General features: G+C 38.9%; 1 protein-coding gene across 1 annotated transcript; it reads left to right on the top strand.

The window, feature by feature from the left end:
• The first annotated feature begins 31411 nt into the window (after nt 1-31411).
• LOC139320599 (spermatogenesis-associated protein 7-like) lies at nt 31412-68454 on the top strand. Its single transcript, XM_070948987.1, has 10 exons — nt 31412-31475; nt 42753-42845; nt 50451-50498; nt 55267-55388; nt 56704-57122; nt 57261-57321; nt 59454-59500; nt 61575-61652; nt 63862-63916; nt 68353-68454. Exons 1-10 carry the CDS (start codon nt 31412-31414, stop codon nt 68452-68454), a joined length of 1089 nt encoding a protein of 362 aa, XP_070805088.1.
• The last annotated feature ends 3635 nt before the right edge of the window (nt 68455-72089 follow it).

Here is a 72089-nt window from a genome sequence, read left to right as displayed (position 1 = left end):
TAGCAACTCTCAGCACAGGATCTACTAAAGAATCTATGACAGATGACCATTCAGTTTCTGTCAAAAGACCATTGACAGAAGAGGACTCAGTATATCATGTGGCAGTGTGCTCCAGTAGCTGACAGCTTGAATAGTTTATTCTGATTTCTAACCTGAACCTATTTCTTTATGATTTTAACCATTTGTTCTGTCTTATCATCAAGTTAAATAGAGAAGAATTCCACTTTCTCTTCTATGTGACAACCCTTCAATTACCTAAAGGCAGTTATCATATATCTCCCTAGTCTTCCTTTCTGTTGGCTAAATATCCTCAGATCCTTTAACTGTTTCTCAACAGACTTCCTTCACCATCCTACTATCCCTCTTTTAAGCTTACTCCAATTTGTCATAGTCCTTTTTGAAGGATTGTGTCTGATAGTGGACACAAGGGTATTCCAAATGGAGTCTGACCAGGGCAGACTTGAATAGACAATTGTTTGCAGTGATCGGTGTTTCTATTAATGCACCAAATATAGTATTTGCATTTCTTCCAGCTGCATCACACTGCTGGCTCAAATTTAACTGAGACAGCCAGTACCTTGTGGTTATTACATGTATTACTGCTAAGCCAAAACTTCCTCATCCGGGAAATTGACATTTCTGCCTGTATATTCCATCCCATTTGTTTAGCACACTATTCCAGGCTGTTTAGAACTTTTCAAACTTCTCTCTTTCATTTCAAATACTGGCTACTTTGCTTCATTTTGTGTCATCTGCAAACTTTATGAATAACTTCATATTAGTAATTGATAAAAATGTGGAACAGGAGACAACATAGAGTTTTGTGATACTGCACTCAATACTTCCCACCAAGATGAAGGGGCACTATTAAATAGCACACTTAGCACGTAGTCATTCAACCAAAGATGAGTCTATCTAACAGTGGCATCATTTAACATATTTACCATTTTATGAAGGAGAATACCATTTAATTGGCTTTTCTGAGGTCCAGGTACACTGTGCCTATGATATTACCCTGTTCTGAGAAACAAGTAATTTTATCAAAGGAAATTAGTTATTTTAGCATGAGTTGTTCATGACAAATTCATGCTTCATTCTGTTAATTGAAGTACGTTCACAAACATGTTGCCTATTATCTATTCAAAGTCCTTGTCCATATCAAGCTAATGGCCATGTAATTCCCTGGGTCCTCCTCTTTCTTCTTTTTGAAGATGGGGTTGACATTTGCTCTCCTTCAATCTTCTGAGATTTGACCAGTCTGGAACAATTAGCAGAGACTACCAAATGTAATCATTTCTACTTCAAACTTTGGGATATAACCCATTTTGCTCTGGGGCGCTTTAATTCATTTAACAACATAATTTTTTTCTTAGTATCTCCATGTCTATCCTAACTGACATTTCTCTCTTTTTCCCAGTGGTATAACTCTGATCGACTAATTTCCCTTTGGAAAAAGGGCAGACACAAAACAGGCATTAATAAATTCTACCTTCTCTCCATTCCCTAATACTGCTTCACCACTGCCCCTTCCCTATGGATCTACACAATAAGTCCAAATCTTTACGTTTGTTCAGGGACTTTCTGGGCACTACATTGTACTACAAAATTACTTCTAGCAATTATTGGGTAGGGACAAGCTGGCAAACATGTGGAAGGGGTCCAAGATAAAGTAACACTGCTGAGCTAACTAAGAGAATCAAAATAACTCATTCTAGTTGTGTAATTATTGAATTACTCCCCCTCACCTAAGGCACTGAATATGTTGCTTTTCTTAAAAATTATATTTCAGCCAAATTATTCCCACACTTTACCCTTTATGCAAAGGACATTTCCATTGGGTAAATGCAAATTCTAACTAATTGCAATTTCTAGATTTTAGCCCATGAGGTAATCTTAGTGGAACAAAATCACATTCAAGGTAAATGTAATCTATTTTCAATGCGAATAATCACTTTTAGCATTACTTTTGGCAAGCGCCATCCTTTAAAACATTTCTACTAATGCAGCTTGGGACAGACATCATATGAAAGAAGCTATCTGTGTGAAGAGAATGCACTGTCAATTCATTCTTTAATAGGCATTAAAAGAACCATCAATTGTTAAGAAATACTTTTTACAGAATACAAAATTAAGGCTTTTAAAAAAAAAAAAAACACCCTGATTTTAGACTAGCCCGTGCCCACATAATAATATTATGTGTGCCAATTGTCTTACTAATTTTTAGGTATACTAATGAATTTTGTTTTATAAGAAGCCATCTCATTTCAAGCAATTGTCCTTATTTTTTGTCTTTTAATTATGTCTTGCCAAAACATTTTCAATATTAATGAGAATTATGAAATTTTGATGATCTTTTTAGGACTTGGGAAAATGATATCCTGCAGATATTTTGGACTACAAACTCATAATCCTTCCTCACTGACCTTAATGGCTGATGACTATAAACCAGAGTTTATTAAACTTTCCACCTTTGCAGACTGGTGGCGGCAGGGAGAGATGGTTTCTGTTGGATGGTTATCCTATGGTTGGGTAGGTAATATATAGAAAACTATGTTCTGTAACTTTAACTGCTACAAGATGACTAATTGGCTGTGCTAAGCAGACATAAAAGAAGGCAGGAAGTTCATTCACTTCTGCTCCTGCTATTAGAAGGTTGAACTGCTGAAAGGAACTGTGTCTGTGTTACTGAAGAGAACTGGAATTGTAAGCAAACTATGTGTTTGTGTTGAACCGTGATTATTTGAAGAAGTGTTATCTTTGTTTTGAGAAGCCAAGTTTGTTTTGTTTTTACTACAAGTAAAGACTGTTTATTTTTCTATCAACGTTCAGAGTCTGTGAGTATCTGTGTGTTTTGCTAAGTAACGTATCTATTCGCTGTCTGGTCCGTTGCACCACTTTGCAGAGGGCAGTTTTACCCTCAACAGTTCCACATAAGTTGCAGTAAGCATGTGCCATAACTCCATTTGAGCGAGCAGCGGGCACATGCACATGCACTCAACTACTGCTCGTGCAAGAGGGGATGCAAGTGCATGCTCCCCTGCTACTTTGACAGCCAGGTTCCAATTGGCTCAAGGCCAGGGGTGAAATGCTCCTGGTTCAGACCGGATTGCCCGATCCCATAGCGATGGTGGCGGGTGGTTCGGAGAACTGGTAGCAAAAATCCCTCCATGGGGAGCTGGTAGCAAAAATCCCTCATGCCCAGCTGAGCCGTGCAATCATCAGAGGCTTTTTATTTTATTTTTAAAAGCATTTTTTCTACAACCTCTTCAGCTGAAAAAATGCTTTTAAAAGTAGAAACAAAGCCTCTGCTGATCAGGCAAGTCAGCTGGGATCGTCAGAGGCTTTTAAAAGCATTTTTTACAACCTCTTCAGCCGAAAATGGTTAAAATTTTAAAATGGTTTTAAAAGTAAAAAAAAAAGTTGGCCACGCCCACTCAGTCATATTACCCCTACCACCACCACCAAGCCATGCCCACAGAACCGGTAGTAACAAATTTTACATTTCACCTCTGCTCAAGGCCCACTTGAGTGGGCCATGGCCCAGGAGTTGGGGACTTCTGCTATAAACAATGTCACCCAAACATTTCGAGTGAACAAGGTTGTCTATTCCTATACTTGGAAATTAAAACTTAGAATGAACATTGTTGGTAGCCTTTAAACCTTTAATTTTTCTCAATTTTGATGGATGAGCTCTGAAAAGCATGCCTTAGATTAACATGGATGCTACCTGTATGCACAGCATTTTCCACCCCAGTCAAATCCAAAGCAATATAGACTGCCTACCTGCAGGAACCTTTTCTTACAAACTATTGAAACATGCATGAGAAAGAACTTATGTAACAGAACAATATCTAGATGGTGAAAAACTTCCCTCCATTCAGAGGGCACCTGGCATTTGCCACAGTTTCAGAACTGATTCCTTCATCTTCTTCTTCTTTTTTTATTTATGTAACACAGTATATAGAGAAAATGGACTATTATAAGGACTATGAGTAAGAGAAGAACCTCAAATCTAGAAGCGAAATAGGGGAATTTCCCCTCTGGGCCAGGTTGCTTGTGGGGCTGCTTATTCCTAACTGAATCTGCCTACCACCAGAGATTACATAAGATTAGCACATTCTAGATCCTTAGAGTGTCTTCACAAGAGGCATGTTTTCTCTGTCATAAGATCTAACTGGAAGATAAGTCCTAATCCGTCTTTTGGACCAAAACTTAATATTTATTTATTTTATTTATTTATTTTATTCAATTTGTATACCGCCCTTCTCCTAGTGGACTCAGGGCAGACCACAGCCAAAACTAAAACACATAACAATACAAAATTTAAAATTATTAAAAGAATTATATACTTTAGCCCAATTATAAAACAATTTGAATTAAAACCCATTGACAGATTAAAAGCTAAACAACTAAAAAACTAAAAAAAGGGGGGGGGGGTTCACACCAGCCCTGCTTGATGGAAAAGAAAAGTTTTCAGGGCACGTCGAAAGACCCGGAGATCCGATATCCTTCTTATCTCAGGGGGCAAATCGTTCCAGAGGGCGGGAGCTGCCACAGAGAAGGCCCTCCCCTTGGGGGTCGCCAGCCGACATTGCCTGGCTGACGGCACCCTGAGGAGTCCCTCTCTGTGGGTCGGTGGGAGGCTATTGGCATCAGAAGGCGGTCCCGCAAATACCCAGGTCCTATGCCATAGAGCGCTTTAAAGGTGGTAACCAACACCTTGAAGCACACCCGGAAGACCACTGGAAGCCAATGCAGCTCACGCAGGAGAGGTGTCACATGGGAGCGACCCCTCGCTCCCATAATCCCCTGCGCGGCCGCATTCTGCACCAGTTGGAGCCTCCAGGTACTCCTCAAGGGGAGCCCCATGTAGAGAGCATATAATATAATATAAGCTTATATTATAATATAATATAATATAATATAATATAATATAATATAATATAATATAATATAATATAATATAATATAATATAATATAATATAATATAATATAATATAATACCTGGTCTTATTTTTGGGGAAGCACAGATAATTTACCCCTACTTTCACCCTACCGAAGTTACAAACATTGGCTCTGGGGCCATTTCCCAAAATGTACCCTTTTAGTTAGATGGACCAAAAGTCTGAACAAAAAGAAATTACTGATAGTGTGTGTATGTGTATGTGCGCGCACATGTTTATGTGTGTATTTCATTAGAGGATGGATGGACAAAATCAAAGATGTCAGAGTTTTCACAATAAAAACTATGTGTAAACAAATAGAGCTTTGATTTGGGCAATCTTTTCCTAGTTCCATATGTATTTATGGATTTGCTAGCTGTGGGATTTTATTTACATGTCATCACTATTCTCTCTGCTGGATTTTCTTTGTGGCTTGAAGAACAAATAAACTAATAAAGACTGATGTTGAACTTAGATCCACCTTTTGATAAGCCATTCTTAAAGTGGCTTCTCAAGATGAATTTGCTGAGAGTCCAATTTGACAGAGGCTGGGTACAAAATGACTCTTTCATTTCCATTATCATGTTGCAGCTTTGAAGATGTGAAACATTCAAAAACTGCATCTAAACCAAGACTAAGAATCAAGCTTCATTTATTATTGCCCCATACTTTTTTTCCCCAAATCTCTTAATTTCTATATAATTACATACTTTGCTCATACAGTGCTGACAATTTTACCTCCTATAGGTGTGGATATACAGTATCTCTAAAAATATAAAGCACCAGGTTAAAAACAGGGCTTTTGTGTTGTTGCCAATGGTGATAGTAGGGGTGGAAAAAATAAATATTTACAGAAGGCCCAGTCATCGCAATTTGCTGTTTCAGTTGCAATCTGCTACCTCTTCCTATCTAAACATTTTTTGCAGTCAGCTTCCCTATCCACTAATGCAGAGGTGTCAAACTGGCGACTGGTGGGCCAGATGTGTAACACGCTCCGCAAAGAGAAAAAAACCATCGGGATACGTCATGTGATGGCAACGCACTGAGTTTACACCCAGGTTCTAATGGAAGCATTCTCTGTCATTCCTTCAATGTGTGCCTCAGCTATTAGTCATCACAGTGCTCCTGAGGGAGGGAGGGAGGGAGGGAGGAAGGAAGGAAGGAAGGAAGGAAGGAAGGAAGGAAGGGAGGGAGGGAGGAAGGAGAGAAACTGTCAGGACATGACTTTGATATTGTTAGAGCAAAATCAGATGAGGCATTAACTGTGTGAGTGAAATTGGCTGCATTTTTTTCATGATAAAAATATCAAGAGGTATGTCATTAGAATTAGGGCTATGTAAACATTCAGTTTAGAGAGTCATTTTGTTGGTGATTTGATTGAACCTCCTAATTAAATTTCAGAATTAAATTGGGATTTCAATTCAATTTGTTGAACCACATGTGATGACTCACTTTCATGTGCATGAATATGTTTTTTTCCAAGTTGATTCAGAAATCTGAACTCAATCTGATTCAATAATTCAGTTCAAGTAACTGCGCTTAATTGGATACTTTTCTGAATGGGTTTCAAACTGGATTTTGAACACATGACTACAGATCAAGCTAGGGAGGATATATTATTTTATCTTCTTGCTTTAGTCCTGATAAGAAATCTTTTGTTGCATTCATGGTTAGATACTAGTAGTGCCTGGAAGTAAAATTATACAAAGGGAGTTGTACAAAGGTTTACTACCCAACATCCTGAGGCTGCTCAGAATCCCCTTTATCTACTATTTACAACATACAAATATAGTTTATGTATTAGCTAGTTATGATCCCCTGTCTATTTAGTTCAGTGGATATTTGAATTTAAGTTCATGTTATAGAAATATAGACAGTATTGGAAAATTGATTCCAGGCACAGAGGGGCTTGCTTACTCTCTCTCTCTCTCTCTCTCTCTCTCTGTCAGTGGTGGGTTTCAAATTCGTGGCATGGCTTGGTGGGCGTGGCTTGGTGGGCATGGCAGGGGAAGGATACTCTAAAATCTCCATTCCCACCCCACTCCAGGGGAAGGTTACTGCAAAGTCCCCATTTCCTCCTGATCAGCTGGGACTTGGGAGGCAGAGAATAGATGGGGCGGGGCCAGTCAGAATTTTTACTACTGGTTCTCCGAATTATTCAAAATTTCCACTAACGGTTCTCCAGAACTGGTCAGAACCTGCTGAAACCCATCTCTGGTGTGTGTGTGTGTGTGTGTGTGTGTGTGTGTGTGTGTGTGTGTTAAAGTGGAGCAGAAACCATATTGATATTCAGCACCATACTGGAACATTGGCTGGACCAAATTTCACCTAAGCTTGTTCGTGTCCAATAGCAACTGCTTGCAACCAAGAAATATAACAGTCAGAATAACAGAATGACAGAGTTGGAAGGGATCTTGGAGATTTTCTAGTCCAACCCCCTGCTCAAGCAGGAAAATCTATAAAATTTCAGACAAATGGTTATCCGACCTGTTCTTTAAAATTTCCAGTGTTGGAGATTTTCTGGAAGCAAGTCATTCCACTAATTGTTCTAACTGTCCTTGCATTCAGATATTCTAATAGCAGCAAAGCACTACATCTACATGTTCCACTTCATAAAGTCTTCCTTGGCCTACAAAATAATTGGATGGCCAAGTCTCTTGTTCATTTTTAAGAATCTTATACTGCACTGACAGCAACTGCGTGTGAACAATGAATAATTCCACGTACAAGTGGAGGCATGACCTTAACGGTGTGGCCTGTTCACATTACTCCAGATATTAATTTGAAAAATATCGTTATTTGCTTTATTGGTTGGTATTAAAAAGTCAGATGGCTGACATTCTACCTTTTCAATATCCCTGGCATTTAATCCGCAGCTATGCACTTGATTAAGGAGCTATGGCATTAAATAAGAAAGGGTAATTAGCCCATTTACTATTGCAAATTGCCATTGGTATAGTTAGATTATCAGGACTATTTTGCTCCATGTCTTCCCTTCCATTTGAGGACATTGTTGAATGTGAAGGCCAACTTCTTCAGGAGAGATATCTCGGTGCCTAGATTGGACCGTTTTCATTTAGACTATAGGTAGGAATTCTTAATGATTTTGTTTAAAGTTCCATTAAGAGATAAACTTTTCTGAAGCTTGGAACTGAACTTGGTTTCAGGCATACAATTATCATTGGAATACAATTATAATTCCACTTCTGAACTTCTCTGAGTTTCGCAGTGTATTTTTTTTTGCTCCTTCACATTCTTTCTGTTATGAGTGAAAAATGTCTAAAAAGCACATGTGGATCTATCTGATACAAACACAGTTCACACCTATATCGTTTTAGAATGCATCAATTTTAGTTAGAGTGCAGCTGTCATGTAAAAATTCAGACTCTAGATTACAAAGGAGATACAGGCAGTCCTTGACTTACAAGCTTTCATTTAACACTGGTTTTTCATTTTACAATGGATTCACTTAATGAATGCTGTAGCAGGAACAGTCACATGATGACTCGCTTTAAGACTGCACTGACTTACTATAGTAATTCGAGTCCCAAAGTCCCAAATATAGTCGTAAAGTTAAGGATTACACGTATTGCTAGTTGTTGCAATTATTCTGTCTTTGAATTCTAGTTAAATGTTGAAAGGATAATATCTTTTCTGTAAAAGGATAGTGAAGAATGTGGTCCAATTCTTGCAAAAGCTCAAAGGGAAAAAAAGACGCATTAATTGTACAACACTTATTTTTCTTTTGGTTAATAATGTACCTCACTAATTCCCATTTTCTAAAATATTTATATCTCTACATTCTATTATATGAACTGCACTTGAGGTACAAAACAGAATTATAATTCACTAATATGTACAATGTAACCCACCGTATAGAAATAATTACTACTGCTAAATTCAGTACTAACTGTATTTTGAATGTATGCAGGCAGTAAATTGGTTAGTTCTTGATTTCTTCAATTTGATGTCCTCCAGAGATTTTGGATTATAATTTCCATAATTCTCAGACAGTATGGTCAATGCTGATTCCTTTAAAAAATATTGCCTAGGAGAAGATGGAAGGAATCAGAAATGCATTTAGTTCAAACCTTACAGCCTTGCGTAGATATTGGATTTAGAAGAAGAAGAAAAAAGCCATGTAATCCAAATAATTGGTAAAGTAGAGCAGGTGGACCCAACCCTTGGTCCATGGTCCACTGCCAGGCCGCAATCTGTTTGGAACCAGGCTGCAGAAGTGGTGAGTGAGTGTAGTGAAAGCGGCATGTTCACACGTGAAACCATCCCCTCTCCACCCCACGCCCCCTCCTGCCCTCTTCTCCACTGGTCCACCAGAGCTGGAAAGGTTGGGGAACTCTCAAGTAGAGTACTGAAGATTTCTACTGTTTGCATGGTTATTAACCTTCTTTAATATAATATTACAAAAGATTTTATTGGCATACTGTGCAGTTAATTAACTAGGATAATTAAACACCTCCATGTACAGTTTTCCCTGTTTGGAATTCCACAAGCCAGATAAGGAGGTCATTGACACTTAATGCAGTGATCCTGACCTGATTGGAATAAAAGTGATCTAAGAAGATAATCACCCATATTGCTATATAAGCTCTAGATCAGTGATTCTTAACGTTCCCTTCACCATGGACCCTTTTAAATACCTTTTGTGGCCACTGACTATGGCCACGGACCCCCAAGACTTATCTCAATAACATTTCTTCAAGCCTTTGTGGACCTGCCGTGAGGACATTGCACTTGCCACCCAGTGGTGAAATGTAAAATTTGTTACTACCAGTTCTGTGGGCATGGTTTGGTGGGGGGGGGGGGTAAAGTGACTGGGTGGGTGTGGCCAACTTTTTTTTTTTACTTTTAAAAGCATTTTTTCTACAACCTCTTCGGCCAAAGAGGTTGTAGAAAAAAATGCTTTTAAAAGGCTCTGACGATCCCAGCTGAGCCGCGCAATCATCAGAGCCTTTTTTTTTTACCTTTAAAAGCATTTGTAGAAAAAATGCTTTTAAAAGTTTTTAAAAAGCCTCTGATGATCACGCAGCTCAACTGGGCATGGGTGGGGGCAGGGATTTCTGCTACCGGTTCTCCGAACCACCCACCGCCATCGCTACCGGATCACGTGATCTGGTCCAAACCGGGACCATTTCACCCATGCCCCCACCCCAGCTGTGAGCTCCATGGCTCACAGGTTGAGAACCACTGGCATAGATCATTCATTCTCAGTCTTGGATTTCCAGATGCCATTTGACTAAAATCCTAATATCTTGGTAGAGATGATGCAGTTGTACTCCTGTTTTGGATATTCAGTATTAGAAAAAGTTTTTTCTACAGGAAATAATCATATAATAAGTAATAATAAGTAATTCTCTGATCCTAGAGTAAATCTATTTTGATTTACAGTCACCCATGGCAACACTAGGGGCTAGAAAAATACAATTCTATAAGTATTAGTTTGTAAAACTTTGGTATTTTGATTAAAAATATTCATATCTGCAGGCTATTGCCCTTTGTCCCAGTAGATTAACCCTTTTATATGAGAGGGGTGGGGATGATGAGGAAAGTGATTCAAGATTGAGAAAAGATTGACAGAATGAGGGAGGACCCTGGAATATCCTTTACAGAAGAAGATGTAGACATATGGAATTTGCAGTTTAACACATATTCAAATACCCTCACAGGAAAGACTAGCACGAACCACAACATTAGAGTTGATAAGCTTGATATATACACAACTGAGCTTATAAACCACAATACTGCTTGTCTGTGTGCCTCTAATTCTTTTGATCATTTGTCTCTTTATTTGCCTGGCTAGGTTTTCTGAGAAGGAAATTATTTCCGATAATTATTTTCTCTGGAATCTCAGGATATAATAATTGAATCAAATTATATCATCTTATTTAAGCATTTGTCATTTGCTCTCTGGGACTATCAAATTCAATATCCTTGGTCTATTAATAACTTAAAATAATAAGTTTAAATCAGACTGGTGGTTTGAGGGAGGGAGAGAAGGAGAAAGGAAGGAATCCATAAGTACCCATTATTTGTTTGTTTGTCAATCATTTATATATTTACTTATTTAAACATTTTAATACTATTTTCCATTAAAATATATCTCGAAATGTAGAGAGAGGGGGTGGGGTGGGGAGAGATCTTAAACATACAGTAACCAACAGAAAACTGAATGCAATTCTATTTGAGGCATTAAAAGGGGGGATTTAGTTTTTCTGTGTTTCTTCAGGACAAGCTACTTCAGTTCTCTCTTGTACATGTTTGATTGGGTAACAGCATTTGGTATTGCATTGGTATTCTCCACATGACTATGATGAAAACACATGGGTGGAACAAGCTCTTATTTTTATAAGGTTTAGAACTTAGACTTAGGTTTATTGACACTTTAAATGTACAGTAATCGGCATACATTAAAATGAAATTTCATTGCATACGACTCTCAAAAGTTCACCACCTCCAATATAAACTACAAAAATGACATAAAATATGCTTATACCCGCATACCCACATATATTATATGACACAGAAAAACAACACAGTCTAATTCAGATATATACATGTACACGGCAAGAAAAACAAATCTTGCGAGTTTACCAGATGGATGGCATAGGGAACAAAGCTGTTACAGAATCTGGTAGTCCTGCAAAAAGTACTTTGAAACCTCCTTCCAGAGGGGAGCAACAGAAACAGAGCATTAAATGGGTGGGTGGGGTATCTAACAATGCTTCCAGCTCTAAGCACATAGCGCTTATAAGCAGTATCCCGAATAATGGGAAGCGAGCTTCCCACAATCTTCTCAGTTGTTCTTACCACTCTCTGAATGGACCTTCTATCTGAGACACTGCTATCACCAAATCTAACAGTAATACAGTTTTATAGAGATAGGGAGATAGAAGATAGAGAAGAAACCTACTCACATAACTTTGAATGCTGTCTTTCCTACTAGAACAAATTGACATGTACAACCAATGCCATTTCACTGTTCTGCTCTAGATTGAAGCCAGACTGTAAAATGGTCCAACTAATCTACTTCTTCCAGGGTTCTTTGTAGCTATATACTAGCCACACTCTCAATAACCTTCCCTAAAAAAGGAAGATTGGAGACTGGACATAAGTTGTCTAATACTGTTGGGTACAAGGATAATGTCAGGCATGAAAAACCAGGTCCAGATATAAAGATTCAACTTAACGGATTTATTGCTTAAAGTTTATGCACAGGAATCTTCTCAACTAATGGTCAGCATCTGATTAGAACCAGATTAGGGTCAATGGCATTCAAGGGGGGTTGAACTTGGTTCAGTTGTGGCTACATAGGGATTCTAAGGTGAGCCCTGTTTAAACTCCTTCCCTGACTCTGCCAGCCTTCTTCCTACAAATGGCCTCTTGATAAGGGGGCTCACCACTTTCTCTCAGGGCTGTCTTAACAGCATTATGGGCCCCGGGCAAAGCAGTATACTGGGGCCCCTATGACACCTACTCACAGGAATAAAAATGTAAATAGTCGATAAAATTAAACATATATTTGCATGTTAGTATCAATTTTAAAAATGCAGTAAAATGTAATAATTATATTGCTGTATTTATATGATACAAGGTGCATTGAAGGGTTAACATACACAGAATAGTATGGGGCCCCTATGCTCATAGCCCTGCTATTTCCTTCAGAGCATGCTTTTCTGCACAGAAGCATTAATTAGCACTTGGGCCTAACCACATACTGCATCCCAGGATGCTTTAAGCAATCACGAGGAGCAATGGTCCAGAACACAAGTAGCCAAACTCACAGCCCCAAAGACCTTATCCACTTCCAAAGGTATTGCCGAGCCAGACTTCAGCTCCTAGCAACCCAAGTGACTTTATGTGATGAGATTATTTTTTACAGTAATCCTGCAAGGGCTGCCCCAGCTCCTCCTTACTCAGGAAGGACTGTGTACCTGAAACAGAGTTATTTGATTATTCACAGATACAATGAAGGTAGAGAAATAATTTCACCACAAAGTAAATCCTGATATAGACTATAAGTGTGCTTGGTAAACCTCACTCTTTGACTTCCCCCAGGTTGGAGATACCTTATCCTGAACATCAGATGGCCTTATCCAGCTGCTTCATGAACTTGTTAAACAGGAGAGGAAAGAGAGCATGGAGCCTTGAGACAAACCACCAGGCAGAGACTGTGGCATAGACCTCTCTTTCACCCACAACAAAACTGGCCCTGGAGGAAGGAGAAATATCAGCAGAACATAATACCACCCACCCTCAAACTCCAGGCCAGGGAGAAAAATATTTTCAATTAATCTGACCTTGGAGTAGCTTTTGCTCAGAGCTCTTTGTGCAAACACTGTCCTACTTTACAAATGTAAGGTCATTATATCCTCACTAAATATCTAAATGTGCTGATCTCTTAGTTTTCACAGGGACACAATTTCAAAGCCTGACTCTCTATTTTGAGTCTTTGTTCCTAGATAGTTGATCCTCAGAAATATAAGAAGCATGCCATTTAAAAATAAATCAAGAACATGAGTCTCTGTCCAGAATACAGTTAGTCTATTGAAATTCCATATAGGTAAAATGTGCTGCAAATCCTTTCCATGACTTCAAAGGGCCAAACAGCCCTTATTACATGCCTATATTCCAAAATGGTACTTTCAATGATGGAAATATTGTTTAATTTGTGTAATTTATATGGAGTCAGAAGTCATGGGAGCTGAAAGTGAGATTTCAAAGTTCTTACTGGTTGTCTCTGTGCTTCTTCTTTAGGGATGATGATGTTATTCAATAAGGCTCAAAATTACAGACTGACACAGAAACAAAAAATAAATTGGGACTGCTATTAAGTTTTGAATACAAATACAGTGATATTAGCTGCATTTGCTTATTGTTCAATGTGTCTCATGTGTATTTTCCCTTGGTTGATTCTCTTTCAAATTTGTGGTATATGTGGCAGCTTTTTCCAATCTATGTTCTTGAAATGTGGAACAGATTTCCCAGAATTGCATTCAACCTAAACTGAGACAGCATTGCTGGCTCAGTAATTCTGGGAGTTGAAGTCCATGCGTTTTAAAGTTGCCACGGTTGAGAAACACTAAATTAGATACTGATATATACAAATCATGTTCTATTGCTTTCTTCCTAAGGCTGAAAAGATGTGACTGGCCCAAAGTCATCCAGCTGGGTTTTGTGCTTAAGAAGAAATTAGAACTTAAGTATCTCTGCTATTGGTCTTTGACTGTGATGGCAAACCTGTGGCACACAGAGCACACTCTACTGGCATGCACGCTGTTGCCCCAGGTCAGATCTCTGTAGCGTTTCTTTCATGAGCTTCTGTTTCCCTGCAAACGACGAAACAGAAGCTCACGAAAGAAAAAGATCTTACCTCTTGCCACACTGCTGGTGCCGCACCAGCTGGCCAGCACCTCCTGCTGGCCAGCTGGTCTTCGGGTCTCTGCTGTGCATGCACATATGCATGTCTGTGCATGTGCTATATGTCTGTGCATGCATGTGCGCATGTGCGCACGTGCGCACCTTTCAGTTTGGGCATGCGCGTGCATGCAGTTTAGGCACTTGGTGTCTAAAAGGTTCACCATCACTGGTCTATGACATTAATGACCAAGCCAAAAGGACTTTCATAACAATACAATAGCAATAGCAATAACACTACTTCACAGTGCTTTATAGCCCTTTCTAAGCTGTTTACAGAGTCAAGCATATTGTCCCCAACAATCTGGGTCCTCATTTACCAACTTCAGAAAGGATAGAAGACTGAGTCAACCTTGAGCCAGTGAGGAGCGAACTCTTGGCAGTGAGCTGAATTAGCCTGCAATACTGCATTCTAACCACTGTGCCACCACAGCTGCTGCTCCACAATAATGAATTAGGGGCTTCACATCAAAGCAGTAAAAACACTTGCAATTTTCTCTACTGTGGTATAATTATTTTACTATTTAAATGATAGTAATTGCTTGATGTACAGTACATGCATATAAACAAATGAGTATGTGAAACTTTAATGCAAATTGGTGCTTTGTTTCCTTTTTTCAAGACCCCTTTCCTTGTTTTTGGCAGTTTGTAAATCACCAGATTTTGGGAGGCAGGGATGCCTACAGAAAATGAAAGCAGGTGAACAATTGATGACAGACAAATGATGATCATTTTCTTCATTTTTCTTCACATTCTGTCATGTTGATGGAGCATTAACTCAGAGTAGTTCTAGTGAGGAAATGGTAGATGCATCTGATCTCACATCTTTCAATTTTATTCATGTGGATGAAGTACTCAACATGTGGATGGACTTCTTCCTCTATTGCTAAAGACAGAAAAATGATAGGCTGTGGTTTCCCTGATATTCTCCTGAAGCAGAATTTATAGTTCACGGGTTAACACATAGTTTCCTGTAGAAGAGAGGATAGCAACCATAGTTGTGAAAATTGAGCCAGTATGTATCCCTCAGGGATACAGCATCACTCAGTACAGGACGAGTTGTACAAAACGCTGATGGATATTGTTTTTGAAATGTGTATTAGATTTGTCAACAAGCTATTTAAAGGCCTCTCTTCATTCACATCCTTCCTGTTGGTCCAAGCTTCTGGATCATTACTTTTAAATTGATGATGAAGAAAAAAACCACATACAATAATTTAGACTTCCTGGCAAATTCTATTTTGAAAGCATGCTTTAAGAATTTGTTGCATGAAGAAATTAAGGGATTCCAAGAATCATGTGAGGTGTTTATGTCTGCTATATTCAAAGAAGGCTATTTCTGATCAAATGTCTATCATACTGGTAGCTTATACTGGTTGCTTAATCCTTTTCTTTGTTCCATACTGCATTCCTCATAAATTTCTTTTTCCTTATGTCTTAAGCAACTATTAGTTCGGTAGCAAAAATACAAAAACAAAAAAATCCATATACTAAATAGTATTTGCATTGTAAGGCACAGAAGGCAGGACTAGAAGTCAGAATCTCCCAATTTGTAGCTCGATGCCTTAACCACTAGAGCAAAGTAGCTGTTTACATACTTTACGGCTGTCCTGAACATTTCTCTACTTCTTTTAACACCATTTATATTTTTAAAAAATCACTCAAACAATTTTCCATCTTTGCTCTTTCAGTCAAATCCTGGATTTAAAAAGCAAAAAGAGAGTTGGTAGATACCAATTCCAATAGTTAATATACATACATACATACATATGGTACATACATACACATATAGAATGTCATGCCTTCAATTGTCATATAAATACTGTGCAAAATAAAATAAAGCTGTTTGAACCAGGAGCAGTCAACTTTAGGGGGATTGTAGATATATATGAAGTTTGAGATCATGTTGTAGATTATCTGAAATTGATGCTTGCCAATTCACAAAATGGCTGCTACAGCGAGTACACCCATTGACACCATACACATACACATACACAATACACAGAGGACAAAATGCCAATTTTGCTGGGCCCTCAGGCTGATCATAATTTACATCTGTTTGCTTTCTGGACAGGCATCACACTTATAAACATTTCATGAGCCAGTAAAGGTAACACATCTCACTGTAAAACACTGGACAATGTCTAGGAGACAGTGAAGAATTAGAGTTGTGGTCATCTGGATTTCTGCAATTCATCCACAATAGCTCAATTTTTACTCTCCCAACTACGATGCCTCTCCGCCTATCATTTAATTATTTTAAATAAATTTTGAACCACACCAAATTTCCTATTAAATTCAGATGAGACAGGAAGTCTGGCAACAACAAGAGGTTATGCCTTTTATCACCTTACTGTTTCTTCTGCTAACTAAAGGGAACTACTAATTGCAATTCTTATTTTAAAACTTTTGTCTCCTGAAAAGGGAAGAAATTATCTGATTATTGACTCTCATGAATGTGCTATATCATCAAAGCACAGGTCAACAAGCACAGTAACCAAAACTAATAAATATAAGCTGTGTTCAAAGTTATGGCTTGCTATTCTTGTTCAAAAGCATTCTTTAGTGTTGATCATATTTGTGCTTTTTTAAGCACAAATGGGGGGAGGGAACAATACACTTATTAATTTGCTTTTATTTATGAGTCATTCCATGGAGAATTTGCATTAGCTTGTGTCCCACAGTTTGGTTATGTTTATACAATCAGAACACTTCGCAGGACATTCCCTAAAGCCACATTTTACTGTGCTTTGCTAAATCTCTCATTTTTGGCAGCCGACTAAAAAAATCCTTCTGTCATCCATATACCACTCTGAAACTATACAGAAAGTTAATAGTTAAGTCTGTATCTTTTGCCTAATAAATAGGATGGTTGCCTAGGAATCAAATCTATCGGGAATATAAAATAAGACCCTTGGTGTCTCCTTCTGCAGCAGCTCCAAGTTTTTCCGTTATTACCAGGTGAAAATGAGAGGATAGTAATAAGTCATCACAAGATATGTTCTCATAGCTCACAAATCAATGAGAATGACTAGGATTCAGTAAACAATATGGACCTAAACTTCTCTAAGTAGTCCAATTTCCTAAAATATGTTCTTATTCATGGTTATAAATCAATATTTTAAGTCTAAGGTTTTTCTCCTGGGCTCATCAGTATTAAAATTAAGCTTACCAGATCCACACTGTCAAAGTTTCAATGTTGTTTTTACTTTTGATTAGGAGTTACCCAGGGGTGCTATTCAGCAGGTTCTGGAGAACCGATAGCGGAAATTTTGAGTAGTTTGGTGAACCGGCAAATACCACCTCTGGCTGGCCCCAGAGTGGGATGGGAATGGAGATTTTGCACTATCCTTACCCTGCCATGCCCACCAAGCCACTCCCACAAAACCGGTATTTAAAAAAATGAATTCCACCACTGGAGCTACCCATGTTGGTTATAAAATGGGCAACTATCTAAACGTTTTAAATAAATAACATGATAAAATCAGTAGATGGCAACAAATAGCTGGGCATCCTATGTTTCCTTCCTGCCCTCTAGTGGCTTTCTGGATTTCTGCTGACCAGAATATGGTAATTCTAACTTAAAAGTAACTAGATTTTTGCAATAATTTTATTAAGGTTTTTAAAAAGAACAATTAAAAATAGTACAAGATGGAAAGTGGAGGGAGAGAAAAGAAGAAAGAGAAGAATGTCCCTGTAAGAAACTGATTCCCCCCCCTTGTCACAAGAAACATAAATCCCCATAGTTAACAAATATTAAATTCTTGATCTCATAACCCATCTGTTAATATGTATGAAATAAGTAACTTCTTCTTATCCAATTTACAGCAAAGTTCGAATCTGAGTTAAGGGTATGGCTAGCTAATGAGAGCTAAATAGCTTGAAATAGATCTATACTCCCTTTATTTCTTTATCAACAAATATAAATTATATATCTGCCCCAGAAAGGAAGGTATCCTATTGTAATAAAATTCCATATCTCAACTCTAAAAATGAAGAAAGGGTTGTAAGCTCCATTCAATAAATTCACACCAATTCTGAAACTTTCATGCTCTTTTGTTATGTTGAAACCCAAATATCTTCTCTTCTCTTCTCTTCTCTTCTCTCCTCTTCTTCTCTTTTCTCTTCTCTTTCCTCTTCTCTCTCTTTTCTTCTCTTCTCTCTTCTCTTGTGTATACACACAGAGAGAGATGTGTGTATTTGTGTACACACACACACTTCTTGTACAGGGTTTCTAGTGAGGTGGGGAGATAACTTATTAAATATGGCAACCCTAAATTAATGGTTGCATACACTTTGCTACAACCTTCCCTCCCCAGAGTGGAAGTTGGATAGTGGCATCCAAAGCATATCAGAACTCCGACAGCAACCTGCCCAGGAGACCGCTGAAAGACAGACTTCCACTCCAGAATGAAGATGAGTAGAAGGCTGAAACAAACTAAGTTTGGAATCACAATTTACCCTCCTCCTGCATCACTATTTAGGAGCACGGCATGAGTTCTCACATATATTCTCTATTAGCACTTGAGCGACTGTGATGTTATGGATTTCAAATCAAGTAGAGAGATGGTGATACACTACTAGCAGGTGTGCACGTTTCATCTCTCAAGGCGCATTAATAGCATATTCAGAAGGCTTTGTGCTTTCTCCAAGATTTGAAAAGCAGTACAAAGGATGATTGATTTCTTTGCAACTTGCTGCAGTGAGGCATACTTTTCTAACCTTTATTGTGTGGAGCTGAGAACTCGGGGACTAATTTTTTTTATTTAAAAAAAGCATTTCTCTAAATAGAGATAATTAGGGAAGCTTTTAAAACTCTCCAATAAACATGACTACTTTGAAATAAAAATGCATTATTTATGAAGAGCTCAGTGGGATTACTAAAATCACTTAGTTGGAAGAAAATGTTCCCTAAATCAGAGCAGATAGTGCAGAAGTGCAGCAGAAGCTAGACAGGGGCACCAATTCCATCTTCTCGCCTCCAACCTGTGTTTCTATTAGCACATAAACTAAAGTGGGGAGGAATTATCTTACATTTTGCTTCAGGTTCCAAAATCGCTACAGCCAGCATTGTTTCCCAGCATAAAGAGCCTTGGTACTACAGTGGTTTAAAGCACCCTGTTATTAACACAGCTGCCTGCAATTTACTGCTGGTTCGAATCTCTCCAAGGCTCAAGGTTGACTCAGCCTTCCATCCTTTCTAAGGTAGGTTAAATGAGGACCCAGTTTGTGGGGGCAATAAGCTGACTTTGTATAAAATATACAAAAGTATGAAGGCTATTGCTGAGCACATTGTAAGCCGCCCTGAGTCTCCGGAGAAGGGCGGCATATAAATCAAATTAAAAAAAAAAAAAAAAAAAAAAAAAAAAAAGCAAAAGAAAAAATAGAGGGCAGGTATTGAAAGCCAAGGTGGGGAAAGAGACTATCACAAGTACCAAAAGGTAATGTTTCTGTTTGGGCTTCTATACAGCAAATTATTTCCTACCGAAACTTAGAACAGCATACAAACCAACCATAGGATCTTGTCTACTTTCCATCTACTCAATCCTTTTCACTTAAAATCAAGGGGAGGGGGAAGGGGGACACGATGAAATTGAAAGCCAACCCCACAATCTCCCCAAAGTTAAACCCTTGCTAGAACCATATTCCCTTCCTCAGGGTTCATTCATCTGCCCATTACAGGTAGTCCTTGACTTACAACAGTTCACGTATCGACCACTGAAAAAAGTGACGTATGACCATTTTTCACACTTATGACCGTTGCTCCATCCCTACGTTCACATGATTTACATTTGGATCCTTGACAATTGACTCTCATTTATGATTATTGCAGCATCCCAGGGTCACATGACCCCCTTTTGCAACCTTCTGAAAACCAAAGTCAATGGGTAGCTGGGGGGGGGGAGAGAGATTCCCTTAACAACCGTGTTGCTAATTTAACAACTACAGTGATTCACTTAACAAATGTGTCAAGAAAAGTGGTAAAGTGAGGCAAAGCTCACTTGCCTACCAACATAAATTTCTCACCTAGCAACATAAATTTTGGGCTGGATTGTGGTCGTAGGTTGAGGACCATCTGTAAATACCCTTGTGCTAAGGAGGCCTCCTTCTAAAACAAAGGTAAGGCTGTAAGCCTGCTCAGAGGCAGGTAACCCAGGACCCTCGCTCTCTAATTGATATGAGCATCTGCCCCAGAGCTGGTCTCTTTTTTTAGAATAGAATAGAATTCTTTATTGGCCAAGTGTGATTGGACACACAAGGAATTTGTCTTAGGTCAGGGGTGGGCAACTAAGGCCCTTTTATGACTTGTGGACTTCAACTCCCAGAATTCCTGAGCCAGCCATGTTACCTCAGGAATTCTGGGAATTGAAGTCCACAAGTCGTAAAAGGACCATAGTTGCCCACCTCTGTCTTAGATGCGTACATAAGGAGAATAAAATACATTCATCAAGAATAAAAAGATACAACACTTAAGTGATAGTCAAGGTTGCTAATAAACTATCAAATGGTACTAAGAAACAAGTAAAAACAATATAAATTGAAAGATACAAGCACATGGTTATAGTAATAAGTGGGAAGAGATAGATACTAGTAGTGGTGAAGTGATGTAGGGTTTCCTGCCTGGGTAGGGGGTTGGATTAGATGACCTCCAAGATCCCTTCCAACTCTGTTATTCTATTTCTATTTCTAGTAAGGAAGAGAGGAATAATAGTAATACAGTCTTAGTAAATTATTTGACAGTGTTGTGGAAATTAGTTGTTAAGAGCGATGGCATTCGGGGTGGTGGTGGTGGTGGTGGTGGAGGAGGGGACTGTCCTTGTGTCTAGTTGTTCTTGCCTTCCTGCTATCTTATAATAGTCTCCTCTTCGATCCCCCCCCTTTTTTTAAAAAAAATGCCCCCTCCCGTGCTCGAGAGATACCCACAACATCTCCAACTCGCCTCTCTTTCATGGGAGACTATAGTCTTGCCACCGAAGCCAACCTGCCCCCGGGGTGACCCCACGACAGGCGGTTTCCAAGCAATTTGTTTGCCCTGCCCGGTTTATGGTTGCTGTTGTTATGGGAATAATCGCACCACAGCGCGGACCAAGGCCTTTCCTTATAGCCTTTGCAGACTTCCTGAGAAAACACCGCGCGTCCCTCGCCTTCGCCGGCGCGGCCTGAGAACTCCCCCCAGCCCCGCCCGGTCAGGAGCCGCCGAAGGTAAAAGCGTCCTCTGTCTCTTCTCCCCTCCTCTTTTGGTTGTTCGTTCAGCAAAAAAAAAAAAAAAAAAGTCGAAGAGAATGAAAGAGATCCGACTCGGGGAAAGCAACGCTCCTTTTACTCTCCTCTCCGTTGTAGTCCCTGCGGTGGGTCACGGAGAAGGCAGGATGGTTGAGAAAGAACCGAGAAAAACTTTCCTTCCTTCATAAATACTGACATTTCCGCGAAACCGCCTCCCCCCTTTCTCTCTCAATTCAATACTGTCCTAGAATAACTTCGCATTATTCCGTCTGGCACTAACTAGGTGTGCCGGTTTTTGCTTCCCTGCAAAGGCCCCGAATTGTCATTCAATGTTCCTCTGGAAAACACAGTCAGACTCAGGTAGCTCTCCAACAGCTGCCTGAGTTTTGCAAACATTGTGGCTGCTTTATCAGCTCCTATACTTGGTGCTCTCTGAGCTTGCTTGTTTTCCTGCAGGTGTTTTATGACCCTAACTAGGTGACATCACTAGCACTGATGATGATGTTATCGAGTTTGGGTAATGAAACACCTGCAAGAAAATAAGCAAGATCAGAGAGCACCAAGGACCCCTCATTTCAACTACAGCTACAAATATTCTCCTTCCTTAGATCCTACTGTCCTGTAGTTTGCCAAATACGGTAGCTCCTTGGAAAGCTTTGCATAAACCTCCTTAGACATCTGCGTCTGTGAAATATTGACACTAAGGAGCTTGTAATATCTCACCTGATAGTGCATTTAAAAATCCCAAGAGGAATCAAGTAACAAAAATGCCCAAAGGGCTTCTGTGTGATTATACAAATGTCTTAACTTAAGGATATAATTTGTCATTCGAATAGAGACTTTCTTACTCCCAAGGCTGACTTTCTGTTTAACCTAGCTGGTTGACACTATCAGCTTAGATTCCCTGAATCAAGCCCAGAGGTCGAATATACTTTACTCCAATATATTTTGCTTCAATATATCTTCTGTTTTTGTTATCAGATCCTCTGTAATACCAGGAAAATAATTCCAGGCACCACAATCTTATTTTAAACAATTGAAGAGTGTAATCCAATGAACTAATAATTAACTAATTCAACAATCTTTTCATAGCCCAAATACCCATGCATCACAGAGTGTAATATTTTATTGTGGGCACCATATATAATATTTAACAGGTAAAAGAGAAAATTTTGCTTGCTGTTAGCGGATGGCATATTAAACTCTGGCTAATGTAGAACAGAATAAGCCAACCAGTTCATATGCTTACGTTAATGCACAATAGATCCAGAGAGATCATGTACATGCCGTATATCCATTGGTTATTTTTTAATTAAACTATGTGCTTTCAACAATTTGTAGCTTTTAGAGTTCATACAGTACATAATGTTAGAGGAATGTATAGTTTTGCTTTTTTTTGCAAATTAAAGAACAGTATGTTTCCCCAGCAATAGAAAATCTAATTTCTTCCTTGATTCCCCTCAAATCAGCTACACGAAAACAGGTTTACTTTTCTCAATGATTGCTGGTGTTTAACAGGATAATGACTGTCAGTCAGAATAGCATAATAGTTTATGAAATTATTATACTATATCGCTAGTCCCAGCTCATAATGCTAATTGGCATGTTGAAGAGCAAAAAGTCCATCTGTTTGGAGGCAGTGACATCATCTGGGTCACCTTTTATACCCCATTTCATCACATTAAACCATAAACATTAAGACCTGGTCCCAGAGTTACTTTCTCTTTCCCATCTCTTTCGACGCTTTCATTTTTTTTTTAATTGTGTTTTTCTTCTTAAAACCTAAACCTAAGGATAGGGACAGTGTTACTTTTATTATTCTGCAATTTCTTCTTGCAATCTTTCAGACTGAAGACCAGACATTGCAAATGCTTTAAAGAAGCAATCTAATTAGTTGGCTACTGTTGAAATATCTGACTGATTAATATTCCTTTGAACTGAAACATTTGCAAGAGAGAATGGCTTGAAATGTCACACATCATAATAATAAGCGTGAAGCCAGCCCTTCTGGTTTGTGCATTGTGCTTCATATGTCTTAGAATTACATGTGAATTGGTTGCAATGGCTTGTTCAACAAACAGTAATTAAACTATACCAGATATGTTATCTCAATCTGAATCTGAATAACAATTTATGGAACCCCTAGCAGTAAATCATTGCGATAGAACATTTCTGATTCCTCTGAACTGATATCAGAATAAAATTTTCTGTAACTATTTCTTTTATCATTTTCATCTATACTTGAAGCAAGGAAACATAGCCATGCCATTTTTGATTTATATTTTTAAAGAACCTTTCTTATGGCAATCTTGAGGAAACAGAAGATCACAATTTATACTTCAGCTCTTGGTTTTTTTTTTTTTTTTTTGCACAGCTTCTGCAAATGTATCTGCTTCCAAGAAAAGCCTTTTTTGGATCACTAGTGGTGGCTAATAAAGGAATAGGAGCTTTAATACTTCTTTTATTTCAGATCAGGGCTTTGCACAGCCAGGAATTAAGATGAGGGGTTATATCAGGAGTTTCCGATTTTTTTTTCAGGCTACACAACCTGTTAGTTAAAAATAACAAAGCCTTGGAATTCCTTATCAAGAGGAAAAGCTCTAATGACAATAAATTGGCATGCATGTATGTATGTCCTTTGTCTCTTGCAGAACCTTAGGGTTTCTGAAAACATGGTTTGAAAACTCTGGTTTAGATGAACCAGAGTTCATCCAATACGTACATACACAAAACTATTTATAAAAATGTTAACTATTATTTCTGGCCTCTGGGCATAGAGAAGATTAGTAACAGTAATACAGTTGGAAGGGACCTTGGAGGTCATCTAGTCCAACTCCCTGCTTACGCAGGAGACCCATACTAGGGATTCAAACAGCTGAACTGCTGACCTTTCTGATCGACAAGCTCAGTGTCTTAGCCACTGAGCCACCTAGTCGGATTAAAGGCTCCAGGTTAAAAAAACTACAAAATTAAGCTGCTGTAGCTGCACCATTCCCTCCCCCACCTTTTTTAAATTAACTTCCTTGCAGTTGTATGGATATCTTGAATGGACAGAAAGATCAGAGAGGTTAAACACTGAACCTCTGTTCATGGTGACTTTGATCTTGATCAGGCCATTTTAGCTTTTATTCTTACACACACACACACACACACACACACACACACACACACACACACGGAGGGGGGAGGAATTGTCCACTAATGTCCTGGAAATAATAACCTCATAAATGGCTTGGGAGTAGAATATAAGCATACTCTTCTTTCAGAGTATGCGGAACTATTTTCAGTTTCTTAATTTGTATCACCTGGTAGATAACTATGAAGTTAGGTCATACCCACAATTACTATCTAAGAGAATAATCTTTATTGAAATAATCTAACTCCTTGAATTCTGATTTAGATAAAACAAAAGATGTGACTTGTTCCAGGTAGTGATCATGTGATAAATTTATTCAATATGGCTTTTAATAATCATGAAATTTAAAAAAAAATGATGAGATGGATAGAAAATAGATAGCAAAGAGTGAAGTTCAAATTCTTTTTTTTTTTCCTTGTCACAGCAATATAGACTTTCTCAGCACATGGAACTGCAATCAGAATAAACATTTTTAAGATCTAAATCATCCTATCCATTTGTTTAACTGTACAATTTAATCGAGGGGGTAGTGAAGCCACGGCAGTTGCTATTGATTTTCTATGCTATAGTGGTAGCACAATAGCTACCTGCCTATGATTAACTCCTGTTCTATTTTTAAACTACAATAAATCCATTAATTGCATTTGGTTTAATCAATTCAACTCAGTTGACCAATAAATGTTTAGAACTTTTTAAAAAGCAATACATTCATTAAGGAGTCGTGCTTGAGTCACAAATGAGGTTTGATTTAGAATAAATGGAGATCTTTTCAGAAATGGAACAGATAATTGAAGGGAAGCCATTGTTTGCAGCAGCAGTAATTTCATTGTTAGATTCCAGAAAGGTCAAGAAACAGCAATAATACTCGGCATGTGAAATCTAGATGTACTGGATGCTTTCATAAAACTAATTCTGCTGGCAGATTAATACCTTAAGCAATATCTAAAAAGCAAAGAAGGATTTGTTTTAATTAGAGCTGGAATAAAGGTTCTTTTGGAGAGATTCATAGACAATGCAGAGTTGAAGTGTATTCCCTTAACTTAAATTTCAAGAAACTGGTGATCAAATTTGAGGAGGAAGGACAAAACTCATCCATCTTTCCCTTTATTTTGCTGTCTTGTATTTTGCTGAGTTCTGCTTGAGGAAGTCTCTGGGGGTTCTTTTTGTGATACCTTCAACTATGGTATCCTGTTCTGGACTATCTGCATAGGTTGGAGACTGGAGGCACTGATTTGCAATGGTTAAGCGACTAAATTTTGGGATGCCATGGGGATCATTTTTTTTCTTTTAGACTTTTACATGAAATTGCAGGGAGAAGTTATCTATCAGTTAAGAGTGTGGCATCTCCAGCATGTTGATGATATTTAAATGTATATTACTAAATTAAGCCTGCCAAAGTCTTGTCCTGATGCCTGAAGGTTCTTTGGCTTCACAATTATTGCTGCATGCATGGGTGAAAGTCATAGCCAGGAGGACCCCATCTGGAGCAGAAGAATCTTGCTACAGTGATTCACACTGTTGTTACTGCTAGATAGAATACTGTGTTACATAGGGCTGCCCTTGATATTTACTGAGAAACTGCAATAGGTTCAAAATCCAGTGACCTACTTCTCCAGTGACTTCTTTTCTAGTGCTCAATGCCTTGACTATATTATATCTGCATTATCTTCTTTGCATTGCTTATTAGTAAGCTTTCTAGTACAATTCCGAGTGCTGTTTCTAGCCTATGTTGGAAGAAATGTCCATCTGGGTTCAGTTCCAAGTGGAGAGAAAGACATTGGAAATATGGAGGCTGCTTGGAAAGTTGGGTTAATGGAGAAGAACCATTAAGCACATGGTGCAGTTGAACACATGGAGTGGAGAGTGAGTGTTATTTATACCCTCTTGGGCTTTGAACTTGAGCTTCCTGTTCCTGTGGCAAGGGCAGGTATTCTATTGGTTGCTGTAGGGGTCATGTGCAAATCCTAGGAGTTTGTCTGAAATAAGTCTGGTTGAACTGTGCTGGGTGATGTAACATCCCCAGGTGTCATATGGTGAGCTCTGCTGCTAGATGGGTAGAGGGTTAATCCTATTATGTCCTGAGGGTGAAGGTCTTTTGTCTTGTAGATAAGATGGCCCAGTCTTTTGTTTTGTAGATAAACTGGCATCAAAATATCTGCTGGGGGCAGGGAGCTGGGGCTGAGTTTCTGTCTCCAAGAGCATGTTTCTCAATTTCTCATCCAGGGAAATATAATATTCTGCCTTTTTAATATATCCTAAAATATTGCATTCTTCTAAGAAGGATGGGTGCTAATTTTCTTCACCTATAAATCCCTTTCTTGCTTGGCACCTAAATACTTCAGGACAACCAGAATCTTAATGAATGAAGCAAGCACAACATTAAGATGAGTATCCACTCTAAAACTTTATTCCCTTGAACTTTTATTTTTAAATACTCAAACATGTTGTTTGCTGTGGGCTTAGATTATCTGCTCTTGCATTCTTTTTTAATTTAAAAAGTAGTCCAGTAATAACTCTGTCTTCATTGTTGACATTTTGAAAATGTAACTCAGAAACAGAAATTAACATTTAGGCTGTAGAGTAAGAATATTCAGTTTGGGAGAGAAGTGGCTAGTTGAAACACTGACCAGTAATCCTCCACTAGTAGGGAAGATAAGTAGCAGCATTCTGGTGGAAGACATATGATCGAACTTCAGAAGAGGAATCTTGCAAGTGAGAGTAACATGAAAGTCACTTGGATTAAGGTATATGCTACCTTAACTTTTGTGGCTTTTGTGATTATGAAAATAAAATACTGAAATCTGATCGTCTGCATTGTCTTCAATGAGACCCACAGCACAACATAATATTTGAGAGGCACTTTGGCTATGACAGAAGCAATCATTTCATCTGGTTCTGTCTTTAGGGGGAAGCTAAATGACAATGAATAGACTACCTGCTGTCTATCAGCCTACCTATGTTTGGATGTTACAGGAGGGAATGACAAGTGTTTATATTTTACTACTGTATATAAAAAAGTTATAAAATTTAGATCACTATTTAGAGATAAGGGAAAGACCCAAGATGGAGTTAGAAGTGGCATGCACAACCCCACTTTACTGCAAAGACAAAGAAGCACAAGGTAATGACTAAACCATATACCTTATATTCAGAACATCAAAGTTCCATTTCTTTATCTTTATATAAAGGATTTATGGGAAACAGACATAGGAAAGGCAAAACAGTTCAGGAGGACAAAATGTTTTGGGCTACAGATCCTATTACTTCTTGGCATTGATAGTCCTGGCTAAGAATTATAGGGATTGAAGTTCAAAATAATTAGCTGATAGATTGCTTACTTTTAAGTGAAACAACATGGGATTGGATGGACAATTAGAAGCAGCATCACTTCTTAATATAGTCATTCAAGCATAGAAATTATAAGCTTTTGGATTCATGTGTTTGTATGCCTGTAATGTGTTATATGTCTATATATAACACATGTAGCATATGAATCCACCATCCAGTTGTAGGTTGTCAGTGAGAAATAAAAAAAACCCCTTAAAACCTGAAATATTTCTGTCCTTCTAAATTAATCTTTGCCAACTAATGTAGCAATCTTTCACTGAAATTAAACAAGCTTGGCTAAATATTGTCTTACACAATTGACTGCCATGCAAAATTTAGCCATAAATTTTAGCCTTCCTTCCTTCCTTCCTTCCTTCCTTCCTTCCTTCCTTCCTGCCTTCCTGCCTTCCTGCCTTCCTGCCTTCCTGCCTTCCTGCCTGCCTTCCTGCCTTCCTGCCTTCCTGCCTTCCTCTCAGTGTGACTTTTTTCCTTCATTTCAGTGTTGGTGACTGACTGGACAAGTGCTTACACTTTTTTTTGGTAAGATTTCAAAAATAGTTTGTTGTAGGATTGAGAGAAAGTTACTGGCTCAAGATAACCCAGATGGCTTTGTGCCTAACACAGGACTGGAACTTATAGTCCCTAGGTTTTTAGTCTGATGCCTGAACTACTACACCGAACTGTCTCTCTATAAATAATTCATATTGCCCTATAAAGGGAGAAATATACTTTCTAGTGAGTTCTACATTTTTTCAAAAACTGAAGAAAAACAGAACACTTGCATGACACAAGCCTCAGTGGCATATCGTAGTCATATCAATTATCATAATTCGTGTTAGAGGATAGCCCAATGCTGGACAAAAAGGCTTTTCTCACTTCCTTGCTAGTGACTTCTTAACTATAAGGTTTGTTTTGATCAGAAGTTAGCTATCCATATCTCATGTGGAATTGAACATTTACTTAAATCAGGGGTGTCAAAATCACATCGTCATGGCAGCGTCACATGACATTTTGGGACTTTTTTCCCTTTTGCTAAACTGGGCATGCACGTGACACATCTGGCCCGCGGGCTGGGAGTTTGACAGCCCTGACTTAAATTGAAACCAGAGTGGCTATAATATTTCTATTTATGGTAAAAATGTTAGAAATTTGACATTTAGGGTCCAAGATCTGTCCCATGATTCTTTTTATTTTTTAAAATCATTTGCTTTGCTATTGTTTAGAACAGGGGTACCCCATCTTGGCAACTTTAAAACTTGTGGACTTCAACTTCAGAATTCCCAAGCCAGCATGGTTGTCTGAGGAATTCTGGGAATTAAAGTCTACAAGTCTTAAAGTTGCCAAGGGTGGGTACCCCTGGTTTAGAACAAGACAATACTTTATATGGATGCTTATGTTAATTTGATATCATAGTTATGCCTCATCACTCTCACATCTAAGCACAAACTATACTGTGTATTCTATCATTTTCCATTAGTGCTGCTGTCTTTTTTCGCTTGAAGTGTTGCATTATTTATGGCTATTAGACTCCCATTCCAAGATAGCATTTTCCCATTTCAGTGCAAGAAGGATGGCTTTCCAGCCCCAAACTGAATTGCTTCATTTAAACAAATCTAAAAAAAAGGAAGATGGTTTGTTTACCAAGTCTACTTATACTGAGAAGCAAAATACTGTAGGCAGGTTGCTATTCATCACTTTTTCTCTGAACAGGTAGACAAACGTACAAAGAAAACGCTGAATAAGTCACCCACAGTTCTTGTTTTCTAAGAATGCCTCTTGAGGATAAGTCAGGCTTAGAAATATTTTTGTGAATAAATATAGGACAGTAGTTTGCAGCATGCAAGTTTCTGTATTTTTAAAAAAAAATTCAAAAAATCTAATTGAGTCAGGTGTGGCAGAGAGGTGTTCATGAGATTAAATCAATTATCGAGTGAAACAGTTTTTGTGACCCTAATTTGGAGCAATGACTACAGGAGACTAAGGATCAAGGAGCTCTGGTTTCTAATTTGTCTTCAGTCATGGAAGAGAGTAATCACTCTTTCTTAATTCATTCTAATTTACAGGATGTGGGTGAAGGGAAAAGCATGGATGAGGAAGTGAAAAGGCAGGATATAAATCTAATAAATAAATCAGTCCTTTGAGGTAGTCCAAACAAGACGTATTGTGAGTACTTTTAATGCTACCTGCATTGTAAGGTTACAGTAATAATAACTTTATTGTCATTGTACGTGTATACCCAGTATACCCATACAACGAAATTCACCAAAGACCAGGTCCAACACACATAACAATCCCCAAACGCACTCCCACCCCATAGAACAGAACCTTCCAAGTCGGAAAGTATCTCTACACACACACACACACACACACACACACACACACACAGAGAGAGAGAGAGAGAGAGAGAGAGAGAGAGAGAGAGAGAGAGAGAGAGAGAGAGAGAGACCTTTATTCTCCTGAAAACTAGGGAGGGTCTCTTCTGTAGCATTTTTTATCTTCATTCCGCCTTCAGATTGTGTTTATCAGCCTGTTACCTAGGCTGCAATTTTCCCTTCTGTCTTCTAACATCATATACTATTGCAGTCATATAGAATAGAATAGAATAGAATAGAATAGAATAGAATAGAATAGAATAGAATAGAATAGAATAGAATAGAATAGAATAGAATAGAATAGAATAGAATAGAATAGAATAGACCTGGGAGGACTTCTAGTCCAACTACCTGCTTAGGCTTGAAATCAGTGGTGGGCTTCAGAAATTTTTACTACTGGTTCTGTGGGTGTGGCTTGGTGGGCGTGGCAGGGGAAGGATACTGTAAAAACTCCATTCCCACCCCACTCCAGGGGAAGTTACTGCAAAATCCCCATTTCCTCCATTTCCTCCATTCCATTTCAGCTGGGACTCGGGAGGCAGAGAATAGATGGGGGCGGGGCCAGTCAGAATTTTTACTACCGGTTCTCCGAATTACTCAAAATTTCCGCTACTGATTCTCCAGAGCTGGTCAGAACCTGTTGAAACCCACCTCTGCTTGAAACCCTATACCATTTCAGAAAAATGGTTATCCAATGTCGTCTTAAAAACTTCCAGTGTTGGAGGATTCACAACTTTTGGAGGCAAGTTGTTCCACTGATTAATTGTTCTAACTGTCAGGAAATTTCTCCTTAGTTGTAGGTTGCCTCTCTCCTTGATTAGCTACCGTATCTTATCTACAGTAAGTACATGCTTTATTAGCTATTAACACTGGCTAGTTGTTTCTGAGTGTCAACAAGGTTTACCTCACAGAAAATCAAAATTAATATTTTGATATATCCTATTTGCTTTTTTTCCGTATAGTATCCTGGCTAGCTATGAGGATTCCAAACCATTCCTTGATGGGCCCTTTCAGAGGACATATGTGTATTAAAAGCAGTCGTAAGTATTTAACATTTTCAGCAAGAGAAATGTTATGTATTCCAGTCTAATATTCTTAATAATGCAAACTGTCTTCAGAAATGGCAAATATACTCCTATTTCCTTCATGTATTTATGCTGTCCTTCAAAATGAAAGTAGGTAAAAATTCAAATATGTAAATATGGTACCATTTGATTAACATATTGGGATGGTTAAGGTGATTCAGAATAAATAATTTGTTACAGCGTTTCTCAACCTTGACAGCTTGAAGAGGTGCGGACTTCAACTTCCAGAATTCTGGGAGTTGAAGTCCACACCTCTCCAAGCTGCCAAGCTTGAGAAACACTGGTTTATTACAAGAAGATTACTTGAATGCCAATGGTTTTCATTCAGTGATTTTAAAAAACAATTTCAAATAATTTCTTTAAAAATGTAGGATGTGATTTGTAACTGTTTAGCTTTTCAGGATCATTATTTCATCCATATTTGAAAGCCAGGTAAGTAATTATAGTAAATAGAGTTTGGGGAAGTCAGTAAACTAAGTTTGGATTAAAATATCTGCAAGGCACTTGGAAATAGCAAATGTAGACCAATTGCTTCATTGCACAAAAGCATAATCAGTGCTGTCATCTCTAAGAATAATGCATAATGGATATAATGGAAATTTTTTGGTTTTGCAGATTTGATTGGGTTTCACAGCTTTGAACTGATACCTTGCTTTTGGCAAAATACTCATTATTTCAATGTTTATAAAACCAAAAGATTCTTGAATATGTAGCTGGAGAAAGTTCTAAAGGAATGAAATATTTCTACTCTACCTTTTTTTCCCTTAATTTACATCAACATTTTTAACAAATAATCTTTATCAGATCTACATATTTCATCCTATATGGATTCCAAGGATTCCAAATGGATTCCAAGGATAGCTCATAAGAAAATGTAAGATAATCATTAAATCAGAACCAAAATGAAAACAGCCAACTAAATCACAATTGAGTGATTTATCTAAAAAAAGAATATCTTAAAATCAGAATGCTAGCACTACAATGATTTTATCCACGTGTTCACTAAATTTGGAGAGTGGAAGCATTCAAAGAGCCTCAGATGAAGATGGTAGCAAACCGATATGAGGTGAAGGCAGGGCAGCAAATATCTGGATGCTAGTTTATTGCACATTAAAAATTCAGAAACAAAAAGTGGAATGATTTCTCTGCATAGCCTTAGGGTTGGGAACCAATTTAGAACTTGTATTGTGTCTTAACTGAAATGTCTACCCTGTCTTTAGTAGCAGCCCCACATACAATACATTGAAATATGTAAGTCTCGGAATTACCAGAGCATAGATATGCAAAACGTTAAATGTTCTTGGTGCAGTTCATGAGCAATAGTAACTTTATGCATTTGCTTGAGGAGGATGACATTCAGGATGATTGATTCTCTTTTTCTAAAAAAAAAGAAAACCCAGGCCTGGATCTTTCCCAAATGTTGATGTTCTTATTTCTGCTTGTTTTCTTTTAATTCAGGAAGATAGGATTGGAATGATAAGTACATTGTCATTCAGTCTAAGTCCTTGCAAAGAGCTGCCAATAACTCAAATTAGTTAACTTAATTAAGTCATCTCTATCCTGGAAATTATTGGGATTAAAGCTCACAGAATTCTCAGTCTTCCTCATGTTTATGCTGATAACTGATTGAGTTATTATATTCTGTATGATGTAAACTGATGTTACCCCCTACTGAGTTTCTGACTCCCTTCTTCTTCACTAGGCAACTTTAAATGCAAAGGTTGTAATCTTGATACCAAAAACATAATCACACCCAGGATATTCATTTTGCATTCAACAGCATCATTTTTATGCCCATTTAGGAATGAAGTTAAATACCACTGCTGGTGCTTTGCACAGGTGGTTATTTTATGACATTCCCATTAAATCTAGGCTAAGGCATACGACCAACCTTAAACTGACTGATACTTTTGTATGGATCCCACCCCTTATCCAAAAACTTTAACTGAGCACTGGAGAGAAGAGCAGTTTTAATTGTGGTTCCAAGCATGATAGCAGACAAAATAGCCAATCCAGTACATTTCAGTTCATACATTTTGGCTCATCAGCCAAATGGTAGAGGCATGTTTTATTGCCATTTGTGTTGCATCAATCAAGCCTGATTATTGCTGCTTTCAGATTTACAACAGGAAATTTATAACTTCAGATATGATTTATTCAAAATGTAATATGCCAAAGGAATCTATTTCAGTTTAGTCTGCAGATACAGAGTAAATTAGTAATTATAAAACGGCAGTTGTAATGTCATAGTGGGTTTGGAATAAGGAAAATATTCTTGCTGAGAAAACTATTGATACTTTTTTTTTCCTGCTAATTTATCACTATCTGTTTATTTATTTATTTTTTATTTGATTTGATTTGTATACCGCCCTTCTCCAACAGGACTCAGGGCGGTGAACAGCCAAGATAAAACAGAGCATACAAAATTTAAAAAACAGTTTAAAAGGTAATTAAATAATTTCGGGCCAGAATTTAAAACAACCCAATTAAAACCAATTTCAAATTAAAACCGAAACGGATGGGATCAAACCAGCCCGGCTAGGTGAAATAAATGAGTTTTCAGGGCCCAACGAAAAGTCCGGAGGTCTGGTATCGTGCGTATCTCTAGGGGGAGGTCGTTCCAGAGGGCAGGTGCCGCCACAGAGAAGGCTCTCCCCCTGGGGGTCGCCAGCCGACATTGTCTGGCGGACGGCACTCTGAGGAGGCCCTCTCTGTGCGAGCGTACTGGCCGGTGGGAGGCTATTTGCAGCAGAAGGTGGTCTCGTAGATACCCCAGCCCTAAGCCATGGAGCGCTTTAAAGGTGGTCACCAACACCTTGAAGCGCACCTGGAAAACCACCGGGAGCCAGTGCAGCTCACGCAGGAGAGGTGTCACATGGGAGCACCCCGTCACTCCCATAATCCCCCATGTGGCTGCATTCTGGACCAGCTGGAGCCTCCGGGTGCACCCCAAGGGGAGCCCCATGTAGAGAGCATTGCAGTAGTCCTGGCGGGAAGTGACGAGTGCCTGAGTGACCATGCGTAGGGAGTCCCGATCCAGAAAGGGATGCAACTGGCGTATCAGGCGGACCTGATAAAAAGCCCCCCTGGCCACGGCCGTCATATGCTCTCTAAAGACAGCCGTGCATCCAGGAGGATGCCCAAGTTGCGAGCCCTCTCCGTGGGGGCCAGTGATTCGCCCCCAATAACCAGCGATGGCACCAGCTGGCTATATCGGGACGCCAGAAGCCACAGCCACTCAGTCTTGGAAGGGTTGAGTCAGAGCCTGTTTCTCCCCATCCAGGCCCGCACGGCCTCCAGGCACCGGGACATCACTTCAAGGGCATCGTTGGGTGGCTTTACATAAATGTTGAACAGAAGGGGAGAGAGGACCTACCCTTGCGGTACCCCACAAACAAGGCGCCTCAGGGTCGACTGCTGCCCCCCTGTCAACACAGATTGCGACCGGTCAGAGAGGTAGGAGGAGAACCACCTCAAAACGGTGCCCCCCACCCCCAACCCCTCCAATCGGCGCAACATGATACCATGGTCGATGGTATCAAAAGCCGCTGAGAGATCTAATAGGACAAGGATAGAGGAGCAACCCCTATCCCGAGTCCTCCAGAGATCATCCACCAATGCAACCAATGCCGTTTCCGTGCTGTGCCCAGGCCTGAAGCCGAACTGGAGCAGATCTAGATAGACAGCTTCATCCAGGTACTATGGCAGCTGCCGCGCCACCATACTCTCAACAACCTTCGCAATAAAACAAAGGTTGGAGACTGTTCTCCCTAAAGGTAATTTTATAGATGTGGTTGATTTTAAAATGAAAGTGGTTTTTTTTTTTAAAAAAAAAAGCACATTTCAAATAATTTCTATTACAAATAAGGAAGGCACAGAAGGATCTCAAGGCTACATAAAGCATTACATGCATCTAAATCACAAAATGCAATTCTCAGTTTCAAGGTTTTCAGGAGCATGAGTATAGACAGACTTATTTCTGGAAACCTGGAAACTACTGCAGCATACAGAACATTGACTGATAATCATGAATTAGATTATTATCTATTTTCTTTGCTCTTAATATTCTGATAGTTTTCAGAGTAGTTGACATCCTACCTTTAACAGCAATCTATAAATGTAAAAGCCTTCTGCTAACATGGTGTTATTTATGCATGAACACTTTATAGTGCCTCAGTCACATGACTTGGATGATTAACATAAAATCAGTATATAAACCGCCTCCCAAGAACACATTTTGACTTGCATTTAAAGTAGACAGAGACTGAGTGAAACTCATAGTGGAGATGTATGGCCAACATAAATAAGTTCCCATCTTTGGCAGAGTTGATCTAAAATAGAGCACTAATTAAAACCGAAGCAATATATTCTGGTGGTCTCAGTTAGCATTCTGACAGATGTACAGTATATCACAGAAGTGAGCACATCCCCTCATATTTTGTGAATTTTTAAGTATATCTTTTCATGTGACAATACTGAAGAAATGATACTTGGCTACAATGTTAAGTAGTGTGTATACAGCTTGTATAACAGTGTAAATGTGCTGTCCCCTCAAAATAATGCAACACACAGCCATTAATGTCTAAACTGCTGGCAACAAAAGTGAATACATCCCTAGGTGATAATGTCCAAATGGGGCCCAAATCTGGTACCAATTTACAGCAGGTAAAAAAGAACCCTTGAATATAGCCAATACATGGAAATTTTAGGAGCAAAATTAGATCTATTATTAAACGATGCACTGGAGTAATAAATTCATGCAGGGCAAGCTGAGCTCATTTACGTGTTGATGGGTGTAGGTTAATTTTATCTACCATTTCTAACTCAATATTGTCCTAAGACATCAATACAGCACTTCAAAAACCTTGGTGTGCAATGAAAAAGGGTAAAAGTTAGTTATCGTTATGTATGAGGGTGGCACTGTACTCCGAATATACAACTAGTTTCCAACAATGTCCTGAATATATATTAAAGACAGTAGAACTATCTGGACAACATGAGTCAGCAATGGGAAATTTATGAACCACATACAGCTCTCAGGCTCTCTTTGGGTAGCCTGGTGAAGATCTCAGCTTCTTGACATTCACCCATTATTTATCAGTTGAGCACTGGAAAAGCCTGCTGTGTCCTCAGCTGTGTTCTTAATCAAAATCAGTCATGGGAATGGGGAAAATTTCTGAGTTGGGAATATTGCATGTTGGACGGAGGCTTTCAGGCAAGCATTACCGTGTAATAATAGCAATAGCACTTAGACTTATACACCATTTCACAGTGCTTTACAGCCTGCTCTAAGTGGTTTACAGAATCAGCATATTTCCCCCAACGATCTGGGTCCTCATTTTACCCACCTTGAAAGGATGAAAGGCTGAGTCAACCTCGAGCCGGTCAGGATCAAATTCCTGGAGTGAGCAGTGAGTTAGCCCTGCAGCACTGCATTCTAGTAGGGATGCCGTGCCTCAGTGGCTAAGACACTGAGCTTGTCAATGAGAAAGGTCGGCAATTCAGTGGTTTGAATCCCTTGTGCCACATAATGGGGTGAGCTCCCGTTACTATTCCCAGCTTCGGCCAACCTAGCAGTTCGAAAGCACGTAAAAAATGCAAGTAGAAAAATAGGAACCACCTTTGGTGGGAAGGTAACAGCATTCTATGCACCTTTGGTGTTTAGTCATGCCGTCCATATGACCACAGAGACATCTTCGGACAGTGCTGGCTCTTCGGCTTTGAAACATAGATGAGCACCGCCCCCTAGAGTCGGGAACGACTAGCACATATGTGCATGGGGAACCTTTACCTTCACTGCATTCTAACCACTGCATCCCCCCGGCTCAATAATGACTGCATCAAGAGAAACAAAATCTAAAACTTAATCTATCTGGATAATTTAGACAAAGCTCCCTTAGGTATCTTATATACATGTCTGGAGTCAGGGATAAACCTTGGATTTCTGCCCTTACATAAAACATTTAATAACAGCTTATAAAACTGTTATTCTAGTACTAGATTTAATGAGGATCCAAGAGTTCCAGGATTCCAGATATGACATTTATTTCTGGTGTCCTGCGTTGGCTAATAGTATATTTTTCCTAGCAAGAACGTTTGCACACTTAAAATTCTTGTGTCACTGGGTGAATACATGCATAGAAACTGCCTTCATAATATGATTAATATTTTGTCTTTAAGTTGCAAAACAGGCCAGCTTGACCCTGAATGCCTATCATTTATTAAACTTTCATTAAGATTGCTTTATCTTTCTCTATTGCTGTTAATAAAATATAGAGATTAACATGATAATTAAAATTGCCTCTCATAGGATGCAATGGATTTACCAATCAATCACTTCTCTAGCTTTCAACTGCAAATCCAAGCTTCAACTGATATAAACAATGTAAATCAGGGAAGAGGAAGAACAACTTCAGATTTCTAACCTAATTTTTGTTTGAAATCAGTGTTATCTACCTGCAGAAAATCAGCCACGAAACCTCTGTGTCACAGCTGGAAAACAAACCTCAGTGGAAAATTGTTCTGCTTATAGAAAAGCTGAGAAGTAAACAGAGAGATATTTTACCAGATGTATTTTATAGAGTGTAAAAGAGGGGGTGGGAACCAATTTCATTGTTATTCTTGATAACAATTAGGCTCTCGTCTGTTTGAAATAATTAAAATCGCTTATCTAGATTCTTAGCATGCTGTATAAGCATTGGGTAGATTTGGGAGAGCAAAATGTTACTTGCTTCAGAGCTAAGTGCTTTCTAGGGAAGGTTACAAATACATTTTTCAATGTATATTTTATTTGAAATAAATCTGTTATTAATATTGAAAACTGCCTCTTATGTTCAATTTCCCACATAGGAATTATCTTCTGAATATACCTATACATTTCAAGTGTGCATCTAACCTAAAAAGATTGCTGCAGTTGCTAAAAAAAAATCCAATACAGTTTACATTTTATCTGGAAAAAAATGCCTTCCTAAATATGAATGATTTCATCACTGGAAAAATCCAAAAGAAAATGTGCAAACTTAGTTTCCTGAGCAAATGTTCAATAGCTTCAGTGTAGCTATTGGAAAGCTTAGTCTTGCAAATAATTAAACAAACAAAAATGGCATGGACATAATTATTGGTACCCTAATCCAATTGGGGTTTTGTAACATACTCTTTTGAGGTAAAACAGCAATCAAGGACTTTCTGTAGCTCTAAATATGATTTTTATACTTTCCAACAGCAATTTGTCCCACTCTGTAGCAGTTGACTTCTGGAGGCAATTTGTCACACTGATTAATTGTTCTAACTATCAGGAAATTTCGTTCCCGAATACCTTGATATTCTGATGTTATTGTGCCCTGCCTAGATTCAATGCATCTAGTATCGGAGACAACAAAACAGCATCATAACATTATGGAATTTTCTCAATTTTTCACAATAGGGCTGGTGTTTTTTTCTTTAAAATGATTTTTTTTTATTTATTTATTATTGAATTTCTATACCGCCCTACTCCCGAAGGACTCAGGGCGGTGCACAGCCATGAAATAAAACACATAAATATACAAAATTTAAAATCGAATAAAATGGATTAAATAAATTTGGCTGAATTAATACCCATCATTTAAAAATACCCATATTTTAAAATCCATTAAAATTTAGAATTTACACTTAAAAGGGAGAAGATTTAGGCGAGGCCAGCTTGATGAAATAAAAGCGTCTTCAACTCGCGGCGGAAGGTGCGCAGATCCGGAATCCTCCGCATCTCTGGGGGGAGCTCATTCCAGATCGTCAGTGCCCCCACAGAGAAGGCTCTCCCCCTAGGGGCCGACAGCCAACATTGTTTGGCCGACGGCACCTGGAGGAGCCCCTCTCTGTGGGAGCGTACTGGTCGGTGGGAGGCTGATGATGGTAGTAGGCGGTCCCGTAAGTAACCAGGTCCCAAGCCATGGAGCACTTTAAAGGTGGTAACCAGAACCTTGAAGCGCACCCGGAAGACCACCAGGAGCCAGTGCAGCTCGCGCAGGAGAGGTGTTACATGGGAGCTCCATGTTGCTCCCATAACCACCCGCGCGGCCGCACTCTGCGCCAGTTGGAGCCTCCGGGTGCACCTCAAGGGGAGCCCCATGTAGAGAGCATTACAATAGTCCAGACGAGAGGTGACGAGGGCATGAGTGACTGTGCGTAACGAGTCCCGATCTAGAAAGGGACGCAACTGGCGAATCAGGCGAACCTGATGAAAAATCCTCCCGGTCACGGCTGTCAAGTGCTCTTCTAAAGACAGCCGTGAGTCCAGGAGGACGCCCAAGTTACGAGCCCTTTCCGTGGGGGCCAATGATTTGCCCCCAATAGCCAGCGATGGCACCAGCTGACTATATCGGGACGTCGGAAACCACAGCCACTCGGTCTTGGATGGGTTGAGCCTGAGCCCGTTTCTCCCCATCCAGATCCGTACGGCCTCCAGGCACTGGGACATCACTTCAAGGGCATCGTTGGGGTGGTCCGGGGTGGAGATGTACAGCTGGGTGTCATCAGCGTACAGATGGTACTTCACCCCGAAACCACGGATGATCTCGCCCAGCGGCTTTACATAAATGTTGAACAGAAGGGGCGAGAGAACCGATCCCTGCGGCACCCCACATATAAGGGGCCTCGGGGTCGATCTCTGCCCCCCTGTCAACACAGACTGCGACCGGTCAGAGAGAAAGGAGGAGAACCACCATAAAACGGTGCCTCCCGCCCCCAACCCTTCCAGCCGGTGCAGCATGATACCATGGTCGATGGTATCAAAAGCCGCTGAGAGGTCTAACAGGACCAGGACAGAGGAACAACCCCTGTCCCGAGCCCTCCAGAGATCATCAACCAACGCGACCAATGCCGTTTCCGTGCTGTACCCAGGCCTGAAGCCCGACTGGAACGGATCTAGATACGACGCTTCATCCAGGTACTGGGGTAGCTGTCGCGCAACCACACTCTCAACAACCTTCGCAACGAAGCAAAGGTTGGAGACTGGATGATAATTAGCCAATACTGCCGGGTCCAGGGAAGGCTTCTTGAGGAGACGCCTTACCACCGCCTCTTTCAAGGCGGCGGGAAAGACACCCTCACCCAACGAAGCATTTATAATCCCCTGGAGCCAGCCTCGCGTCACCTCCCGGGAAGTCAGCACTAACCAGGAGGGACACGGGTCCAACAAACATGTGGTCGCGTTCAATCTACCCAGAATCCTGTCCACGTCATCTGGGGTCACAGGATCAAACTCATCCCAGATAACAGTCTCAAGACCTGTCTCCGTCACCCTCGCTGGATCTATCCCGTCGGAGTCCAGACCTGCCCGAATCTGAGTGATTTTGTCATACAGATACTGAACAAAATCCTCGGCTCTTCCCTCCAAGGGGTCCTCCCGCGCTTCCTGGTGGAGCAGGGAGCAGGTCACCCTAAACAGGGTGGTCGGGCGATTATCTGATGACGCAATAAGAGCAGTAAAGTGAGTACACTTTGCTGCTTTTATCGCCACTAGGTAACTCCTAATATGAGATCTTACCAGTGTTCGGTCAGATTCAGAAAGACTAGCCCTCCAACAGCTCTCTAGGCGTCTTTTCCGGCGCTTCATCTCCCTCAGCTCCTCGGTGAACCAAGGAGCCAGGCGAGATCGGCGCCGGGTCAGAGGCCGCAAAGGCACGACTCGATCCAGGGCTCCAGCTGCCGCCCTATCCCAGGCGGCCACTAGGTCCCCAGATGAGGCGTGAGCCAGAACCTCCGGGATTGGCCCAAGCTCCATCTGGAACCTATCAGGTTCCATCAGGCGCCTGGGGCGGTACCATCTTACCGGTTCCGCCTCCCTGCGGCGGGGTGCTGCGGTTCGAAGGTCAAGGCGAAGGAGCGAGTGATCTGACCATGACAAGGGCTCGATGACTATATCCCCTATCTCAAGATCACTCAACCACTGTCCAGAGACAAAAACCAAGTCCAGTGTGTTTCCCCCAGTGTGCGTAGGGCCATGAATTAGTTGGGTCAGGTCCATGGCCATCATGGAAGCCATGAACTCCCGAGCCACCTCAGACGCCTCACCCACGGATGGCAGGTTGAAATCCCCCATGACCATAAGTCTGGGGGTATCAACCGCCACCGCGGCAATAACGTTGAGTAGCTCGGGCAGGGCTGCCGCCACGTGGCAGGGAGCCAGGTACGTGATCAGCAAACCCATCTGAGCCCCGTGGCCCCACTTCACAAAGAGGGACTCACAACCAGCTTTCTTCTGTGAACATTGCTGTGACTTACCAAAAAGCTGTAATTTTGTTTCATCTGCTCCAAGGACATTCTCCCAGAAGGACTTGTCAACATGCAGTTTAGCAAACTCCAGTCTAGCTTTTTTTTGTATCTGTCTTTCAGAAATGAGGTCTTCCATGCTCTACTATGGAGGCCACTTTCAGAGGGTCAGAGCTGGATGTTGAGACTTCATATTGTTGTACTTTGATCTTGGAGCTCAGCTGGAACAGATTTGAAAATCAAACTTCTCCATGCATGTAAAGTGGGAAGAAATTGAAACATTTAACCTTTCCCCTTGCTTTTCAGCAACTGGCCTTAAATTTTTTAATACGTTTTGCAGCTTTCTTTTCTCTTGTTTTCAGTCATTTTGAGACTTTGTTTCCACCAGAATAATTTTTTATCAAATGATGATAGTTCATAAGATGAATATTTAACCAAGTGTTAAGTTTGGAAAGCAAGAACAGAAATATAAACAGTCATTTCAAATTCCTGAATGTTTTGCATTCATGTACTCTCCTTTATACCAACTAAAGTAACAGTTTGGAGGAGAGAGAGGAGAGACTAATACAAAAAATCCAGCTTGGCGTTTGTATACCTAGAAAAATGGACATCCCTAATTTTTTTCTATTTCTTAGCTCCTGAGGTTAAAAAATCATCAGCTTTTAAATCTTTTCAAATGGAGATTGTATTGGAAGAGTAAACCTATAATATTCTTTAAGAGCTATATATAAGAGGTACCATACCAAGAAATGTGGATTTAATAAGTATACATACAAAGATTTCATTTATTATTTATTTCTATTCATTTATTTATTACTTCATGATAAAGTAATACAAAAAGAAACCACATTGAAATACCACTTCCTTTACTTCAAGAATCACATTCAGAAAATGTATTTCTCTAGAAGTGTAAGAATTCCTCAGAAATCTATGTGCCAGATACTTTAACCCATTAACTAGAGCCATTTTTTAAAATTTCCTCAGCCTTTTCTCCAAGTTCTTCCTGCAAGCTCTCAAGCCAGTACATTGTTCAAGATCACATGGCTATGCATTACAGAAAACTGCTCACCGCCAAAGGTATTTGCTACATAAAATATATTTTCTCCTCAATCATCTGACAATTGTAGTTAAGTGTGGATTCAGTTTAACTAAAAGTGTGCATCATAGATCTTTCTCAAACCCAAATGTCTTAATATTATTTTTTTAAAAATCACTTCCAAATGTTATATTATATAATTGTCAGTTTTGTCTAAAAAAATTTAAAACAAGTTCCATGTTATCTTGGATAAAATCTGTAATCTGTTCAATGCCCGCTTCCTAGGGAGTTCGTGAAAGGTTTAGCCTAAGCTAATTTAAACGTTCTGTTCCTGTCCTTTAAGATACAAGTAGGCCTTGACTTATGACCACAATTGAGCCCAAGATTTCTGTTGCTAAGTGAGAGATTTGTTAAGTGAATTTTGACCTATTTTACAACCTTTCTTGCCACAGCCGCTAAGTAAATCATTGCCGTTGTTATGTTAGTAACATGGTTGTTAAGTGAGTTTGACTTCTGCATTGACTTTGACTGAAAGTTACGGAAGGTTATCATGTGACCCTGGGACACTGCAACTGTCGGTTGCAAGTGTGAAAAACAATTGTAAGTGACATTTTTCAGTGCCTGTCAGCCCAAAAACCCTTTCATTGGGGGTGTTACTTGGAACCCTGACATTGCCGTTATAACTTTGAACAGTCACTAAATGAACTGTTGTAAGTTGAGGATTAAAAGGAGCATCATAGCCTTATATTTTTCCATTATTCTTCTGACATTTTTGTTCTTCAAATTCCCAGATCAGAATCCCAATGCTATGCTAGTCTGAAATCTTGGAGTTGTGTTTTTTTTTTTTTTTAAATAAGTCTCAGATTTTATAAGTCTCCTGAATGCTATTAAAGCACCAGAAGGGATATGGAGCTTTTCCACTGCTTCAGCTTGGCAATAGCAAATCAAACAATTCCCCTTAAAGAAGAACCATACAGAAAGCTAAAATGCATTTTTTTTATATATTTTGGACCACTATTCTTTTTTTAAAAAGTGCTGTCATGCCAATGACTTCCCTAATTTTGCTTTCTGTTTGAAGTAACCTTTAAAATTCATAGCAAAGAAACTCTGATGACTGAAAGCAAAAGAGCCAAACTTCCCCTCAGGTGGATTCATTAATGTATAAACAGATCTGAACTACCAGAAAGTATTTTAAAGTTGAATTTGTAATTCATACTTGTTACATTCTCTGCTACGTTGAGTAGCTTGCAGTATACCTGCATGAAGTAGAATAAAAGACGACAAGAAAATGGGGAAATTAATTCAAGAGTACTTTATAACCTTCAGCATGTCAGCATTATTATATTTATTTAAGTAGTTTATCTCCTGCCTCAATTGTACTTTTCTCTAGAAGGTAGGTATTAATAACATACAAAATAAATTCTAATTAATGGTACAACTGGTACAGAGAGCCAGTTTGGTCTAGTGGTTAAGGTACCAAGCTAAAAAGTAAGAGATGGTGAGTTCAAGTCCCTCCTTAGCCATGGAAACCAGATGAATGACTTTGGGCCAGTCACTATCTCTAAGCCCAATCTACTCACAGGGTTGTTGTAAGAAAACTAGGAAGAAGGTGTGTTGGATATGTTCACATATTTATTCAGGAGTTATTCATGAAAATAATAAAGGCAAGGTACATACATACATACATGGTTTTAATAGTCTATTAGTCTAGTTCTATATGTCCCTATGCCTCTGCAGTGATTCTCAAGGCATTCTACAAAAACCATTTCCCCCCCTCTAGAGGCCATAAGAATGGATGCTTCCCTTGCTTATGGGTGGGAGCAGGCTGTTCTATGGGAAAGGATTTGCCCCAGACAATGTATGTGGTCCCATTGCACTTACAGGGACTTCTAGTAGATATTCCCTGGCAATCTGGATCAGTTAGAGAGAATCTAGCTGGTAAAGGTAGTCTCTTAGATAGCTAGACACCAAACCATATAGAACAAGGGTATCAAACTCTCATCATCATGTGACGTATCACATTTTTTTCCCCTTCACTAAACTGGGCATGGGCATGGCCAGTGCATGATGCATCCGGCCCGCTGGTCACAAGTTTGACAGCCCTGTTATAAAGCTTAAAAGATAGCAAACAGAAACAGAAACACAGTGCCATCTATTATAGATCATGCAGAAGCAGTATAACGGGACAGGCCTGGTGGTCACAGGCTGCTGCATTCTGTACGAGCTAAAGCCTTTGGGGTGGTTTCCATGGGCAGTCCCAAGTCCTTGCATTATTGCACTAGTCTAATCCAGAGATGACAAGGATCCCAGTATCTGTCCTCATACTTCCCATTGCAGATAAGAGATTCCAGGGTCGTGCTGAGGATTTTGTGCAATTCCTGCATGATAAAGTCGCTCGGATTTGGGATGGCTTGGACTCCGATTGGATGAGTCCACGGGAAGAGACCGGGGCAGGTCTTGAGAATGTTATCTGGGAGGAGTTTGATCCTGTGACTCCCGAGGATGTGGACAGGGTTCTGGGTAAGATTAGTGCCGCCACGTGTTTATTGGACCCGTGTCCCTCCTGGTTGGTACTGGCCTCCCGGGAGGTTACACGAGGCTGGCTCCAGGGGATTATAGGTGCTTCTTTGGGTGAGGGTGCCTTTCCTGCCTCCTTGAAAGAGGCGGTAGTGAGGCCCCTCCTCAAGAAGCCTTCCCTGGACCCGGCTGAATTAGCCAACTATCGTCCAGTCTCCAACCTTCGTTTTGTGGCGAAGGTTGTTGAGAGCGTGGTGGCACGACAACTTCCCCGGCACCTGGATGAAGCTATCTATCTAGACCCGTACCAGTCGGGCTTCAGGCAGGGGTACAGCACAGAAACGGCATTGGTCGCGTTGGTGGATGATCTCTGGAGGGCTCGGGACAGGGGTTGCTCCTCTGTCCTAGTCCTATTAGATCTCTCAGCGGCTTTTGATACCATCGACCATGGTATCATGCTGCAGCGGTTGAGGGGGTTAGGAATAGGGGGCACCGTTTTGCGGTGGTTCTCCTCCTTCCTCTCCGACCGCTCGCAGTTCGTGTTGGCAGGGGGACAGAGGTCGACCTCGAGGCGTCTCGCATGGGGAGTGCCGCAAGGGTCGGTCCTCTCACCCCTCCTGTTCAACATTTATGTGAAGCCGCTGGGTGAGATCATCCGTGGTTTTGGGGTGAAGTGCCATCTGTACGCTGATGATACTCAGCTGTACATCTCCACCCCAGACCACCCCAACGATGCCCTTGATGTGATGTCTCGCTGCCTGGAGGCCGTGCGGGTCTGGATGGGGAGGAACAAGCTCAGACTCAACCCCTCCAAGACCGAGTGGCTGTGGCTTCCGGTGCCCCGATATAGTCAGCAGGTGCCATCGCTGACTATTGGGGGTGAATCTTTGCCCCCCACGGAGAGGGCTCGCAATCTGGGTGTCCTCCTGGACGCGCGGCTGTCTTTAGAAGAGCATATGACGGCCGTGGCCAGGGGGGCCTTTTATCAGGTTCGCCTGATTCGCCAGTTGCAGCCCTTTCTGGATCGGGACACCCTGCATACGGTCACTCATGCCCTTGTTACTTCCCGGTTGGACTATTGCAATGCTCTCTACATGGGGCTCCCCTTGAAGAGCACTCGGAGGCTCCAACTGGTCCAGAATGCGGCCGCGCGGGTGGTTATGGGCGCAACCCGTTATGCCCATGTGACACCCCTCCTGCGCGAGCTGCACTGGCTCCCAGTGGTCTTCCGGGTGCGATTCAAGGTGTTGGTTACCACCTTTAAAGCGCTCCATGGCATAGGACCCGGGTACCTCCGAGACCGTCTTCTGCCACCAATAGCCTTCCACCGACCAGTCCGTTCCCACAGAGAGGGTCTCCTCAGGGTGCCATCAGCCAAGTTATGTCGGCTGGCAACACCCAGGGGGAGGGCCTTCTCTGTGGGAGCCCCAGCCCTGTGGAACGAACTGCCCCTGGAAATTCGTAAGATCTCCGACCCCCGGGTGTTTCGCTGCGCATTGAAGACCCTGTTGTTCCGCCAGGCCGGACTATCAACACAATAGTTTTAAATTGGGGTATTTAAATTTATTGGGGTTTTAAATCTGAGCCACTTATTTAATTATTTTAAATTTTATATTGTTGTTTTGTCTGTGTTTTTAAATAGGCTGTACACCGCCCTGAGTCCTTCGGGAGAAGGGCGGTATAGAAATAAAATAATAATAATAATAATAATAATAATAATAATAATAATAATAATAATAATAATAATAATAATTTATTATTATTATTATTATTATTATTATTATTATTATTATTATTATTATTATTATTATTATTATTATTATTATTATTATTAAAATGTTTAGGGATTATTTCCTGACCCAGTGAGATTTCAAAGCTGATTTCTTCATCGCTCGTCTAATGAAACTGCTTTCAACTTAATTTTCAAACATTGCAATCCAGTTCTGAGTTCTACTGGAGAATCTAACATTGCATTCAAATATGTGAGGAGGGTCACTAAGCAAAATCTCTACAAGAAAAAGTTTAGGTAGGATATGGAAACATGCTTTCTTTTTGATAATCCTGTAGGAAGAAATATCCTTCTGGGTTCAGCTCCAAGTGGGGAAAAAGACACTGGAAACATGGAGACTGCTTGGAAAGATGGTTTAATAGTGGACAGGATCACATCGTTTGAGTTCCTGAACAGAAAAGGGACGAGATACAGCGAGTCCCCGGGTTTTATGCTTTCTTTGGCTTTGAACTTCCTGGGACCCCGAAAGAGTATCCTGATTGGTTGCAGGCTCCCAGGGGGTGGGGGTCTTAGCTAGCCTTGCTGGCTGATGTAATCTTCCCAGGTGCCATGTGGTGAGTTTTTGTCCTAAATGGGTCTCATTGTGTTAGTTTCTGTTGCTATTGTGTTGAAGATGGTTCCTATTGTCAAAGATTGAGTTTCTGCGTCTGGCCCATTAACAAATAGGGGGGCAGGAAGGTGGGAGTTGTTTTGTCTTTAAAACATGTTTCTCCATTTCTCAACCAGGGGAACATAATATTCTGCCTTTTTAATATTTCCTAAAATATTTCGTTCTTCAGGAAAGGGATGGGTGCTAACTTCCTACAATCCTATGCAGATCTCTGAGGGATATGAACGGAACAGCATATTAATAATACATTATCTCCATGGGTGTTCTGTTTGTTTCATGCACTACAATCATACAGAAAAATATATATTTGCTGATGTATATGTATGCTTTTGGATTACGAAGACATTTTTCTTCTAGGTTGGTTGGGTTTAGTTTAGTTTAGTTTAGTTTAGTTTATTTGATTTGTATACCGCCCTACTCCCGAAGGACTCAGGGCGGTGAACAGCCAAGCAATAAAATACATAAATACACAAAATTTAAAAACCAGATAAAATCAAATTAAATCATTTTGGCCCGGACAGATTAAAACATCCCAATAATTTAAAAACAGATTAAAATTTACATATTAAAAGAGGGAGGAGATTAGGCCAAGCCCGCTTGATGGAATAAAAAGGTCTTCACAGCGCGGCGGAAGGTGCGCAGATCTGGGATACTCCGTATCTCTGGGGGGAGCTCATTCCAGACGGTAGGTGCCCCCACAGAGAAGGCTCTCCCTCTTCTCTGTGGGGGTTGATCATGATTTTAGAAACTATAGACGTTCTTCTCCTGATCTGTATGAACTGCCCTATATTATAAGAGAGAAGAAATTATAGTGGTGTTATGTCCAAGAGAAGAAGAACACCCTGCAGTATAGGATTCTCTAAAACAAAGAGCCATAGAAGTTGCTTAGGGTTGGATGCCAACTCTGGGTAGAAGGGGGAAACTAATTTGGCTTCAGCAGTGATCGGGAGTTGTGATTCTTATGACCTGTATTTGACACCACTTCTGTTTTTCCTCTCCTATCAAAATTAAGCCTTGCCCTGTCAGGAGAAGCCTGATTCTTATTTATTTATGTAATCAAGGTTCAAGGCCATCCAACACCTTGACAACTCCTGGCAGCTTACAAATAAAAGAAAACCATTTGCAAATAATCAGGTCACCCTCTTGAAAAGAATGCTCTCCACCCCCTTCCCCTCAGGGAACCTTCCAGGCTGTATGAAAGAAAGACTAAGTGGTGTGTCTAATAAAAGAAAGAAAAGGGGATTCTATACATTGCTGGCTTAAACCCTGCATACACTGATGACCATTTCTTTCTGAAGAAATATAGATCTCATCAAGACTAAAAGAAGAAATTCCTAATATTATATGGAACATGTTGACAGTCTGCTCTGGCATTCCCCTGCTCTATGATCCTGTGGTACAAAAGCAGGAAATGGACATCATCAGTAATTTATGGTAGCAGCTTTGGAGGGGACTCCAAGGACCCACTTTCTGGGAGGCTGCACATAACCTTGTTTTAATTAACTAATTAGAAGAAAGTATTCCCTCTGAGCCGCAAAGGCTTTCATCTCTTCACCTTCATACATCTTTCTGCATCTGCTAGCTAAATTGACACTAAAGATGATAGTTTGAAGTCTTCTCCTGAATGAACATGTTTATACATTTTAAATTTATTTTTTATATTTGATCAAATCTATTTTAATTTTTAGGTGAATTGAAAAACCACTATTTTCACTTTTTTTTTTACTTAATGGTCTTATTATTGTTAGCCAGTATAGATATATGGAAAAGAAAGGATAGAATAATCTTTAATATACTAAAGGAATGAATGAAAATATATTAACAGGGCAATAGCTTTGAATTAGTATTGTACAGACCGGCAGAATATGCATCTTGACTAAAAAGAGGAGTGTCTATTCTATATCCATTATTACTAGACTAAAATTTGCTGAACTGTGGAAATTCCTCTTATTATTCAAGCTGCCTGCCTCCATTTTTAATTCCCATCAGGCTTTTTGTAAAGCCTTATTTTTTTTTTTTTACTAACAACCAAGATTCAAGCAGTAGTAAGCTCACCATGCGCAAAAGGATATGCATAATGTTTGTAGCAAGGTCAATTTGGAAGCGTATGCAACCACAGTTTAGAAACATTTGTTCCCACTCTGTATTGAGTTAAAACAGAAGCTCTTGCTTTTCAGCAGAAATCCAAACTATTTATACTATTTGTTTATAGGCCTGCATAATTTCTTCCCTTTCTGAAACAGTTTTAATGTGTATCATTCTTTTTTTAAAAGTATACAAAGTGCCAAAGAAATAAGGGGAAAGTTGTGGAGGATACTTTGAAAACAAAAATGTATGCCGATAACGTCCCTGAAACATTGCAGCTAGATTGCTTGGCTTGGATAAGTTGAGAAACAGGGTTCGCTTCAAACAGAAAAGCAAAATCAAATCACCCAGCTATTCCTTGATATGAATTATGATTTGAGATATGAATTATATCTCACTATTACACTTTCTTTTTACAGTTGCACTAGTAGAAGTTTTCACTTCATATTGAATAAAGAAGCTATCATCAGTTAATTTATAAGCAAAACATCTAAATAAGACTCCTTAAGATGTTAACTGAATCCAGGCTTCAATAACCTCTGTTTCCTATCGGTTGTAAGCAAGCTATTTATTTCTCTTTTCTGCATTTGAAAATGGAATACTGCATTGAGAAAATAAACATTTTTCTTGTTGTTGTTAATTCAGCTGCTGTTGATTCATCTGCTCCAAAGAGTTTGAACACAAGCATTAAATGTAGGTACAACTTGCTTTGTTTTCCAAATAATGTCTGGTTTCGTTTTGTTTGGACTGGAAATGTTTGTTTTGGACTCTTTCTCTCTCTGTCCCCTAGCCCCAGCTCTCAAACTTAAGTGAGGGACGTGTGTACTTCATAGGCAGCTGATTGTATCATTAATAGAAGAAAAGGTTCAGTTACATGAACTCCCAAGTTTCTTACAGGATATCCCCGAGTAGCAATAAACTGATCACAGAGGAACAATTGCCATCAAAGGAGGCTTTTCAAACATGACTGTCGGGGAAGAATTTGGACAGTGATGTCAAACTCATGTCCATCACAGCGTCATCATGTGACGTATCGCGACTCCTCCCCTTTGCTAAATTGGGTATGGGCGTTGTCAGTGCATGATGCATCCAGCCCGCAGTCCACAAGTTTGACAACCCTGAATTTGAAGGTATTAAGAGATGACATGAAACCAGTGGTGGGATTCAGCCAGTTCGCACCTCTTCGGGAGAACCGGTTGTTAACTTTCTGAGCAGTTTGGCAAACTGGTTGTTGGAAGAAATCGTTAGGGCAGAGAACAGGTTGTTAAATTACTTGAATCCCACCACTGCATGAAACTCTGCTTCAAAATCAATAAATTCTCAAAATCTTCTAACAATTACACTTAACAGTCATGAAATATTCCAGTGGAGATTTCAGATGGTGGCTATGTTCTCCCTAACACTCAAAAGAGAATAAGAGCCAAAAGCACTGCAGGGAGAGGAGAATGTAGAACAATTGGTAGGATGCACTATAAACTTTTCTCTGTTCCTTTGCTCTGATATCTTAATACTTAATACTGCATTATGATTTTTACTCATCCAGCTCCAATATCCTTAACTAAACCTTAGATGGTTTGTTTTCCAGTCCCTCTTTTCTCATTCTTACCCATCCCCATAGAATATATAGACCCGTGATGGCGAACCTATGGCACACGTACCAGAAGTGGCATGCAGAGCCATCTCTCCGGACACTCCAGCTGTCTCCCATTGCTCTTCCAGGTTCTGGCCAGCTAGTCTTTATGCATGCGGGAGTGCTGGAAACCAGAACAGCTCCCTGGCGTACATGCATGCACCAGGAAGCTGAGCTTCTGGTTTCTGGCATGCACATGCACATGCACGCTGGCCAGCTGCTCTTCATGCTACATGCACGCCAGAAACCAAAAGACCAGGTGACTGGCATGCATCCGCATGCCGGAAACTGGAACTTCAGTTTCCCAGCACACATACGCACTGGGAAACTGCTCTTCCGGTTTCTGGTGCTCCACGTGTGTGCGCAGGGAGCTGCTCATCCGGTTTCTGGTGCTTCCCTGCAAGTGCACGTGTGCTCCTGTTTCAGCACTCGGTGCCGAAAAGGTTCGCCAACACTGATGTAGACTAATAAGGTTTGTTTTTGTTTTTAACAAGTAACTATGCCTAAGAGGTTATAATTAAAATAACTTCAGAACGATAACCTCTTTCTTTTTTGTTTCTTTCTCTTTGTCTATTTTTAGATTGTAAATCCTTTGGGGGGCAGTGTCCTATCAATTCTATTCTGAGTAAAATGCCTTGTACATGAATGGCATCAAATCTACACAAATTGTTTTTGCTGTTGCTATTAATAGATAATAAGCAATAAATGAAAAAAGGCCTCAAAAGAATGTATGAAAAGATTCTTTGGAATCACTATCCTAATTTAAGGTAAAAGAATTATCTTAATAAGCCTTAATGGCTTTCTCTGCCAAATAACCTTGAAATGGTTTCTGAACAACAGATCTAAGAAACTGATTACTGTATATCAGAGGTTTCTTTCAGTTCTCAGCTCCTCCGTTAATTCTTAGCTTAGTTTTTATTACAGAACAAAATATTTGCTGAGCGTGCATTCTGCCTCTTCCTTAAAAACATCTTAAAATGATTCAAGAAATGCAGCTATGTTAACATGGGAGAAATAGCAGAATCTGCATAGCTTAGCATAAATGGCTGAGGAAGTGAAAAATGATAGCAAGAGTGATTCATGTTATAGGAACATCACTGCTTTGAAATATTAAGTAGATGTTTTCAGATGTAATTATTACTGACTTAACTGGGTACTGTACTTTCAGTAGAGCAATTTTTGGAAATAAAAAGTTAACAATTTCTGATTTTGCCACTAAACGTTAGTTTTAATTTAAAGCAGAATCACTTTTGGATTATTTTTAAAATATGTGATGTCATTGATAAGCGGTTGAATTTGAAGTGATTTGTGAAAGGATGACTATTACTTAATGAATGTAAAGTGCAATGGGTATTCTCTGGATGAACATGTATAGAAATGCACTGTAAATTGTGATATATTTAACGGGCCTTATGTACAAGGGGTTGTGGGGGTTGAATTTTTTTTTTTTTTTGGATATCAGAAATGTTCATAGCTCTCAAAATTGGTTCCTACTTAATCTTTGTTTAGCAACAGAAAAACATATTTTATTAGGTAATTAGAGTGATTATATGGTATTAGCAGCTTTCTGTCGGATGGGATTTTCAGTAACCTGTATTCAAGTAATGGATGAAATGTTTTCTTATTCATAACATGATTACTGCTGAGAAATACACATCCATTAAAATGCTTTACAGGTTATTGCGTAAAACAGAAAGCATTATGATAAATACTGAGCCTTAATTTAATAATCCATTGTTCTTAATTTGTTAACATTTAATTTAATAATTCACTGTTCCTAACTTGTTAAAATTTAAATTCAATAATTCACTTCCTTAATTTATTAATATTTAGTCCATTGTAATTCAGAACTTGCAGCTCGGAAGCAGCCTTATGGAAAGCGGGAAAAAGTAATTTAATTAATAGCAAAGCATAAATATAGAGGACTTTTTATGATAGTTGATGGCCTTCAGAAATTGAAATCAGTTAGAGAAAAAAATGGTGCAGGAGGAAATTGGCATTATATAATTAAAAGTATAAGCTTCTGCTGCATGATTGTTTAGATACACAGCCAGTGTGATTTAGCATGGCCTTTCATGGTGTATATTATTATCTGCTTGGGAGAAGTACCATATTACAGGGTAAATTAAGACTTTAAGGGAATAATAGGATACCCTATCCATTACTTCTAAGCTGTTATAATTTACACATACATAGAATTTTTGTTAGAACAAGATAGGAGAGAAATGTTTACTATCTTCCAACCTCTTTTATCTTCATAGTTGTATGTTCCCAGATTATTTCACCTCCATTGGAATATGATCATTGAATCCATCTCTTATAATTTACTCATTTGCCCACTTAGCAATCCCACATTCTGGGTTTCAGACCATGTTATAAGCCAGAATGCAGCAGTGAGGCCTATACAGTCATGAATGAATGCCTTGCCGTCAGAATTTGTGGTTGCTCCATCACTGAAAACTTTTAAGAAGAGACTGGGCAGCCACTTGTCTGGAATGGCATAGGGTCTTCTGCTTGAGTAGCAGGTTGGACTAGAAGACTTTCAAGGTCTATTATTCTGAATTGAGATGTTACAGGCAATTTCTTTATGTTGTTCCCAACAATTCAAAGCAGTCAAGGAGGCAGAAATTGAATGGCCCAGTTTCTGAATTTCTGCAATTTATTACCCAATTTATTAGCTATCCCTTCTATACTTGCAGTATTTGGAACTACATTTCCTATACCAGTTCCTTCTTACCGTGTTCCTTTTTTCCTGCAGGTAAATGCAGTACCAACACTGCTCCATAATGTTCACTCTGTACAAATTCTTTACATGATGGAATAAATTTAAACATATGAATCAAATGTTTCTACTTTTCAAGGAAAAAAAATAGATTCCCTCAAATATCTTTTCTCCTTGCTTCAGATTATTTAATCAAAGTCATCACCCTTAGATTCTTTTGCTTTCTTCAGTTCTAATAATTTAATAATATTGTTAGATTACCTAATAATCTTATTATATTATACAAACTTCAAGTACTTTCAGTATAGCGATAGCCATATAAGAAAGCCATATTAATTTATATTCCACCTTCATCAAGTCAAAAGCAACAAAGGTATGCCCCATAATTTTAATTCCACTTAACAACCTCTGAAATGTTTGGCCTAATTTTAACTATTTTCAATTGTTTATGTTTCTTTTTCTTCCCTTTCCTGGAAATTTTAAATCTCTTTTCTGTATTTTCTTCTCTGTCCCTGTCTTTATCTCTTTTATATATATTTTACTTTTTAAAATGGTAATGTTCGTAGGTCAACACATTAAATATCAATGAAAAAGAAAGGTTAGAGGGGAAAAATTATTTGGCCCAATATTGTTAATAATAACAACATCTTATCTGTTACTAAAATTTGCTGAGAGATTGATTTTTTTTGGGGGGGGGAGGAAAAAACAAGACATCTTAATTTAGCTTTTTCTCCCAAACCTTTTAAATCAGGCATGTGGCCCTCGACGACTAGTAATGCAGCCCCGCAAGATCATAATGAATATATATGAAGTTTGTTATTTATTATATTATATATTTTATACATGGCCCAAGACAATTCCTCTTCACTCGGTGTGGCTCAGGCGAGCCAAGTGATTGGACTAGCTTGGTTTAAAAATGTATAGTTAAACCATGCTAAAGAAAATGCTGAGGTGTAGATAATCTTGCTAGGTAAAGAAGGATCTGCAAGTTGGCACCCAAGCTTAGTGAGCATCAAGAACTCTACAGTTCAGCCTTGAGCCAGATAGTCTCTTTTATTGGAAGATAAGGAAAGACGATAACTCTTTGTGTCAAAACTTTCATATTACAGACAGAGACCAACAGAAAAGAGAGAAGCTCATCAAAGCTGTTGAAAAATTCAAGAAAGAAGTAGCATTGATCCATTCTATGCCATCAGGTCATTCTAGAGGTGTTTCCACTAAGAATCACAACGTAAGATGATATACTATGTAGTCCAGTAATGGGTTCCACTTACCGTCGCTACCGGTTCGGAACTGTGAGCACATGCCCACACACACTCGTTTTGCTCACGCACGGTGCTTCTGTACATGTGCAGAACCTGCGCATGCGCAGAGCATCCATGATGATATCCGGGTGGGTGGGTGGAGCCTCCTGCCGCCCCACTACTGGTTCGACCTAACCGGGGCGAACCGGTAGAAATGCACCACTGATGTAGCCTGTTTTGGAGGCAATGGATAGGAAGTGAATGTCTCTTCCAAGAGACTGTATTCCAGTGTCTGATGAGTGCATGAAAACCATTAGGGTTTTCATTAAGTTAGGGAAAGCTTAAAGCTATAATTGTCTACTATTTTAAAAAATACTTATTATCCTAAGGTACTGAACACTTTTATTAGATGCTAGTTCAGCATCAGTAAGAATAATCTATTTTCAAACTAATAGAATAATCTATTTTCAAACTATTGTGTAGTTTTATCTTATTTGATTTGATTTGATTTTGCTCAGATTATATTACAATATTATTGCATTAATTAATCAGAATAATTAATTAATTAGGGATTGTGGTCAATGTTAAATTTCATTTGTCTTTTCCAACTCTATTTTATGACCCCTTCAGCAAAATGAGCCATGTGATTTGATCTGATCCTGTGAGTTAAAACTATTATGTATATCAGTAGGATGATGAATCAATGAAAGTGTTTCTTCCTACTCATATTTTCATAATTCGATCCACCACCCTCATTAAGTGTGAAATGATACAATTTGATTTCCCATCTACCTGTCCGTGGAAGACGAATGTCAGTTCTAAAGATAAATTTCCACTGATTCCAAATCATATCCTGTTATCATTATTTTATAAAGTATGATTTACCTGTCACCAATTTTTGGCCCATAATTGAATGAAGTAGGAATGAGGATTCCAAGGAGCATTTTACACAAATTTTTATATGCTCGAATTTTTTCTCCCACAGTAGAATGTATCTTTGTTTTTTTAAAAAATAAAATAAAATAAAATCTGCAGTGATAAAGCTAGCTAGCCCAACTAAACTTTTACTCTGCTATGTTGCAATTTTTATTGGAGATGTTTGATTTTAAACATGGGAAAGCTTCTAAACTGCAATTTCTTCCTAGAATGTGGAATGGTAGAATTTGATTTCCCACCTATGTTTTTTAACAACCAAATCCACTATATTTGTTCTCCTTTCTAAGATTTGAGGCATAAAACTCTAGGGTGCAGATGGACAATTACATTTTAAAAATGTTCCATCCATTTTTCCTAAATTCTCAGCAGTTACCATATCACCTGAATTTGGCTCCAAGAGCAAGATCGTCTCCTTTGAGAAAAGAGGAGCAGAAACCTTCCAAACCGTCCAAGAAAATGTATGCAAGTCTCCAGCCCTCGATTTTGAAGGAAGAAGATATTCAAGGTCCAGTCTTATCTCGTACATACAGAAATGCACTCCAGCCATGTGCATTATCTCTTTACCTGTCTCCTGGGAAGAGCCCTAAGAAGAAATCTACTAGTGGAGATCTACTGGACACACATGCTCATTGGTTTACAGAAACAAAGCAGCCTTTTACCCCAAAGCTCTTAAAAACAGCAAGTAAATCATTTCTTTCAAAATATAGATATTATAACCATCCGTGCAGAAAGAAAAGCTTTTCTCCTCATACACAATCATACAAAAGATCAAGAAATGTTTACAGGTAAAGGGTTTGCCAACTTATTATCAAAAAGTTTACAAATAGTTGGTGAAGCTGAACCAATCTCAGCTTCAGACAAGTAAATTTTAAACTGCTGTCACTGTTGCTGATATGTTTTATTTTATTTTTTTCATCTTCCAGGTCTATGGATAAGGAGCGGCTAAGAGCTTATACGGAAGACCCTCCATGCCATCCACTCAAGGTTTCTTATTGTTCAGTAATGGATTAAATTACGCAGGCAGTAACATTCATAAATATCGACAGTAGTATTAAAATACATTGGGCATTGCTCAGTTTTTTATTTATCCATAATGAAGTTTGAATTCTCTACTCACATGCACTTGGCAAAGAAGTCTCATTAGATTCAGGGAGTCTAATTTCTGAGAACACACGAATTAGATTGTGTTGTGAATAATGTTATTTGATTCTTCGAAGTAAAACTACTTATGAAAGCAATTTAAAACTACTTCTATGGGAAATCTGGTATGTCAGAGTGGATAATGACAGTGGTGTTTCGTGACGGTAGACCTAAAATTACAGAGCTGCTTTGAAAACACAATGTTTAAAATCATATAAAAGCCATAACTCAATCCAATGCAGACTTCTCCCTTCCTAAAAGAAAATGTAAAAACATAAATCAGGTGTTCACTAATGTAGTCAGAAATTATGTGGAAGAAACACACTGTTATTTTGCTTTTCAGAAAAAAAGCTGCTTTCCTTTGAAAGCAGATTTTCCCAAAGACATGCAGAATTAAACTTCCATAATTTGCAGACAGTATCTGTGATTGTAGTCTAATAGCAGATGTGCAGAGTTGCTTTAAAAGAACAAGAGAGCACAAGTCTCAAATTAAAGTTTCCCCTTTTCAATTGCTTTTTGGTCATTGCAGCATATAAACATCAGAAAAAGAGAACAGTTTGAAAAGTGATAATACAAGTACTTCATTGGACTATTTCGTGTCAAATGTGTATTCATGTAACATTTAGCACAATAATTATTCTGTCTCTTTCCACTATATATTAGCATTGCTTGTATCGTGTCTTTGGAAAACATCAGCCAAGCACCAAATGCCGGTTAGGAGGTTCATTTAGCAGAAGCCACAGCAAAAGAGATAGTTTATACTGCTTCTTTTAGGAGCCAGAGAGTTTTGCAATGTCACTGGGAAAAAATGATTAGGGATTTTCAGATTTTAAATCTTAAAATAAATACTTCATCACCCAAGGTTTTTATAGGTATAAAAAACCATGCACATCCTGAATTAGAAACAGCTACCAGGGATCTACCCCAATTACTGGCATTTTTCATAATTGTTTTTTTTTTAAAGCAAAAGGTATTGATTATACAACATATACCGTACTTCATTCTGATATTGCAAAATATTTTGTTCTATCAATTTTTCAGTAAATACAACTGGATTAGTTGGGTTTGTGGCCTAACCCGATAGCTTAAAACAAAGCAGAATATGGTCAGAATCTCTCTCTCTCTCTCTCTCTCTCTCTCTCTCTCTCTCTCTCTCTCTCTCTCTCTCTCTCTCTCTCTCTCTTTCTGTACTACTTTTGTCAGACAGAGGGATAAAAATGGTGGTGTGGAAGTGTCCCTAAGAGTATCCTGTCAGACAAAGGGTGTGTAAAAATACAGTATGCAGGATCTATGCAGAAATCCAAACTGGATTTGATTCATTGTGGGTATACAAAAGGGATACATGCAGATACAGATAAAGTATATGCAATGTATATTCTATATTCTATATTTTAAGAGCTGATTTTGTTGACCTGCATGAATGTATTTTCCTTTTATCAATTAGTAAGGCCTTTTCAGAGAGACATTTTGTGCCTTATGATCTTGCCTATTCAAACTGGGGATTTTTTTCCCCAGAAAAGCAAATAATAGTCAGCTTAGCACACATGCTCAAAATGTAATTACTGTGAAGCTAACTATTGTGATGCTACCTATGATTTTGCATTGCCTTGAAGGATTTTGCATTGCCTTGAAGCTTATTGTTATTTCCTACTTGTACTTTGCCAAAGGCAGAAGAGCATTGATCTTGACACTGCATCTAGGCAGATGCCTCCTTGGGCTTTGACAAGGGCAGCTAGAGAAGACAAAGCTATGTATTCTCTCGCCCACTTTGTCAACACTTGGGGTGAATGAGGAGTGACCTGTCCTCTTCAGCATTCATTAAAACTTTGCAATGCAAAGTGAAGCAACATGGCTGTTTTGGAACAAATGTTTGCCAAAGCAAATACATATTCAGTGATTTGCACAGCCTCAATATAAAGCAATGAATGAAATAAAGCAATTGCTTATGTCTTTTTCTTTGTGTTTAAAAATTATAGAACCATTCTGGGAACTCGACTACTATTCAAACACTTCTTCGTGCAAAGTGAGTTCTGCATTTATTTTTAATAAGGACACTGTTCCCTGTGCAACAAAATATTAAAATTGTGGCTTTTTCAATAAACCTGAAATATGGAGACAACTCCTTTGTAAGAACCTAACCAGGGTTCTGAATGACCCAGGCAAAGGCCTATGTAGTCTGGCTTCTTCTTTTCCATGGGCAACCTGATGCTTCTGAGTCTGGAAGTAGGATAAATGATCTGTCTATGATAATATTATCATCTCAATGATGAGAGCAGGTGATATGCAAAGCCCACATCAGGGATGCAAAAAATATCAGGAAGGCATTCCATGCAGATTACCTACCCCTCTTTTGCAGCCCTCAGAATAAATTTTGCCATGTTTATTCTGCAGGGTGGTGGTTAGAGAGCAGAGCACTCTTTGCTTACAGAAGGTGCCATTTTCTTCCCTAGTTCTAGTATGGTTGAGAAAGTTATTTTAAATTTCTGAAGAACTGGAGTCTGGATGTTGAGCTTAAAAGTCTTTTTCAACCACATTTGGGATCAGTGCTGGTTCACTATCACACTATACCCTAATGAAAGTTGTTAGGGTTTGCCTTAATGGATTTCTGACAATGGTTTGGGTAACCTTTTGATGGCCAGATGTTGTACTTGGCTTTGGGGAGGACTGAAGGCATAATAACACCAGATTGGCTGATCCTTTATAAACTGTCTCGAGAGATAGTTTACTTATTCCCTTTCATTTTTAACAAAATATTAAGCTTATTTTAGGGCTTATTGAACAGGTTTTGTATGTTTACACAATGATGTGGAGCTCTTTTTTTTTTTTTTGGTTCATTGTGATTTTAAAAATCACTGCAGGAGGTATAAGAAAGACTTTGCCAAAACCAGAAGAGCATTGATCCTGACACTGCATCTAGGCAAATGCCTCCTTGGGCTTTGACAAGGGCAGATGGAGAAGATAGAACTGTGTATTCTCCCACAAACTTTGTCAACACTTTTTATTTATTTATTTTATTTTGTCGAGTACATATTAGATAATATATATAAGTATAAGCATGAATTGAATACATAAAATGAATACAATTAAAGGGAACTTTAGGACAGAGGTGCTGGTGCTCTTATGCACGCCCTTTACAGACCTCTTAGGAATGGGGTGAGGTCAGCAGTAGACAGTTTTAGGTTAAAGTTTTGGGGGTTTTGGGATGAGACCACAGAGTCTGGTAGTGCGTTCCAGGCATTAACAACTCTGTTACTGAAGTCATATTTTCTGCAATCGAGTCTGGAGCAGTTCACTTTAAGTTTGTATCTATTGTGTGCTCGTGTATTGTTGTGGTTGAAGCTGAAGTAGTCATTGACAAGTAGGACATTGTAGCAGATGATTTTATGAGCTATGCTTAGGTTATACTGAAGGCGCCGTAGTTCTAAATTTTCTAAACCCAGAATTTCAAGTCTGGTGGCATAGGGTATTTTGTTACGAGCAGAGGAGTGGAGGACTTGGGGCGAATGAAGAGTGACCTGTCCTCTGCAGCATTCAGACTTCAGGGGCTATAGCTGCAAACCTATAGCTTAGAGATATTTATGATATGATGCAACTATGACTCAAAAAATCCTTCATTTAACACAGTGTGAATGCAGCTATGAATTTATAGCATCTTTGACAATCTCCAGACATGTGAATAGGCCTCTTGAGTAAAATGACAGATGAGATGGCTCCATATGTTGATGTTGTGACCCAAAATTCATTCTTTTGTTCTTGCATCCTGCTGTCTGACACAGGAACATATGTTGCAGGGTTTGTATAATGACATCATGATACGAGTTTTGCTATTTCCCTCCCATGGACAGTGGATAGGTGGACTCCAACTCCCAGAATTCCTAACCAGCATGATTGTTAAAATTCTGGAAGCTGAAGTCATCTGGAGGGCAGTAAAGTTGAGGAAACTGACATCATGTCTATATGATTAGACTGACTTTTAGGTAATTCATTTCAATAATATTTGCCACTTTTATTGTAAGTAAGTTATAGGAAGAAAAGAATTATTAAAACATGAGAGCTGCTTTTCTACAGATATTCTTTTTTTTTGTTTCTTTTTTAAGAAATGAAGAGTTGAAGTACCTGCAGTTGCTTCAAGAAGTTACGAATTATATTTTGCTTAGAAGTTGTTACTGGAAGAAGTGAGTCAGATATTTTTTCCAATAATTTATTTCTGTAAATAATATGTAAAACATGTCCTCCTAGGATGAAATATTTTCTTCATGTTGGCCTAACTTCCACCTGTGTTGGGTCTAAATTGGAATAAACTGTTAAATATTTCAATATATACCTTTCTTTAATTAAAATCACAATATGTAAAATGACCCAACAGTAAATATAGGACAATCTAAACAAATTCTAACTAAGCACTGTTGTATCTTTGTCCTAACAGCAATAATACAACTTTTCTGTCAGCAAATTCAAATGCTTGACTGATTCTTCAAGATGCTGAATGCTTTAATTGCTCCTTTGTAAAATGCCTGTGCTCTAACAAAAGAGCAATAGTGACAATTTGCAGTTTAAATTCATAGCTCTGCAATGTAAAATTCTGGTGCCCTTGCTCCTTACAATCCAACTAACTTCATGTATCAGTTCAATTTATCTTATTCAAGGAATAAGAACCCACTGTTATTACTTAGCTTTCCGGTAATCAGTACCGGCTTTTCCAGTAGGGAAAGCCAAATTTTTCACACCCCTCTTTCCTTGAATGATGATGATTCTTTACAAGGCTAAACCAAGATGCCATGAAAGTTATACACGTAAGGCTAGACAACTCCATACATGTTTGACACTTCTTGCATCATTTCCAACATATGTACATGTGATTAAACATAAGATGGAAAATGCAAACAGTGGAATGTGTTTCAAAGTTTTAAGTTGTTTTATTACATACTTAAAGAACTCATTTGACTGAAGATATCTAAAGTAGCATTGTATTAGTATCAGGGTGGCCAATATTACTGCACTAACTTTAGTGCATTAAGCATGTGGCAAAGTAAAATCTATTCCATTAAAAATATAGCTGTTGATCATAAATTTACTTGTTTAGTACAGATCCCAACTTTCTGTATGGAGGTACTTACAGTATATCACATAAGCAAACATAAGCAAAACCCAGGAGCAATGTTACCTCTAATTCAATGGTCTTAAAAATGGATGGTGATATTCCATGATGTGGGTGACATTGGAAATGAACCTTGCTCGCCAATATAGTTTAAAGAAATTATTTTATTCCCTATCATCCTTTGTAGCATATGGTAGGACAGTAGCTTCATTAGGCTAAAGGTTGTTCTGCATAGTGAAAATGCTTTTGGTATAGACCCCTTTGATGGGGGGGGTCCTTACAATGCAGTACTTCATATTTTTTAAACCATCACAATCACATTTACTATTTTCTGGAACTTTTTCAACTGTGATACCAAAAGTTCAGGAAACAATACTGACAATAATCAGAAGAACACAATGTTGGGGAAGGTTGTTCCAGTTATCACAAAAGTAGTTATTCCATGGTGCAAATTAAATACATTATCAACATTTGGATTCTTGTGCTTTGTTGAGCAGAACAAATAGGGCTGTTTCAGGAAAATTCCTTCCAATGCTACACATTTTTAATTTTATGGTCAAATGTATAGAAAAAATAATAGCTCAAACACCACATTGATAAGTGTTTGAATGCTGTTTCATGTTATGCATTCATGTATAGAATGCTTGAATTAAAATGTGATATCTTAAAACATGATTGTATATGGGCCATGCCCTTAAAACTTTATTGTTTCAACAGGCTGGGCTGGCTTAGAAAATGAATTTTAATTGGGTGTTTGTAGTTTTTTAATATAAGGGCCAAATTTTTAATATATTTTAAAATGTTTTTAATGTTATGTGTATATGTTGTTTTAGTTTGGCTGTACATCGCCCTGAGTCCTTCGGGAGAAGGGCGGTATAAAAATTTAAATAAATAAATAAATAAATATGTACTTTATATAGATGATGTGTTGCTGGGTGATGTTCGGCAAATATTAGACAATATTGCATCAAAATACATGGCTTATTCAGTGAGGCTTATCAGTGAGGCAAATATGAGTGGGTTGTAAGTCTATGCACATTTATCTTGGTGTAAATCCCATTGAATTGAAATTAAATTATCTCCCTTTAGACATATCACTTTAAATGATCTTGGAACTTGTTTTTCATGGGGACAGTTTTATCTTTGGATAACAAAAATATGGAGATTCTTAGGTGATTCTGAAGATCCAGCAGTTTGTATTTTTTAAGTGCCTTGAAAATAAAGTAATATCTGTGTTATTATTCTATTTATGTAGTTTGTTTTCTTTTTCATTCTTTCTTTTTAAGGTCATTAGGTGATATAATTCGGATGCATATTATCAACAGGTGTGACCTTAATGAGGTGAGTAATACTCATAAACACTGCAATATATTCCAGGAAGAGTCTTATGCATGTCTAGAAAAATTTATATTATTTAGGCTACTACACTTTTTAATTAGGAGAAGAAAATCAAGTGCCAACATGAAACGACAGCTACAAAATGAATTATATGGGTAATAAGCTCAAAAGAAAAAAAGGGAATTTTTCTTATATTTCCAAAGAACAACTGAACAAAACAATGTTTGATTGAATTGTAGCAATCTGCATTCTGGAACAGCCAAATGAGGATCCTTCTTGCAACAAATATTTGGATTTTTCATTTCTGCTATTTGACATAACAGATAAGGTCAGAGAGAATGTTTAACTCTCTACTTAGGATCTCACCTTAAGAGGTGGATCCTTTCATACATTGTTAAATTATAAAGCCATGGGGAAAATGCTCAACTTCTCCAAGTTTCAAAGCATCTTCTTTAGCATGAAGCCTGTACTAACAGTACAAAGCACATATTGAACACATGTGAGAAAAGAGCATGTGTTAAATATACATGGAATAATTTTGCCAGAAAGATTTATGTTTTTGGAAGATGGACTCCTGTGTGCCACTAAAGGTAAACAGTTGTCCTCATCCTAAAAAACTGAAATATCTCAGACCTTAATTTTTAGAAAATCTTAACCTAAATTGGCCCAATGTTTACCAGTTCCAGAGTTTGGTTTCCAACTGTGGTCACAGAGGATTGAGTTAATTCTCTGTGACCACAGAGAATTAATTAATGGAATTTCCTAACAGTGAGCACAATTAGCCAGTGGAATAGCTTGCCTTCAAAAGTTGTGGGTGCTTCATCACTGGAGGTTCTTAAAGAAGAGACTGGACAGCCACTTGTCTGAAATGGCATAGGGCAGTGATGGCTAACCTTTTTGCCATCGTGTGCCAGGAGCAGGGAGACTGCGGGTGGGGGTTCACATGTGTGCGTACCCACACCCATAATTTTATGCACCCTACCCCTGCACATGTGCGCGTGACCCCTCCGGTCCTGCCACACGATGGTCCAGTGGGCCCAGTAGGCCCGTTTTTCTCTCTCCCCAGGCTCCAGAAGCTTTCTAGGAGCCTGGGGAGGGTGAAAACAGCTTCCCCCTCACCCCAGAGGCCCTGTTTCCCTACTTCCGGTGGGCCCAGAAGGCCCAAAAATCAGCTGGCCAGCATGTGCATGTGCACCGGACCTGCGCTCACGTGCCCACCGATATGGCTATGCATGCCACCTGTGGCACGCATGCCATAGGTTTACAATCACGGGCATAGGGTCTCCTGCTTGAGCAGGGGGTTGGACTAGAAGACCTCTAAGGTCCCTTCCAGCTCTATTCTGATTGATTGAGATGTTTCTAGGAGACACATCTGTTTGATCATTTGTCCTACCACTCTTTTCTTTCCTGACAAGGAAAAAAAAAAGACCCTACATTTTTATTAGCTTGCTGAAACTCTAGTCTTTAGAAAGCAGGTTTTCTCAGGTAAGCCTTGAAGACTTAAAACTCAAAAACTGATTGGGAAAAAGAAACAGCTATAAAACTGTATTGGCATTCTTCATCAGCATTCTCCAAAATCAGAGGTTATGTGAGACTTAACCAGATTCTCTATAAAGACAATGGTGTGATAATCTAGGTAATTGCAGAATAATTGGATGGTAGAGTGGCTTTCTATGGGATCATTGCAATAGAATGGGCAATTTTAGCAACGGTAAGGTTCAGACAGTAGCGTAAATAGCATTCAGTAGGCTGTACAAAATTCGTTAAAGAACAATTGATTTCTGTAGATTATGGTACTTGGCAAAAATTACACATTAAAGGCAATTGATTTGTAATATGCCTCAACCAGGCACTCTAGAATTGATCTTTTTTAAGGTGACATCCCACAACTATAGACAGGTTTTAGCTATAGGGAGTTTTTAATATTGTTGTATAAACAAATCGATAACTGATAATAGCCCTGTAAATTTGTTACAGTAAGCGTCTACTTCAGTGGTGAAATCTAAAATTTGTTACTACCGGTTCTGTGGGTGTGGCTTGGTGGGGTGGTGATGGTAATGTGACTGGGTGGGCGTGGCCAATTTTTTTTTTTAACTTTTAAAACCATTTTTTCTACAACCTCTTCAGCAAAGAGGTTGCAAAAGAATGCTTTCAAAAGGCTCTGACGATCCCAGCTGAGTTGCCTGATTGGTAGAGGCTTTTTTAAAAAGCCTTTGCCGATCAGGCAACTCAGCTGGGATCGTCAGAGGCATTTAAAAGAAAAAAAGAGTTTTTTTCTTTTAAAAGCCTTTGACGATCCCAGCTGAGCTGTGCAATCATCAGAGGCTTTTTTTTTTTTACTTTTAAAAGCATTTTTTTCGGCCGAAGAGGTTGTAAAAAAAATGCTTTTAAAAGTAAAAAAAAAGTCTCTGATGATTGTACGGCTCAGCTGGGCATGGGGGGGGGGTAACAGGGATTTTTGCTACCGGTTCTCCAAACCACCTGCCTCCATTGCTACCGGATCAGGTGATTCGGTCCGAACCAGGAGCATTTCACCCCTGTTCTACTCTGTTATGGAATAAAAAGTATGGATCTGAAAATTAATCTATCAAAACTAAGTTGTGATTGACAGGAATGAATATTTGCAAATGATACATAAATAATGAAAATTATAGCAAAGTAGATAATTTTATATATTGGTAGAATATTACTGAAGATGAAGAAATGATTTATGGAGAAACTTTTAAGATGTACAAATGCTTTCATAAAGATAGGGTACTGATTTGTTGGGAAGCAGCATGAATGTTTCTTGCAAACGTAGCAAAAGTTATGTATAGTAGCACATAGCCCCAGAAGGCAGGACAACAAGCAATGGGTGCAAACTAATCAAGGAGAGAACCAACCTAGAACTAAAGAGAAATTTCTTAACAATGAGACCAATTAACCATTGGAACAACTTACCTTCATAAATTGCGGGTGCATCAACACTGGAGGTTTTAAAGAAGAGATTGGACAGCCATTTGTCCAGAATGGTATATTGTCTCCTGCTTATGCAAGGGATTGGACTAGGAGAGCTTCCAACGCTATTATTCTAAATACCTTCTGCCCTTAGGGAAGTGAAGGTTGGGTACATCAGGAGAAATGTAAAAGTGCTAATATTGGTTTCCTCCTGCAATTTCAAAAAAGTGTAAGATATATTCTACAGTGTTCAACAAGCACTCCAACAGATAAATAGACAGTCCCTATCATCCAGTTTCCTTTGAAATTCTGTTGGTTGATGATAAAGTTCTGAAGTAGAATGTTCAAGAAATACCGTATTTTTTGGAGTATAAGACGCACTGGACTATAAGATGCACCTACCTTTTTTGGTGAGGAAAACAAGAAAAAGAAATCTGCCTCTGCCTCCCAGCAATTTTGCCTCATTGCAGCAAACAGCAAACAGCCTGCTTTACTTTTATTTTTGTTTTCAGCATGGCTTGATTAGCACAAGGAAAAAAAAATCTGCTCCAGCAATTTACCTCCTTGCAGCAAACAGCAGAGGCACCGCAAAACAGCTGAGAGCAAAACAGCTGAGAGTCGGGAAGCCGATCCAATCAACGTGTGCTAATTAGGTTGTGCTGAAGCTGAAACGAGCTGTTTCTTCTTGCTGCTTGCTGCAAGGAGATAAACTGCTGGGAGGCAGAGGCCAAAGGGTTGGGGCCAGTGGGTGGGCAGGCATCCTATTCAGTGTATAAGACGCACCTAAATTTTCACCCCCTTTTAGTGGGGAAAAAGGTGTGTCTTATACTCCAAAAAATATGGTAGTTTTTTTTACTACAAGGGTTCCCTACTTTTATGGAGGGTGAGAGCCAAATTTGGCCTTGAACAGCATGCTGGGAGCCACATTCCAAAAAGCAGACAGGACATAAATAAAATAAAAGTTGCTTTAATTGAAAGCTGATAATAAAACCAGCTTTCTGTGTTTAATCGGTTAATTCGTTCACATTAAAAATTATAAATTTGTTGGCAGCTTTACTGGAGCACCAGATCTCAAAACTTCTGGGATCTACAATCAAAGCTTTCCAGCTTGTATGTGGTTCCAATTAGTCATTCCTGCTCTGAATTACAGAGGTCCTATACAGTTCATGTACTTGACACTCATCTTTATTCATGTTATTGGGGTATAAAAATAATAGAAGTAAACAAACTGCAGCTTCATTAGAGAGAAGAGAAGTAGAGAAGAAAGTTAGATTGCGCATTTCTGGTTCATTATGAGCTACCACGTTGCATGAGATATAATAACATGTTTGGACACTGGGAGCTCTTTAGGTTGAAATTATGCCGGTGCAGGAGATATTTCTAGGAAATTAGCCTGACCTAAACCCTTGGATATAGCTATAGTAATAATAAAGAGTCCTAAGAGTCCATTTTTTAAAACTCTCTTTCTTTTCTTCCCCATTTCCCTTCCCCACTTTTTAAAGGTAAAAATACAAAGAATTTTTCAAGCCCTGGAGGAAGATTTGAACATTTACACTCATCTGCCTGATCTGTCTGAGTTACACTGCCTTGAAACATGGGAATAGTGGCTTTAATATAAATTATATATAGGCCCTATCTATAGCCTTCTAAAGTATCATATTCAAACAAGAGTAAAGATTTCATAATAAATATAGGAAAAAAAATTACTATGCTGAAAGCAATTTAGATAGTACAATAAACCTTAATTAATCTGCTAATACAAAGTGGATTTCTAAATTCCTCTAGGCACAAGTATTTTTGTAGACTGTATTAATGAGGTTCTCAATTCTTATGAACACCGATCCTTCTATGGGCAAGTGTGGCACCGTCCTTTTAGATACATAATTGTACTTAAATAGCTCGCACTACGATACTTACAAACCTACTTCCCCTGAGTAGAGAATTAGCACATGTTGACTATAAATATCTAGACAACAATTTGGAGACTTAGAATTTTCTGTGTCTCTTCGCTGCCATCTATTGCTCCTCCACATTTTTGCAGTTCTGGAATTGTAACTCATGCAACTTATCTCAAAAGAACAGGAAAGCTTATTTGCTATCTAATGGTCTGTCCAGACTTTTGAAGCCTAGCAATGTTAGCTCTACCAGAACAACCATCTCAGATGTTAGATTGTGAGGTCAAGAAATAAATTTATAATTCGGATCATCTTTATCTGGCAGCATTCGTACATTGATCTTTATTATTTCATTGTTGTAATTATCTGGCTGAAAAGTAAGCTTTTATTTTAACCAGCATGAAGACTTTTTAAGTACGGTAGCTTTTCATCATGTGATATTTATCAATTTATATAAACAATTTACAGTTTCCATTTACAGTGGGGCAAAAAAGTATTTAGTCAGCTACCAATTGTGCAAGTTCTCCCACTTAAAAAGATGAGAGAGGCCTGAAAATGAGAAAACAAATCCAGACAATCACATTGTATGTATCACTGCATTGTTACAGAAAGATGATATCAGCAAAGGGTCAGCAATGTGAGTCTACCAGAACCCAATTGCTCATCAATATCTTCTGATATTATCAACTAACAAGATTATCTTGAGGGACTTTGATCATTAAAAAATTATGGGTTTTTTTGTTTTTGGAGATTCTCAGCCATCCAGGGCATGTTTCAAAAAGCACCTTTGGGACAATTTTTTTTATTCCCATCCAACAGCCTGTAGGGTGACTCCTATATGCCAATTATTATAATTTATTTGACATGGTTACCTGTGCCTTATATTTTACAGTAGAAAGATGGGCACAGAGAGATTAAATGCATATTAAGTTCTATTTAATGTTTCAGCTTAATAGTGAAATTTTTTATTTAGAAATTCTTTATTTAGAAATTCTTCTGAATTAAACATACTGTACATCTAGGAAGCTAGAGAACCTTCCAGAATTCATTTAGATATGTATATAGGAAAAAGTACCATTGTTCAAGTAGATATTCCTCTTATGGTGACCACACTAGTCTGCTACCTCCCTTATATTAATTCAGTTCCAAAGAGACAGTGTCGGTTTTTATCAGAATGAAAGCAAACTGGGAAAAAGAAATTCATATCAGAAAAATCAAACTGGTTGATTTCAAAATTCTTTAACATTTGCATCCATTGCAGGCATTTCATTTTCTGATGAAAAATGCCAAAAAAATAATGCAGATTGCAGTCATGTGATGGTGGGAACATTGCAGCTGGTCATAAATGCAAGTTGGTTGCCAGTGCCTAAAATGTGATCACATGACTGTGATGCGTATATATGTGTGTGGGAGTTGTAACTTTGAGAATGGGTTGCAAATAGCTTTTTAAAAAAACCATTGTTAACTTCAAAGAGTTGTTAAATGAAGACTTTATGTACTATTGTAATGTCAGATCTGTGATAAATGTTCTTTATGCATATGCATGAAAACATATCAAGAAATGTTTCTCCTTTGCTCTACATTTTAAAGGTTAAGATGTTTCTCTCTCTCCTGCATTTCCCTCAAGAGCCAAGACTTGATCAGACAAAATATGTAATCTTTATCAATAGGTCAGACTCTCTGTTGTATTTAACTGTGCTTTTCTTTATATACAAATACCCACAACAAATTTAAAATCAATATAATGACAGCATGATTTAAAATGAATGCACCATATAAATTCCATGTAGCTTTCTAGGGGATTATTTAATTTATATTAGTTACCTACTCCTGTTCTAAGCAAATTTAGAAAAACCATCCATCTAATTATCGGAAGAGTCTGTAGAGGTGTTCAAGATTTAAATTGAAAAGGTAAGGCTTTTCCTTTTATCTCAAAAAACCTTTTGGTACAAAATGTGCAAAGGTACCAGAACATTTATACTCTCACTCCTCCAAGTTTCAAACAGGTCTAGAAAGGAACCACAGCAGTGTAGAACAGGGGTCTCCAACTGTGGCCACTTTAAGCCTGGTGGACGTCAACTCCCATCCTGGGAGTTGATGTTCTCCAGGCTTAAAGTAACCAAAGTTGGAGACCCCTGGTGTAGAAAGAAGATCCAACCCCCTCCAAATAAGACCTAAGCCAGTGTCATTGTTGACACTCCTTCTTTCTAGACTCTTCAGCACTTAGCAATGATTTAATTCAATATAAGGTCACTTGATTAATTTCTGCATCATGATTCAACCATTATATTGACTTGTCCTTTCAGTTCAGGGTCAAATACCTTCAAGACAATTTTGCAGATCTGCGCTGCAAAAATGTGGGGGTTCTGCTAGAGAACAAAGGATATGGAATTTCCTGCTGTGTATACTTTTTAATTAAAGATTTTGATTACAGTAGTAAAACTGAACACAAACTAAAACTTAAAGAAACTAAACAGAAAGAAAAACAATACTAAGAATAAAAAGCACAAGAACAAAGAAAAGACAAGAACATAAAGAGCTGATTTCCAACCTTCATTACAGCAAGACTAGACAGATTTAGTAACTCCTCTAAAGTTGTTATAAGGTTACAAATGGGTATCTCTTCATCCCATATCACCGTGATGGCGAACCTATGGCATGTGCGCCAGAGGTGGCATGCAGAGCCCTCTACTGGCACACGCGCTGTCACCCCAGGTCAGATCTCTGTGGCGTTTCTTTCGTGAGCTTTTGCTTCCCTGCAAACGATGAAACAGAAGCTCATGAAAGAAAAAGAACTTACTTCTTGCTGCGTTACCAGTGTTGGGATGTCCCGCCTCCCTCTGGCCAGCTGGATCTCTGCTGCACATGTGCACATTCGTGCATGTGCATGCGCGTGAATGTGTGCATGCATGTCCATGCACGCATGCATTTGCATATGCACACACCTTTCAGTTTGGGCATGCACGCGCACGGTGTCTAAAAGGTTCGCCATCACTGCCATATAACATTGTTCATCCATAAAATATCAACTTTTCAGTCCTGGTGTCAGGTAGAATTTCCTGAAAGCTTTCTGTAGCCAAATACCCCACATGGAAAAAATCTGGATTTGATGTAAACAAATTCTGTAGTAGGCTTTGTTTCCAAAATACAAATTGCTTTACAAAGTTTATTTCTCTTCCAAAGAGCTTAACTTGCTTCCAGCTTATTAGAAATGATATTTGATATTGCATGGGAGGAAGCTGGCTTGCACACCAGTTCTTTCCCTTTTTCTTCTTATTAGTGTTTCATTAATGCAAACTGTCACAGAAACAATTGTATTTGGGCTTTATTAAGGAGTGTTTCCC

The sequence above is a fragment of the Pituophis catenifer genome, unplaced genomic scaffold (assembly GCF_029215685.1).
Source record: "Pituophis catenifer annectens isolate HBS135680 unplaced genomic scaffold, rPitCat1.0.hap2 SCAF_1, whole genome shotgun sequence".
In the NCBI taxonomy this organism is placed as follows: domain Eukaryota; kingdom Metazoa; phylum Chordata; class Lepidosauria; order Squamata; family Colubridae; genus Pituophis; species Pituophis catenifer.
This window is presented reverse-complemented; position numbering and strand designations above follow the sequence as displayed.

What these genes read in the sequence shown, in the direction of transcription:
- LOC139320599 (XM_070948987.1), top strand. Translation starts at nt 31,412, where the DNA reads ATGAGGATTCCAAACCATTCCTTGATGGGCCCTTTCAGAGGACATATG. An exon ending in CTCCATGCCATCCACTCAAG is followed by an intron (nt 57,322 to 59,453) that starts GTTTCTTATTGT and finishes TAAAAATTATAG; the next exon opens with AACCATTCTGGGAACTCGAC. An exon ending in CAAACACTTCTTCGTGCAAA is followed by an intron (nt 59,501 to 61,574) that starts GTGAGTTCTGCA and finishes TTCTTTTTTAAG; the next exon opens with AAATGAAGAGTTGAAGTACC.